Raw genomic sequence first — 72,089 nt, 5'->3', positions numbered from 1 at the left:
AAGGAGTCTAGGTTTAGCATCTTGTTATTTATTTTTAAGGTAGGATTTTTATGGATGGGTTGTAGTATTAACATAGCTTGTCCAAGGTTTAAGGAGTGAAAAAGTGTGTGTTATATTTATAGAATGTTTTAGTGGCTCTATTATGTTATAGGCTTGTAAATCTTTTTTATTTAAGAATGGAAGCGCTTTGGGATTGATGTCTAGTGTTTTATATATCTATAGTATATTGTTACCCAGGGCCAGTGAACCAATCTTTGCCGAGGGGTCGTACTCTGCTATTCTCAGTATTCTATTAGTGTTGATAATAGAGTAGTAGGTTTTGAAATCTGGCAAGTTCAGATCACCTTTGTTCTTGGGAAGTGTTAGTTTTTGATAGGAGATTCTGGTCTTTTTAGGTTCCCATACAAATGTTGCTAGAAAGGTATGAATTTGTTTGAAGAAATTATTATGTATAGTTATCTGAGATGTCATAAATAGATATATTAATCTAAGCAGTATGTTCATTTTAATTATTAATACTTTAAACAAAAATGGCAGCTTAAGGTTATTCCATCTTGTACAATCTCATGTTATGTTTTGCCATTTAAGAGTTACATTATGTTGGTAGAATTCCTTGTTATTCTGAAAGAAAGTAATCCCCAGGTATTTGGTTTCTTCTTTTATTTTTATTTTGTCTAACAGAGGTATTGGGGAGATGCATCTAGGTGGACTTAAGAGGAATATATTAGTTTTATTAAGGTTTAATTTGTAGTTAGACATGTATGAGAATTGTTCAATTGTTTTTATTATTTTTGTCATGTCTGAGCTTGGACTAGTAAAGTATATGTTTAAATCGTCTGCAAATGCTGAAAGATAAACTTTGAAGTTGTGTATTGGGGGGGTTATGATATGTATTTTGTTTAATATAAAGGAATAGGGGTTCTAGGTATAGGTTGAAAAGAAAGGGTGATACCGTGCAGCCTTGTCTTGTTCCATTTTTTATCCAAATTCTGTTTGACCATGTTTTGTTTATATATAGGGATGTATATGGATTACTATAGAGAATTTGAATGATCTGTACAAAATTTTTAGGTATTTCAAAGTAAGGTAACGTTTGCAGCAAGAATTCAAGATTGACCCTATCAAAAGCCTTGTGGGCATCTACTACCATTGTGAAGATGTTGGTATTTCTCTGATCTGCAAAGGATATTAACGCTGCTAATGTTAGCGTGTTGTCACTGGTCTGTCTACGTGGTGTAAACCCAGATTGTTCTGGAGAAATTATTTTCTCTATCAGATTTTTAACTCTATTTACAAGTATTGAGGTTAGGATCTTGGTGTCTATATTTAGAAGAGAGATGGGTCTATAGCTATCTGGATTTTTCGGGTCCGCTTGGTCTTTGAATATAAAAACAGTTTTAGAGGCGTTAAAGTGAATATCATGTATGTTGTTATTTATTACATAGTTCAGCATGTGGTATAATAATTTGGCAACTAGTGGACTGAAGGATTTATAAAATTCTGAGATAAGACCATTCAGTCCTGAGGCCTTGTGTGGTTTTAGATGTTTAATTGTTGTGGTTATCTCGTTAATGTAAATGGGCTCCGTTAGTTTTTTTTGTTGATCTAAATCTAGTTTAGGGAATTTTAGTTTTTAAAGACAAAGATCCCTATCCTCCTCAGAGGCTTGTAGAATTTGTTATCCATATGTTTGAGTATATATTTGTTTGAATACTTTGATAATTTCCTCATTTCTTGTATAGTTTAACCCTCAGTAATTTACTTCTGCTATAATTGAGGTGGATTTTTGTTGAGCGATAATTCTGGCCAAAGATCTGGAAGGAATTTGGGCTTGTTATGCATAATTAGCCAACTGTCTTGTCTCATAAAAATATAAATTTCTGTTCTCAAACATATATCGGTCTCTCTGTAGTTTTAGGTGGTCCATTTCCGTTTGATTATTAGAGTCATTTATCAATTCTCTCTCACGTTGTTCTATTTTCTCCTTTATTTTATGTTCCTTTTCAGATGGATTTTTTTATAACATGCTGCTTTTTTAATGCAAGTTCCTCTGATTTGTGTTTTGGTTGTCGCCCATTCTATATCCATTGGTGTTTGGGAATTGAAGATATTTACAAGAGATGTTTTTAATATATCCTCAATCTCTTTTACTACATCTGTTTTGAAGAGCAGATTAGAATTTAATGACCAGTTATTAGCTCTATTGTTTAAAAAACTTTTTTTGTCCCAGTTGATACTCAATGTAACTTTGGAATGATCAGACAGAAATCTAGTGTTTATGATTATTGTAGGGTCCATGTTAATGAGTATGTCTGAGATTAAAAAGAAGTCTATTCTCGCCCACATTTTATGGTATTGGGAGTAGAATGTGTAATTCCCAGTTTTATCATCTTTATCTTCATATTTAAAGGGGTCGTATAGTTTGAAGTCTTGTTTAAGTTCATTTAAAGCTATTGTAGCTTGCCTATTATGTAGTTTGGTAGGGTTCAATTTATCCTTTTCTGGGTTTTGATATGTGTTCCAGTCACCACCAATTTTTAGATAATGATCTTCCAGTTAGTTTAGAATCGGGTACAGTGACATGAAAAAGAGATGTTGGTTGCTACAAGGTGCATATACATGTAACACCATTATGGGTTTTGGAAATACCATGTTAGTAAATGTTACATAGCACCACCTTCCCTCTTTGTCAGCCTTAGTTACAAGTATTTTATCCTGAAAATGTTTTTTAATTATTATGGCTACCCCAGCACTGTTAGTTTTGTCCCTAGAAGCTATAATTTGTCTTATCAACCTTTTTTTCCCAATATCTGTCCATTGCTCTGAAATTAAATGTATTTCTTGTATTAGGATGATTGAGCTTCTCTCAGAGCTCTGTGGCCTCTCTCTATTATTATTTGTTGTGCTGCTTCAGAATCATCTAGTAAAGATTTTAGTATGAGTTTGATAACTGGTATTAGATCAATGTGTAAAACAGTTTTAGGGATTCCCCTTATGATAATATTGTTTCTCTGAGCTCTTGCTTCTAAATCTATTATGTTTGCTTATAGACTTTGTAGCTCTTTGTCATGGGAATCAGTTCTCTGAGATATAGAGTCTAATTTTATTTAATTTTCTAGTATTTTTGCTTCAGATTTTTCATTTCTGGTTAGAATTTGATTAAATGAGTCTCCAAATGTTTGAAACTGTGTGGATAAGTCCAGTATTGCTTGTTGAGTGCTCAATAAAGCTGTTTTTATGTCTTCCAGGCTAGCTGGCTGTTCTGACTTGCTTTTATTTGCAGGCTTGGTATTGTCAAACTGCTTATTTATCCTCTGTCTTTTGGAGTTGTGTCTTTGGTGAGGCTAGTATCGAGAATTTGGTTTTAGTTGTTAAAGTCTCCATATTATTTTCTTCTTTTGACATCTTGCTTTTAGGTAAGTTTTGCAGACTTTATGTATGACTGCAGGGCCACAGCACCATACTTATCAAGTGAGTACGTATGAAGAATATATAGATTCTATAAAACAATTTATTATTCTTATTGAAAGGGGTGTACGTTTAGGTTACTTTTGTAAAAAAAGATTTGGATACTAAGTTTAATACAGATAACTGCCAATTAGCTACTTTTTATTGTCTTCCCAAATTACATAAGGACGCATACAATCCCCCTGGTCGTCCTATTGTTGCAGCTACTCAGTATTTTTTACAAAATGTAGAAGTCATACACAAGTACTTATTGCCATATGTAGAAAAACTAGATTCTTATATTAAGAATTCTTTTGATTTTATTAATAAAATTTCACATATATATTGGACTCAAGATATGTTTTGGGTTACTGTGGACGTGGTTAGTTTGTACACCAATATTAATCATCAGTATGGGATGCAAGCTTTAAATTATTTTTTGGGTGACAGTCCGGTCTCCCATTACATATTAGATTTAATTCATTTTTGTTTATTAAATAACTTCTTTAGTTTTAACGAAGTTATTTATCATCAGTTGAAAGGAACTGCCATGGGGGCACCTTTTGCCCCCCATGTATGCTAACATTTTTATGGCTATGTTCGAAATAGATTACATTTATAATAATAATTTTGTACAGAATCATGTGATGTTATATTATCGTTATATTGACAATTTAATTTTCTTGTGTCATGGGGGCTATGAATTGGTATCTCATTTTGTTTCTGATCTTAATAATAATATATATGGTATTAAGTTAGATGTTTTATAAGTAGGAACAAAAATTAACTTTTTAGATATTACTTTAATGGGAAGAGAAGGTGACCACATCTTCACCTCCGTTCATCAAAAATTTGATGACGGGAATCAATATTTATTTGGGACTAGCTGTCATCCTCCACACACTATTGATTCTTTACCCTATGGGGAACTAGTTAGACTCTCTAGATTATGTAATGATTCTCAAGCTTTAGAAAGACAGATTAATAAACTTATTAATGTATTTTTACATAGAGGGTATAAAATAGAATCCATTTTACAATCTATTAATAAATTAATAACAGCTACTAAGGCACATGGGGTGTTAAGTACACATTTCAGATGAGTTAAAGTGAAGCAGGATGACATTAATTTTGTTACAGTTTATAATTTGCTAAGTAAGAAAATTTGGAACCTAGTTAAATATTACTGGATTTTTTTAACAAATGATAAGGTTTTGAGAAAACTGCTTCCTGTGAGTCCAAAATTTGCTGATAAAAGAGGACAAAACTTGGGAGATTTTCTTATTAGAGCTTATTATATAAGCCCTGTTGAGAAATTAGATTCTTCATTGACAGTTTTTGGTACTATACCTTGCCATACTTGCAATGTATGCCCCTATATTATATTAACTTTTAATAAAATAAATAATAAAATGTTTACACCTAATAAATGTTTTTTCCTGTTATACATCAGGGGTTATTTATTGTCTCAAATGCCCCTGCAATCTTTTTTATATAGGGGAAACCAAAAGGAAATTTAGGATCAGATTGCAGGAGCATATTAGAGACATAAGAAAATGAACAACAGCAAGTTCAGTTGCTTTACATTTTTTAGAAATTCATAATAGTAACCCAGATGTACTTCAGGCTACTATTTTAGAGGAAATTTTTGTTAAAAACTGTGATTATAAACTATTAAAAAATATGTTGCTGTATAAAGAATCTATTTTTATATTAAAATATAATACATTAGTACCTAATGGTTTAAATGTTGAAATTAATTGGAAATATTTGTTATAAATGTATTTGTAATTTTGTATTTTCAGTTTGTTAGTATTGGTTCTGTGGAGTGAGTGGAGTCTCTTTAAATATCATGTTAGTTAATAGTTTAATTAATTGATTGATTTATTGTTCATTTGTATAAAAGGGAATGTTTTTTTACCATGAATCATGTGCTCATGGAAGGCTGTGGTGGCCGAGGCGCTAAGACATTTTTATGGAATAAATTTTGCTACGTGGGATCCTGGTTGTTTGTTCTTCCACAGCACCGTACGGCTACAGATAATTTCTAGAATCTTAGTTAATCCTTTTGTTTTAAAAGGAAGCTGTTGCTTTTTTCCCTTCTTTTGAATGCTGTTTGTTGTCTGGAATACATATTCAGTCATATTTCTTTGTTTTTTAGTCTGCGCCATCTTCTGGGTTTATTATAATCCAGGGTATTCCAGAGAGCTAGATGCATGCATTGCTCACAGACCAGTGGCCATCTTGAACTCTCCAGAAAACATGTATTTGTAAACATCTTTATTAAACATGACACTAAAAAAGTGACACAGGTACATATACAGTAAAAGAACACAAAATATACTAACTTTTATTTTTATGCGGTGTACATTTTAACAATTTTCATTCACTCAAAAATTACACAAATTGTACAATTCCTGCCTTCCCTTAAATTTGACTCCTCTTAAACATTAATGTACTGTTCCCACAAATTCCACTTATTTCTATGTAACTTGACGTTCACTTTTCTAAAGATCCCACTTCTAGTTAGTTTAGATTTTTATTTAAATGTTCTAGCCATTACTTTTTCCTGTAGCCAATAGCATTAAACTTTCTAATGCCTTACAATGTCTGGGCAATTCATATTATATATCTCAGCAAAGGATTATTTCCTTTAGGTTCATAGGTAGATATCAGGCTATCTGCCCTAGAGCATTTATAAGCCTAGCCAGAGTGTATTTGGCTTCTGCCTCCCTATTAGATTAGCCTACTGTGCCTCTGTAAAGTAGGTCACAGAAGGTACCCTTTTAAGATTAGTTTACTGTGCCTCTGTCTAGCAGGGACACAGAAGAGATCCCAGGGGTGAATTTACGATTTCCCATCCACGCGTCCAAATTTCGCTTGAAGAGGGTCAGTGAGGGGCTATGTCTAACATGAATTGGGATTCTATTCCAGAGTGAGGGGAGCCTCTGGGAAATGAATCTGTCCCTCCAGCATGTCCTATTTATTTTTGTGCTGAGGTTTAGATCCCTGGAGCGTGTAGCTCAAAGGGACTTGGATTTTTTGAGGTGGAGCATGTCCATTAATTCTGGGTTTGACATGGCTTTGTACGTCAGGCATAGATCGCCTCTGAGTAGGCGGTAAGCAACTGAGTAGAGCTGGAGTTTCTTTAGTCGAGCTGCATAGGGCATCTGTTTGTAGCCCATGATCTTCTTGGTGAGGTACTTTTGGGGTCTCTCCAGTTGCTGCAGGTGTCAGGTAAGGTACATCCCAAAAGGGGCATTGTATTCAATTATGGGCCTGATGAGTGATGAGTAGAGGGGCACAGTGACCTCTCTTGATCTAGATGCGAACCCTTTCGTGATAAGGTGGGCTATATAGAAGGTCTTTCTAACCACTTTGGCAACGTGATTATCAAAGGAGAGATTACTATCTACGTTGGTCCCCAAATCTCTAATTACTTCTTCCGTACTTAATGGATTACCACTTATGTGGTAATTTGTGGGTACCTTGTTTTTCCCAAAGGGGATGACTATGCACTTTTTAGCATTTAGCTTGAGGCCGTGGCTCTGGCACCAAGCATCCATCTCTGTGAGACCCTTTTGGAGGATGCTTGTGTCAGCTGGAGATTCGATTATGGCCCCCAGTTTGCAGTCATCTGCAAATGTTGTCAGCCATAATCCCCCCGTGTTAGCCTGAACCTCAGAGAAGTATATACAGAACAAGAAATCTTGACGAGTGGATGGGAGATCGTAGGTTTACCCCGGGGGTCATCTCTGTGTCACTACTAGACAGAGGCACAGTAAACTAAACCCTAAATGGGCGTAGTATTCTCATCCCAAGGGGTGGCGAAAGCCACACACACTCTGGCTAGGCTTATAAATGCCCTAGGTCAGATAGCCTAGTACGAATCTATGAACCTATGAAGAGAGGTCCCAGAACTGAGCCCTGTGGGACGCCACTTGTAACTGGTTTGGATTCGGACATGGCACCTGTGATTCTGACCATGTGGGTTCTATCTCTGAGCCAGTTTGCAACCCATCTTGTGATATAGGGGTTGATATTTAAGCTGGTAAGCTTATTTATGATGCCCAAGTGGGGTATTGTGTCGAAGGCTTTTGCGAGGTCCAGATAGGCTGTGTGGACTACCTTGCCCTCATCTATGGCTTTGGTAACTGTTTCAAAGAAATCAACTAAGCTTAAGAGGCAAGATCTGCCCTTAACAAAGCCAAATTGGGTAGGGTCCAGTGTCTGGAGGCTCCCAATGTCTTTGTTTATGAGTTCCATGATAATACGCTCCATAGCTTTACAGACCAGACTAGTCAGGCTTATGGGGTGATAGTTTCCGGGATCCATTGTGGCACCACCTTTGTGGAGTGGGACCACTGTACCTGTACGCCATTCTTTGGGTACATATCCTGTAGTAAGGCTAAGTTTGAACAGTGACTTAATGTGAGGGTTCAGTTCTTCTTGGAGCTCATGTAAGACACAGCCTGGGACACCGTCCGGTCCCATAGATGCTGTGTTTTTTGCTTTGGAGAGGGCAGCTTTCACCTGTGCATCTGTGATGTCAGGGAGGTTACATTCAGTTGGGATAGGCATTTTCTCCTTTGGGGGGGAAGTTTGCGCTGAATCTGTTTGCCAGGATGTTGGCTATGTCTGTAGGTTCGGTATATTTTGTACGGTTATGCAACAATTCAGAGCATATCTGGGAGTTTCCGCCCTTGTTCCTGACATAACTAAAGAAGGCCTTGTGATTATCTTTAGTGTCTAGGGCAATTTTTCTTTCAAAGCTGGCCTTTGATGATTTTATGAGGGATCGAAGTTTCTTCTTAATACTGATCAGAGATGCCTTCCCTTTTTGGGATTTTGCTCTGTCATGTAGTAGCTTCCTCCTTCTGTTGTATAGCTTATTTATGGCCGGGGTCCACCAGACCAGTTTCCTGTTTTTGGAGGAGTGAGTCTTGGTTTTATTTGGGATAGCACGATCCATGCATTCTTGCAGGTGCTCATAGAATGCATTTGTAAAGGATTCTGCGGATTGGGCTGTATTATCCTCTGGCTCAGGGGCTTTGAAGGATTCCACCTCAGTCTTGAGAAGTGCAAAGTTGGCTTTTGAGAAATTCTTTACAGTGATTTCCTTGGCTGGGGGTGGGGATGGGATATGGATGTCCAGAGAAATTTGTTTATGGTCTGATCTTACCAATGAGGGGTTTACCTCTGGTGTGGAACATAGAGTCCCCATGTTGGTGATGACCAGGTCAAATATGTTGTTCCTTCTTGTGGGAGTGGTGACCAGTTGTTTCATTGTGTTAGAGTTTATAAATTCAAGGAACCGTTGGGTGAGGGTGTTTGGGCTTGAGTAGTTTTCCCAGTCAATGCTTGGGTAGTTGAAGTCACCCAATAACATAGTGTTTGGAGAGACCTTCATATTCTCCAGTGTTATCAGGAATGCCAAGTGGGGTTCCTGTAATAGGGAGGGTGTTCTGTAGCAGGTTACAAACTGAAAGGCAGTTTTGCCCACTGTTAGTTGCACATGGATGGTTTCCAATGCTTCGTGCAGTGCCACTAACCTGGAGGTGTAGGTATCTTTGATGAATATAGATACTCCCCCTCCTTTTGTGCTTCAGTCTGAGTTTTGGGGCCGAAACACATGGTATGAGTTATAACCTGGTAGTGCTGGGGTGCTCTCAGGAACCTTGAACCAGGTTTCTCTTACTGCATAGACATCAATTTTCTCCATACTGAGGAGAGCCTTGAGTGCGTGCATCTTGAGGTTTAGACTTCTGGCATTGAGTAGCATTACCTTTAGTTTTTTTATCCTTGAGTTGTCTATGGAGGTGGGTTTGTCCTTTGAGCCTTGCCTAAAAAAGGCACTACAGGGGTGGCAAGAGCCTTGGCTTACAACCATTTGCTCCCCCAAGATTTCTGACAAAGTATTCTGTAAGGAACTGTTAAAATCTGCCAATTTGTTGCATTCCTAAATAAGCAAGCTACCGATTACTTCTCTTTACCATCACATATCCAGAATTTATCTGCCTGAGGAAACATCCTCTGAAGTTTACTTGGGGTATAAAAACACCTGTGTAAACACTTACAAGCAAAAATCCCAAACATTCTGGATACTGCTGCATACGATGAAGCAGTATGGATGTCCTCTCATTATTTCTTTGTATAGTACATTTCTGTTCTCTCTTTCCAAACCATTCCAAGCTCTTCTGATTGTTTCTTATAGTTATCACACAATATTTCATATGCCTTGCTAATCATCCCTTTTTTAACAGCAGCTTCTCTTCTGCACTCAACTAGTAACACTACCAGAGCTGGTCTTTCATTTAATAATCCCCTGTAACTATTTGCCTATATTCTGTTATCAGTGCCTAGTAGGGATGGTAGTCTGTAACTTGCAGTCCAAACTTCTGCTTAGCCTCACCCTACTCTGTTACCCTTCCCTCTATAGTTGCTTTGTTAATTTTCACCAGTAAATTCCAAGCCCCTCTTGCCTACATTCCATACCCCCTATTTACAGTCATCCCTACTGGCAAAATCCATGTGCATTTCTGTGTTGACTCAGTGCTTAAAATACTTTCTGCTATATTATAAATATTATATTCTGTATCATTCTCCTTAAGGACCTGCATACAAAATCCTACTCTCTCCTTACTTCTTGAATGTTTCATAATCATCCCTTTTCACTTTGACTTATAACCTTTGGCTTGTGTAATGTTTATGAGTCTTAACTGAATAAGCTCTATTTAATTTATTTATTTACTTACTGGAATGATCTAGCTGGACAGATGTCCTTTTCAGTGGAGGACTAGGGAGAAGACTTCTGCATGAATTTACACAAAACAATAAATACGATTTTAAAATACAATTTTCAAATAAGTGTACGGAAGAAAATAAGCACAAAATGCAACAATTAATAAATAGATGTGATTGTGATGCCCATGCACTGGCCCAATAATCAAGGAGCCTCAATCCTCACCACTAGCACCAGCAAGGGGCATGCACATTGGGAAGGATAACAAGTACACACACAGTAAAGTGCAATTTCACTTAAGAGCACACAGAGATCCCCAATAAGACTCCCCACTGGCACAGCTATAGGTTACAGATCTCAGCCTAGTGGTCAAGCTAAAACCTCCAGCACCCTCTCTGTCCAACCAGTGCTTTGTGTCCCTGCCCAAGTAGCTGACACACACACTTTAAGCTATGGGTTATATACAAATACACAGACACTCCTGGGGAAGGCTGGCACAGGTTCTCCAGCTATGCTCCTTCCCGCCAGGCTATAAGGTAGTAATCCACTGCCACCAATCACTATTTACCTACTACTACTAAGGCCCTCACCAAAGGGTGTCAAATTTTACTGTGCAATATTATTATCCAAATAGTAAGTGTGACATAGGGCTAAAACTATTGGAGTAGCTTGGACAGTATCACTAAATACATGGAAGTAATCTAGAGCTTAAATTATCTCTACACAAAACAGCCACAGTTGAAAGGTTTAAAAATATTTAATAATAATAAAAACACAAGGCAAATCTCCTCAATTCAACATAGTGCTAGTCAAGAGTTCAGAAATCACAGGAAACTTTAAAATAATACTGTAGAATAGCCTGACATAAATATGGAAAACAGCTAGTCTAATCATACTATTTTCTATCTATTTCTAAAAGAAATACTAAAGTCTAAGATCCTACTTACATACAGAGTAAGCAAGTGCTGGTGAGTGGATGTTCTTCAGACAAAATCCAAAATGCTCTAATTCTCGCTCTCTGAGAAAGTCTTGATTGGTAATACATCACTGCTGACTGATTTTACATAATTCTTGACACTTCTCTGGTTTAATTTCCCAGGCTAACAGAAACTCAGAGTTTTAACAGTTCTTTGATCTTGCATCTGACCAGGAAATCACAGCAATAAAATACATTATATATGTAAAGTCTAGCAATTAACTCTGGTCTCAAAACAATAGAAGGAATTCCTTAGTCCAGACATCTTGTCCCTGAGTTTTGAGATCAAACACAGTTGTAATTCTTTACTTAGCAGCTTTCTTCCAGCAGGTTGCAGTGTTGTTACATTTTTGAAGCTCAGAACATACACAGTTTTCTTTACATTTGAGAAACAGCCTGTGTATTACATTAATATTTATAAATGTCATAGAATTATTTACAAAATTCTATCTAGCTAGGCTGGTGGCAGCCTTCACATATCCCCCCCAGGGAACTGAAGCTAGTTTTTCAAGTGACCTTTAAGAAACATTGCTTGAGAGGGTTAGGTCTATCTGAGTATACCTTACCCCATTCCCTGTCAGGACAGCCCATCTGCATTGGCGTTGCTAAACCCACTGTGGTGCTGCACTGACATATATGCTTGCAACCCTAGGCTCCATCTTAAAAACTTGGCATTTTGCTGGCTGGCTTGGTGTAACCATGTTAGGGGATTGTGATCTATAACTACAGTGAATTTTCTTCCATACAGATTGGGCTGAAGTTTCTGCAGTGCCCACACTATGGCTAGACATCCCTTTCCTATAGCTGCACAGCATTCCTCCCTGGGTTGGAGACTACAATGGAGATAAGCCACTGGGTGCTCTCTCTCTCTCTGTCTCTGATGAAACCTGGCAAATACAGACCCCACCCTACAGTTCAAAGCAGCCACCTGCATAACAAATTCTTTGCTGTACTTTGGACTGGCTAACACAGGGTGTCCTCCCAAAGCTTTTTTAAGCTTCTGGAATGTCTGCTCACATGCTGGGGTCCACACTACCTTATCTGGCTTCTTTTTCCTTGTCAGATCTGTGAGGGGAGCAGCTATGGTACTATAACTGGGGACAAACTTTCTGTAGTACCCTGCTGTCCCTAAGAATGCCCTCACCTGCTTTTTGGTAACCGGTGCAGGCCATGTCTGAATGGCTTCCACTTTGGCAGATTCTGGCCTGATCTTACCACTCCCCACTCTATGTCCCAGGTAGGAGACCTCTGCCATACCCACCTGACATTTGCTTGCACCTCCCTGACATGTTGAAGGTGCTCTTGCCAGGAATGGCTGTAGATGGCAATAAAATCTAGGTAAGCAAGGGCAAACTCTCCTGATAGGATATGCTCTACCAGCCTCTGGAAAGTCGCTGGGCCATTTTTCATCCCAAAGGGCATTTTTGTGAACTCATACAAGCCAAAAGGAGTCACAAAGGCTGACCTCCCTCTAGCACTGGGAGTCAAGGGCACCTGCCAGTAACCCCTGGTAAGATCAATGGTTGTAAGATACTTGGCCCCACTCAGCTGCTCTAGGGCCTCATCTGTCCTAGGCATGGGGTAAACATCTGACTCTGTGTGACTATTTATTTTTCTGGAGTCCACAAAGAACCTGGTGCTGCCATCCTCCTTTTGCACCAGCACCACTGGGGAGGCCCAGGGACTATTAGACTCAAATTACTCCCTAGTTCCAACATCTTTGGTGTCTCCTCCCTCAGAGTCTGTTTGACTCTCTCGGGCACCCTATAAGGGGGCTGATTAATAGGTCTTTGGGGTCCTGTATCCACCTGGTGTTGCACCAGGTGGGTGCACCTTGGTTTCCCAGTGAACATGTCCCCAAACTCCTGTAACACTGCTCGGATTTCTCAAACCTGGGTAGGAGATAGCTGCTGGAACATTGCTACCCTTCCACTGAGGTGTAATTCTGAGCCTCACTGAGGAGATCAGTCACCAGATCTCCCTCAGACTCCTCCTGAAATCGACTGCAAATACTGAGCACAAGGGCCTCCCTATCATGGTAAGGTTTCATCATGTTAACATGGTACAATTTGTGCTCCTCCCTAGCAGTTCCACCATGTAGTTAACATCACTTACCTTTCTTACCACCTTATAAGGTCCCTCCCAAGCTGCTTGCAGCTTACTGTGTCTGACAGGAATGAGAAATTACCTGCTGCCCTACAGCATAGTCTCTAGCTCGAGCATTCCTGTCATACCATGCCTTTTTCTGCTGTTGGGCTTCTGCCAGGTTCTCCTGGGCCAAGCCCATGAGTTCCCTGAGCCTTGTCCTGAGGTTTAGGACATGTGCCACAACAGACTCCTTGTGAGATTCACCCTCACCTTCCCACTCATCACAAATTAAATTTAGAGGCCCCCTCACCCTATACCCATACAACAACTTAAAGGGTGAAAAACCTGTGGATTCATGTGGAACCTCTCTATAAGCAAACAGATGGGGCAAATATTTGTCCCACTCCTTCTTAAACTGGTTTACAAATGTCTGCAGCATGGACTTGAGTGTAGAGTTTAACCAGGGGGTGGTCTTCAGGTGCTTCACCCACAGTACTTCCACAGACAAGCCAGCAGGTCTGACATGAAATTGGCACCTCTGTCAGTCAGTATTTCTTTTGGGAAACCTACCCTGCTGAAAATCTCTAACAAAGCATTTGGCACCTTTTCTGCCTCAATGGATGACAAAGCCACTGCTTCAGGGTATCTTGTGGCATAATCTACTACCACTAAGATATACTTTTTCCCTATGGAACTTAGGGTACTCGGAGGCCCCACAATATCCATAGCTACCCTCTGAAATGGCTCCTCGATCACAGGCAAAGGCATCAAAGGAGCTCTCCCCTTGTCTCCTGCCTTGCCTATCTTTTGGCACTGCTCACAGGTCCTGCAGTAACCCGTTATCTCTCTGGAAATTCCAGGCCAATAAAAGTTCTGCATAATACGTCTCTTTGTACATTTTATGCCCATATGACCTGCAAACGGAATATCATGGGTTATGGCTAGAAGTGCCAGATGGTATTCTCTCACATTCTAGCCCTCCCTCAGGGGTCCACTCTCTATACAGTAACCCTTTGTCCCAGTATACACATTCCCCCTTCCCTTGAGAATCAGGTGCCTCACTAGTTACCTGCCTCAGGCCTTGCAATGTAGGGTCTGAGAGCTGAGCCTGTCTCAACTCTCTCTTTTTAACCCTTCCCAGTTCCCCTTACACAGGAAGTATGGCATCCTCTGACAGCGGTGCCTCACTGTCACCCTGGGTACTACTACTCACCTCTACCCTTGCAGTCCTCCTGTCCAAGGGAACATCAGTACCAACAAGCTGTGGCTCACCTTCAGTCTCACTGCTACAGGGAAGCTCTTTCCCTGAAGTAACCACCTCACCAGTCCTGGCTGCAAGTATGCAGGCTGCCTAGGTCTCCCCCAGGCTACCAGACCCACATGCTTGTCTCCAAGCCTGACTGCATGTAATTGCACAAACACATGGTACTGCCTTATCAAAATCATTCCCTATCAGGACATCTGCAGAGATATCCTCAAACACACCTACTTGTTGGCTTCCTTTTCTACCCTCCCAGTCAAGGTGAACCCTAGCCAAAGGCATTTGGAATGGGGTCCCTCCTAAAGCTCTGACTGGAGTAGACTGCCCAGGCAAATAGTGCTCCTCTATAACCATTGCAGGCTTCACAATGGTTATGTCAGAGGCTGTCTCTCTCTTAGCGATGGCCTCTTTGCCATTCACTACAATAGGATATAAACTCTGGTGGCATTTTTGGTACCCTTGTTGTCTCAAGACAACCTACTGTGTTCATTTTGTCTTTTCCACCTACTGGCTCTCTCACCTTTTGTTCCCCACCTTGCTTCCGTGGACATCTATATGCCACATGGCTCCACTGGTTGCATTCAAAACATTTAACCCTAGATTCTGGACATGTACCTGGAGTAGTGGCTTCCCCTGCTACTGGCAGATTCTGTTGGGGCAGTCTGGGCTGCCCACCATGGGTTCCCTTAGACCCATGAGCAGTACTGGGGGTCCCTTTCCTGTACAGGGTTGCCCTGCTTGCTAGGTATAGGTCTCCCTTCTTCCCCAACTCATCTACAGTAGCACACTATCAGCTAACCATATCCTCATGTCCTCAGGCAAAGTGCTAAGGGCTTGTTCCCTCACCAAAAGGTCTGCCAGCCATTCAAAAGTGGTGACCTGACATCCACTCACCCACCTATGAAAATAAGTGCTCATTTCAGCAACATATTCACACACACTTTCATCTGCCTTGTGTCTATGCTCATGAAACGTTTTCCTAGAAGTTTCAGGTGTTAGCTTAAAAAATTCTAGCAAACAATTTTTAACAGCAGTATAATTTAAGAAATCATTGTCTGACAGTTTGGAAAGTACATCTACAGCTTTACCATGGAGTAAGGGGGTCAAGAACCATACCCAGAGCTTTTGGTTGACATCATACTGTTTACATACCCTCTCAAACATATGAATGAAACTATCAAAATGATCCCCCTCGGTAAACTGTGGAAGAAGTTTACTGACCTTTTGTGCTTCTGGCATCTGGTTACTCCCTTCCCCATTACCTCCATGACTCTGGCAAAGAGTCAGCATCTCTGTTTCATGCTGCATCTGCCTCTCCTTCTCCTCAGCTTTCATTTCCAAACACCTGGCCTCCAACTCAAGTCTCTTTAGCTCCAGATAGCTTTTCAAGTCCTCTGCAGAAAGGTTGAGCTGTCCATTCCCTGAGTGTTGTATATCTCAACGGCCAGTCTGATCATCCTCCTGAATGCTGTTTTCTGATACAGCTGTAACCAAACTGCAATAATGTCTGCCTTAGTCAGGTTTCCATACACTAGTCCTTTAGCCTTGCATATCTCAGCCAACTGGCTTCTTGTCAGCTTGCCATACTCCTCTGCTGACATACTTGCCTGCTCTCCCTGACTAACTAGCTAACAAAAGAAATAAAACAATTGCAATCTGAATGCTGAATATTCACTGTGTGGCTGAATTAGAGTACAAAAACACCTTCAGTGATAACTGTACACAAGCTACAGGAATTCACTATCCACACCACTACAAGCCAATTAGTATGTGATGTGGCTAACTCACCACTATCAAACAATTAATATTTGCTGTAGATATCCCACCACTGCCAACCAATTAATATGTGACACATGTGCAGTGGCCCAGTAATCAAGGAGCCTCAATCCTCACCTCTAGCACCAGTGAGGGGCATGCACATTAGGAAGGATAACAAGTAAACACACAGTAAAGTGCAATTTCCCTTAAGAGCACACAGAGATCACAGTCAGCCTGGGGCTAATTTCTCCCTTTCTTTCCAGATCCCCAATAAGGCTCCCCACTGGCACACTATAGGGTATAGGTTCATAGGTTGGTACTAGGCTATCAGCCCTAGGGCCTATACAACCCTAGCCATAACAATCCCCTGGCCATTTCTTCCCACACTATTTACTTCTCTGGACCCGTCTAGCAGGGTGACTGACATGATCCTCGGGGTGAATTTCCTTTCTCCCATCCAATCGTCAAGGTTCCTTTTGAAGAAGACCAAAGAGGCACTCTGCTTGACATGTATGGGCAATCTAATCCAGAGTCTGGGGAGTCTCTGGGTCAGGAACCTATCCCTCCAGCATGTTTTGTTTATTGTGATGACAAGGTTTAGATCCCTGGAGCGTGTGGCTTTGAGGGATTGGGATTTCTTTAAGTGTAGCATGTCCAACAGCTCTGGGTTTGACATGGCCTTGTATGTTAAGCAAAGATCGCCTCTGAGTAGACGATATGCAACAGAGTATAGCTGGAGTTTTTTAAGGCGGTCAGCGTAGGGCATACCTGCTTTAGGCCTGTGATTCTTTTAGTGAGGTATTTCTGTGGCCTTTCCAGTTGTTGCATATGTCTTGAGAGGTACATACCAAATGGGGCATTGTATTCTATAATGGGTCTAATGAGGGATCAGTACAGTGGCACAATGACCTCCTTTTTGCTGGATGAAAAGCCCTTAGTGATGAAGTGTGCCACATAGAAGGATTTCCTGACTGTTGTGGCGATGTGGTTATCGAAGGTGAGACCACTGTCCACCTGTGTCCCTAAGTCTCTTATCAAACTTTCGGTGTTTAGTGTTCTGCCACCTATATGGTAATTCACGGATACATGTTTTTTCCCAAAGGGGATAAGTATACATTTCTTGGCATTGAGATTGAGCCCATGGCTCTGGCACCAAGCATCTGTTTCTGTAAGGCCCTTTTGTAGAGTATCCACATCATTTGGGGATTCAATAATGGCTCCCAGTTTGCAGTCATCTGCAAAATTTGTTATCCAGAGTCCCTTAGTGTTGGCCTGTACTTCAGAGAAGTAGATACCAAATAAGAGCGGTCCCAGGACTGAACCCTGAGGTACTCCACTTGTCACTTGTCTGGAGCTGGATTTGGAGTCTGCTACTTTTACAGTGTGGGTTCTATCAGTAAGCCAGTTAGCAACCCATTGGGTGACGTAGGGATTAATGCCCAGCTTAGTAAGTTTATCTATGATTCCAGAGTGGAGGATGGTGTCAAAGGCCTTGGCAAGGTCTAGGTAGGCTGTGTGGACCACCTTACCCTTGTCACTTGTCTGGAGCTGGATTTGGAGTCTGCTACTTTTACAGTGTGGGTTCTATCAGTAAGCCAGTTAGCAACCCATTGGGTGACGTAGGGATTAATGCCCAGCTTAGTAAGTTTATCTATGATTCCAGAGTGGAGGATGGTGTCAAAGGCCTTGGCAAGGTCTAGGTAGGCTGTGTGGACCACCTTACCCTTGTCCATGGCTCTGGTGACTGATTCGAAGAAGTCAAGCAAGTCCAGGAGACAAGATCGGCCCTTCACGAACCCAAACTGGGTGGGGTCCAGTGTTTGAAGGTTGCCAATGTCTTTGTTTATAAGTTCCATGATAATACGCTCCATGGCCTTTCAGATAAGGCTTGTCAGACTGATGGGATGGTAGTTTCCGGGATCCAAGGTGGATCCCCCCTTGTGGAGTGGGATAACTGCAGCTGTGCTCCACTCAGTGGGCACGAAATCTGAGGTGAGGCTATGATTAAACATGACACTTAGGTGAGGTGCCAGTTCATATTGTAGTTCATGTAGTACACAGCCCGGGATGTCATCTGGTCCCATGGATGCTGTATTCTTAGCTTTGGAGAGTGTGTTTTTTACCTGTGTGGCCGTTATTACTGGAATTTGGCAATCTTCCGGTATTGAGATGGGCCATTTAGGGGGTGAGAGGGGAGTGAAGTCGGCACTGAATCGATCTGCCAGGATATTGGCAATATTCTTGGGATCAGTATATTTAATGCCATTCTGTTTTAGCTCAGAGCAGATCTGAGCATTGCCATTTAGATTCTTGACATAGTTATAGAATGCCTTGTTGTTGTCTTTGGAATCTTTGGCAATTTTATTTTTGTAACTAGCTTTGGAGGATTTTATGAGGGATCTCAGTTTCTTACTGAGGCTGGTAAGGAAGTTTTTTGCATCCTGGGATTTTCCTCTTTTCTGCAACAGTTTCTTCCTTTTGTTATAAAGTTTGTTTATGGCAGGGGACCACCAGATTGGCTTCTTTTTTTTGGATGAGAGCATCTTGGTTCTATTTGGGATGGCACGATTTATGCATGAGTGGATGTGCTCGTACAGTGCCTTAGTGTAGGATTCAGCAGTTGAACTGTCAGCTCCCGTCTGCATGGGTGTCACGAAGTTTGTCACTTCTGACTTGAGTAGCATGAAGTTGGCTTTGGAGAAGTTTTTTATGGAGGTTTCCTTACTGGGGGTGGGGGTGGGATGTGGATGTTAAGGGTGATTAGCTTATGGTCAGAAGTGACTAACGAGGGGGTGACCATAGGTGTGGAGCATCGATTTCCCATGTTGGTAATGACCAGGTCTAGGATATTGGAGCCCCTGGTGGGACTACGGATTAGTTGATCCAGGGCGTTGGAATTTATGAATTCCAAGAACCGTTGGGCAAAGGTGTTGGTACATGAGTAGCTTTCCCAGTTAATGGCAGGGTAGTTAAAATCACCCAGTATTAGGGTGTTTGGTTCTATCTTAATATTTTCCAGTATGTTTAGAAAGGTGTAGTGAGAATCTTGGGGTATGGTGGGGGATCTGTAGCAAGTGACAATTTGGATTGGAGTCTTACCTAGTGTTAGTTGCACCTGGAGAATTTCAGACGCATTGTGTTGGTCAACTAGCCTGGTGGTGTGAATATCCTTGGTGAATATTGACACTCCTCCACCTTTAGTGTTTCGGTCCTGCTTTGGTGGCCGAAAAGTGTTGTAAGAGTTGTAGCCTGGTATTGCAGGGGTGCTCTCTGGAGCCTTGAACCAGGTCTCAGTTACTGCACAGATATCGATGTTCTCCATTTTTAGGAGTGCCTTGAGAGAGTGCATTTTGAGGTTTAGACTTCTAGCATTGAGTAGCATTACTTTCAGTATAGATCTCAGCCTAGTGGTCAAGCTAAAACGTCCAGCACCATCTCTGTCCAACCAGTGCTTCGTGTCTCTGCTCAAGTAGCTGACACACATACACTTTAAGATATGAGTTATATATAAACAGATACTTCTGGGAAGGCTGGCACAGGTTCTCCAGCTATGCCCCTTCCTGCCAGGCTATAAGTAGTCTAGAGCTTAAATTATCTCTACACAAAACAGCCACATTTGAAAGGTTTTAAAAAAAATAATAATAAATAAAAACACAAGACAAATCTCCTCAATTCAACACAGTGCTAGTCAAGAGTTCAGAAATCACAGAAACCTTTAAAATAATACTGTAGAATAGTCTGACATTCTGACATAAATATAGAAAACAGCTAGACTAATCTTACTATTTTCTATCTAGTTCTAAGAGCAATACTAAACTCTAAGATCTTACTTACATACAGAGCAAGCAAGTGCTGGTGAGTGGATGTTCTTCAGACAAAATCCAAAATGCTCTAATTCTCTCTCTCTGAGAAAGTCTTAATTGATAATACATCTTTGCTGACTCATTTTAGATTACATCATTCTTGGCACTTCTCTGGTTTAATTTCCCAGGCTAACAGAGACTCAGAATTTTAACAGTTTTTTGATCTTGCACCTGGCAATGAAACCACAGCAATAAAATACATTATACATGTAAAATCTAGCAATTAACTCTGGTCTCAAAACAATAGAAGGAATTCCTTAGTCCAGACATCTTGTCTCCGAGTTTTGAGATCAAACACAGTTGTAATTCTTTACTTAGCAGCTTTCTTCCAGCAAGGTGCACTGTTGTTACATTTTTGAAGCTCAGAACATACACAGTTTTCTTTACATTTGAAAAACAGCCTGTGGATTGCATTAATATTTACAAATGACATAGAATTATTTACTAAATTCTATCTAGCTAGGCTGGCAGCCTTCACAGTGATCAGCATACATTCAACAAAATTCATCAGTGAAGTGCAGTTGGGCAAATTCTTACCATAACAGTTAATCCCCTTCTCTTAACTAATGTGGTATTCTTAACAAAAGGAATTCCCTAACAAGGGTAGACCAAAGTCTGGCCAATATACCACAGTCTTAGGAATTTATAGACGTTGTACTTCACACATACGCTCCTCACTCAAGGCATAGGGCATAAAGGTGACGTACAGACATACATAAGTCAGAAGTGAAAAGCCCTAGGAGGAACAATCAGTTCTAGGAACTAGGAGGAATACGTGCATACAGAAGGAGAAAACAGAAAAAATTCTAGGGCAGGAAGGCAGAAGGAATAGGGCAGAGCAAAAGAAAGAGGGCAGAGAGAGGAAGCAAATACTGCATCACTGAAGAGAAGGACATCTACTGTTGTGGTAAGCTTTTACACAACTGTACTATGTCCTTCCATATCACTTTTGCAACATTCTTAACATAATGGAGAGAACAAAAGCTTAATAGGAAACTTGAGAGAAGGAAGGCACAGAGGAGCATTCTAGAAACCCATACAGGATATCTCTGGCAAAGCCAGTTCTTGCCCTGTAAACAACATCCAACTTGTAATACTTAGTGAAAGTAGGGACAGAAGTCCAAATAGCAGTCTCAAGGATGGAATTGGTATCCAATCCTTTGAAAAGGGCACCAGAGGAGGCAAGAGCTATAGTAAAATAAACCTGTACAGAGGCAGAAAGACATTTACCATGAAAGGAATAACAAAACAAAATGGCCTTAGCGATCGAGGATGGTATAGTTTGCTTTGAAACAGCCAAAACCAGAGATCTAGGATGAAAGAAAACACAAAGTTGCTCATATTTATGAATAGCCTTAGGATTATCCAATTAATACATGAGCTTTCTATGCAAATCCAAGGTGTGAAGAACCTTCTCATTAATAGATTAACAGACAACTTGGGCATAAAAGGATTAGTACAAAGAGACACCCTGTCCCTATGAAAAAACAAGAAAAGAGGAACAGCCATACAAGCTCGAATTTCAGAGACTCTTAGCTGAAGAAAGGGCCAAAAGAACAACAGTCTTCCAAGTATAATGTTGCAAGGAAGTTGAAACAGCGGGCTGAAAAGAAGCCGGAGTCAATTTTTCAAGCACAAAACTGACATCCCAAGAAGGTGGAATAGGCTTCCTGGGATGCTTAATATGAAGGATGCCTTTAAGAAATTGTTTGACCTCAAATGCAGAGGCAAGAGGAGGAGACAAGGGCAGACAAGCAGAAAGAGCTGAAAGGTGAAATTTAACAGAAGATTATTCCAAACCAGCATGGAACAATTCACACAAATGAGATAGAACCAAAGGGATCCTGGTTATAAGAAAGGCACAAGACAGAAAATCTCTTGCATTTGGACAATTGTGATTTCCTGGTAGTGGGTTTCCTGGCCTCCTGTAAAACCGTAAGCACATCCTCAGAAAAGAGGTGCCTAAAAGGGATCAAAATCCTATTACCTAGTATCAGTTGAAGAGTGGACAAGTGAGGCTGAATCAGAGACCCTTTCTCTTGTGTGAGAGGGTCCACTTTGTGAGGTAACTTGTGGTGATTGCCCTGGCTAAGTAAAGAAGGGAGAACAAATGCTTTCTGGGCCAAAATGTCACCAGCAAGAATTTGGCGGAAGTCTTCCTTAATCTTGAGCAAGACCCTCAAATCAAATGAAGGAGGGAAAGGCACACAGAAACATATCCATCCAAGTTAAAGATAGTGAATCCACCTTTCAGGCCAGAGGGCTTGGGAGCCTGACACAGAAAAGAGAAAGTCGTCTCTTCAGAGGGGAGGCCAAAAGAGCTACCTGTAAAGTACCCCATCAATGGAAGATGTCCAGAAACATCTCTGTGAAGCATCCATTTGTGAGCCTATGTACTGGGCCAGCTCAAGACATCCGCCACTATATTTTGCTCTGAAAGAATGAAGACAGGCTGAAGAGTCATTTGGTACTGGACAAATAGATCCCAGACCTGAACAGCAAGTATGCAAAGAAGGTAGGACCATATCCACTCTTGCTTGCTGAGATACCACATCACTGTGGTATTGTCTGTTAAGACTTTGCAAGGCCCTGGAAGAAACAGGGAAAGATAAGCCTGAAGAGCTAAAAGGAGAGCTCTCATCTCTTTTATGTTGATGGGATCTGACCTCAGATGAGGAGACCAGTGACCCTGGACCTTGTTGTAACCAAAGGAGGCTCCCCACCCCCTATGTGAGGCATCTGAAAAAGTTCCTGAGATGGGACTGGAGGATGAAAATGAAGACCTGAGTTGAGAGAATGCTGATGAATATACCACTGAATTTAGCATACGAGTCTTGGAAGGAAAGGAACTAGGAAATTCAGTGGATGACAGTGTTGAAGCCACACTAACCTGAGGAACAGCTGTAGTTTTCTTATATGAAGTCTGGTTTAGTGGCAGCACAGGAATGGTGGAGGCCATGAATCCTAGAACCCTGAGAAAATCCCTGGTTGTGAAAGAAGCCAGAGGAAGAGGAAATTGAAAACAGGTGATCAGAGAAAGAGCCTTGGGTGGAAGGCAGGGATGCCAGCATGGGGATGGTCTTTATCCTGCAACCAAGAAAAAATATGATCTTGAGAAGGAACCAGGACTGATTTCTGAAAGTTTATGGTGAAACTTAGGCTTTGTAACAGACAAACTGTACCCTGGAGGTGCTGATGAAGGACCTCAAAGGACAAAGCCTGAATGAGTAGCTCATCTAAATAAGGACAAATCTGAACCCCTCTCATCCTGCAAAATGCAATGACAGGAGTGAGGAATTTGATAATACCCCTGGGGCAGTAGAGAGCCAAAGCAGAGAACTGAAAATGCAAGTAAGAAACAGAGAAACATGAAAACTTCCTGAAAAGGGGATGAATGGGAATGTTTAGATAGGCATCCTTGAGGTCCAGGGATACCACAAAGGCATGGAGAAGAAGAAGGAACAGTGTCTGAAGGGACAACATCTAAAAGGAAGGGACTTTTAGGAAGGTGTTGAGCTGAGACAGGTCAAGAATGGGTCCCCAGGTGTCTTCCTTCCTTGGAAACAGAAACATCCTGGAATAAAACCTTTTCCCTTCCTGGGCAGGGGGCACAACTTGAATGGTGCCCTGAGCCAAAAGGCCTCGAAGCAGTTCTGAAAAGAAAGAAAGCTGTTCCAACTGTGTCCCTCTTGGACAGGGGCAATAGGTGCTGATTTTAGTGTCTGCTTGAACCAGACACCCTTGGGAACATAGGTTGAACTTGGCTAGGCTTGTAAGGGGCCTGGTAGCCTCCTATGATCCTATGAGAAGGCTGATGAATGTCCAGTAAAGGAGGAAGGGATTTCTATACCATGAAATATCCCTGGCAGATGATGGATAAAACTGAAGAGTTGAGTGACCCTTAACCAATTGGGGAGGGACAGGGGAAAATGAAAGGATAAAGGAACTTGGCCTAGGGAAAGGGGAAGCAAACTGTCGGAACCTGGCTTGTCTTGAAAAAGAGGCTTCTGAGAAGTAGTGGTCTGAGTAGACTTATCATGGGGTACACTGAACAAAAGCAGATCTGGATGGATAATTCCTCTGGAATTTAGGGCTAGGAGATGAAAAATATGTTTAAAGTCCTGCAAGACCTTGCCTTTATCCTGGAGGGACGTAAAAAGCCAGCAGCTACAGAACCAAAAGGTTACTATCAAGAGTAGCATCCAACAATTATAATGTCTGTCTCAAAAGAGAACCAAATGCAGTCCTACAGGAGCCATCAGCTGCATCATAACTACATTTAATAGACTTGTGAGCCACTTGAGAGGTAGATCCCAGTAAAGAAAGGGCTGCGACAGTCACCCTCAGAATAGGGGGGGAGCAGAAATTACCCAGGAAGCTTGAGAAAAAAGGGCTAAAACATACCAGGTCATATCAGTCTGGTAATTAATAGCCCTAAAAGTCAGAGTGGCAGCAGTACATACCTTTTTGTCTAGATGTTCTATGACTCTACTGTCCTCCTCAGAAGGAAGTAGTTTAGCAGATGACAAAAGCTTAGAAGGTTTGTCATCTGAGATAGACACTACAGAAGGATCAGCAGAAGGACATCTGTACAAAAACTTACAAACAAGCACTTAGTATAATCTGGCAGGTTTCTTAGGGGCTTGAGGTTGGAAATCAGGGGCAACAGAGGCCACTAAAGAGTTATCTAAGAGGGAAGCCATGACCAGAGGTATAGCAGAGGGCTTGGGAGACTCCACCTTGAGGAGTTCATAACACCTCTTTTGAATATCATAAACCTGAGAACAGCCCCAACTGAAATATTCTATTATATGACAAACAATATTCCCAAAGAAGAGTTCTTCTAAGGGATAGTCTGGACTAACAGAATCTTCCTCCTCAGACACATAATCAAAGGGAGAAGGGATTTGAGCAGAATATACCAAAGACTCTTGCACAGAATCCAAATCCAAATCCAAATCCTCATCAGAGGACTCCTGCTCTCTGGGCCTTTTAAGAGGAGTAGAGGCACAGGTACAGAAATGCCTTGAGGAGGCTTTAAGGTATTAAACAAGCCTGGACAAAACTCCTGCCATTCTATTGATGATCTTTAACAGCAAGGGAAATATCTTTTTTTTTTTTTTTTTTATTCTTTTTTTTTTATTCTTTTAAGGAACATCTGCCTGAAAACCCTAGGAGGTTCAGATGCTTGCTAACACTCAAGCAATGTAGAAGAAATCTCCTCCTGAACTAAAATTTTTAGCATTCCCCTCAGTCTCTCAGATATAATCAGCCCCCCCCCCCCCAATGCCCAGAGTGGATGCTTGCAAAGCCACCAAGGACGTGCAAGAAACATACCTCTTAGCACAAGAAATCTGGACAAAGCCTGACAAAATCGGGGGAAAGAGGACCAAAAATAGGGACACATTTTAAATATTGCTCTTAAAGACTTAGAAGGTTGCTAGAACAATGGGATTTGTGTTAGCATACATTTTTCTGAAGGATATGAAGTCTAAAACTTAAACGCATGAGATTATTTAGTGACTATTCCCTAGATCAACTTAGTGATTTGTCAAAAATGCACAATTTTTATGAGGAACAGATCAAAAATATGAGGGAAAAATCTGGACATTCTGCGAAAATCTGTACAGTTGAGAGTTCTGGCAAGAAGTCAGATCCATGCCGGCCTCTGACAGGGTCACAGCAGAGGAATCAGAGACAACCACAGGATTACCTACGGGCTTTCACCAGCCTCAAGAGAGAATCAGATCTGATATTTTTTCCTTTTTCTTTGTAGGCAGCTGATGTAAGGGATGGGAAGACTCCACCACAGCACCTTGCACCAACAATCTAAGACACTGGTTATCCAGGGAGACTGACAAGGAGGAGAGACTGCTAAGTCAGATCTTAGGGACAAACACTTGACAGAACACTGCTTATGGTCGTGAGAAGTACCCAAACAAAAGAGACATTGCTCTTAATGATTTTTATGGTGAACTTGCCTCCCACACTAACATTTCCCCTATCTGGATGACACGTAAACACACCAAAATAGAAATAGATAAGAAGAAACCACAACAGGGCACCTATCTGAAAAATAGCTCGGTATCCAGCACAGAAGAAGCATTTGATGGTGTTCAGACTGGCAGAAAACAAGTTCTGATGTATGTATGTCCATATATCATCCTTATGCCCTACCCCTTGAGTGAGGCGCATATATGGTATACTGGCTGGACGTTGGGCTACCCTTGGCAGAGAATCCCTTATATTAAGAATACTGCAACAATGGAAGGACATCAATAGGAGTACACCTTACGCAGTGAATTAAGGTAGTTTATAGATCACAAGCAGATAGTTAAGAGCATGGATACAAAATAGTCCCAGAGGAGATGATACAGTAATGACAAGGAGGAAGCATCATCCGGGGTTAAAAGAAAATAAAAGCTGGAGGAGTTAATACAAGATTAAGTGAGAAGAAATAGAATTTGGAAAGGGGGGTGGATCAAGTCCAATTTTCATGAGAGGTTTTTTTTAAAGGACTTGTGTGTGGAGTCTATTCTAAAGGGAATAGGACAGCATTCCACATTTTTGAGACATGACATGAGGAGAGTGAGTCTCCTGCTGAGTTAGTTGATTTGGTCACACAAAGTGAATTAAAATATCCCTTAAAATCAGAAAATGCTATATCATCTTGTTCTATTGGGATAATAAACTTATCTCACTTCCCCTCCCAATTAAAATCCTTCAACTCTTTACTATGTTCTACAGCTCCTCCTCTCATTAATACAATTACACCTGACCTGTATACAGTGGATATAAAAAGTGTACACAACCCTGTTAGAATGCCAGGTTTTTGTGATATAAAAAAATGAGACAACAATAAATCCTTTCAAAATTTTCCCACCTTCAATGTGACCTATAACCTGTACAATTCAATTGAAAAACAAATCTGTTAGGGGAAAAAATATAAAAAATAAAAAATGTACAATAAGCTGGTTGCATAAGTGTACACACTCTTAAACTAATACTTTGTTGAAGCACCTATTGATTTAATTACAGCATTCAGTCTTCTTGGGTACATACCTGCCATCAATTAAAGTGACTCAGTAACCCCAAATAAAGTTCAGCTGTCCTAGTAGGATTTTCCTGACATTTACTCAGTTGCCTGCTACAGCAAAAGCCATGGTTTGCAGACAGCTTACAAAGCATCAAAGGGATCTCATTGTTCATAGGTTGATACTAGGCTATCTGCCCTAGGACATTTACAAGCCTAGCCAGAGTGTGTTTGGCTTTCGCCACCCTTTTTAGATTAGTTGACTGTGCCTCTGTATAGTAGGTCACAGAAGATAGCCCATTTAAGGTTAGTTTACCGTGCCTCTGTCTAGCAGTGACACAGAAGAGATCTCAGGGGTAAATTTACGATCTCCCATCCAAACGTCAAGATTCTTCTTGAAGAGGGTCATTGAGGGGCTCTGTCTAACATGGCTTGGGATTTTGTTCCAGAGTGAGGGGAGCCTCTGGGCTATGAATCTGTCCCTCCAGCATGTTCTATTTATTTCTGTGCTGAGGTTTAAGTCACTGGAGCGTATAGCTCTGATGGATTTGGATTTCTTGAGGTGGAGCATGTCCATTAATTCTGGGTTGGACATGGCTTTATACATCAGGCACATGTCGCCTCTGAGTAGGCGGTAAGCAACTGAGTAGAGCTGGAGTTTCTTTAGCCTAACTGCATAGGGCATCTGTTTGAGTCCCTTGATCCTCTTGGTGAGGTACTTTTGGGGTCTTTCCAGTTGCAGGAGGTGTCGGGTAAGGTACATCCCAAATGTTGTTGAAAGGTATCAGTCAGGAGAGGGGTACAAAAAACATTTCCACAGCATTGGATATACCATGGAACACAGTGAAGACAGTCATCGAAAAGTGGAAAAAAATATGGGACAACAGTGATGTTGCAAAGAACAGGATGTCCCTCTAAAATTTATGAAAGGACAAGATGAAAACCTGTCAGGGAGGCTGCCAATAGACCTATAGCAACACTGAAGGAGCTGCAGGAATTTCTGGCAAGTACCAATTGTGTACTACATGTGACAATCTCCCGTATTCTACATATGTCTGGACTATGGGGTAGGGTTGCAAGACAGAAGCCTTTTCTTACACAGAAAAACATCCAGGCCGGGCTAAAATTTGCAAAACAATACATCAAGCCTCCCAAAAGCATGTGGGAAAATGTGTTGTGGTCTGATGAGACCAAGGTTGAACGTTTTGGCCACAATTCCAAAAGGTATGTGTGGCGCAAAAACACTTCTCATCACCAAAAGTACACTATCCCATATTGAAGCATGGCCGTGGCAGTATCATGCTTTGGGGTTGCTTTTCTTCAGCTGGAACTGGGCCTTTATAGTCAAGGTGGAGGGAATTATGAACAGTTCCAAATACAAGTCACTTTTGGCCCAAAACCTTCAGGTGTCTGCTAGAAAGCGGAAGATGAAGAGGAATTTCACCTTTTGACATGACAATGACCCCAAACATACATCAAAATCAACAAAAGAATGGCTTCACCAGAAGAAAATAAAGTTTTGGAATGGCCCAGCCAAAGCCCTGACCTAAACCCTATAGAAAACCTATGGGGTGACCTGAAGAGGGCTGTGCACAAGAGGATGCCCTCGCAATCTGACAGATTTGGAGCACTTTTGCAAGGAAGAGTGGGCAAATATTGCAAAGTCAAGATGTGCCATGCTGATAGACTCCTACCCAAGAAGACTGAATGCTGTAATTAAATCAAAAGGTACTTCAACAAAGTGTTAGTTTATGGTTGTGCACACTTATGCAACCAGCTTATTGTAAGTTTTTTATTTTTTATATTTTTCCCCTAACAGATTTGTTTTTTTCAATTGAATTGTACAGGTTTATAGGTCACATTAAAGGTGGGAAAAGTTTTGAAATGATTTATTGTGGTCTCATTTTTTATATCACAAAAACCTGTCATTTTAACAGGGGTGTGTACACTTTTTATATCCACTGTATAAAACGTAATGGACTATTTTTATCTTACTTTCCATATCACAAGAGTTTTCAGGTTCTCAGTTTTTATTCTATTTTTGTTTAGTCTTTTACCACATACTTTTCACTGCCATAATCAAATCTGTTTTAATTCCATACATCTAAATACTTCATGTCCCCATAAATATTCATACACGGGCACATAGCTTACTGCTGCAGCCTTTACTTTATCTTTATTTCTTTTACATCCTGAAAAGAGTTAAAACTGTCTCAGAATATTCTGCAACACAAAGACATTATTTTGTACAAGGTAAAATCAAAGAAGGATATCAGTGACTACAGCTCCTAATTAACCCAATAATTCTATCAAAAAATGTAAATTCTACCATTTACTGACTTATGAATTTCTGGGTGGCCATGGTGATGCAGTGGTTAGCATTGTCACCTCACAGCAAGAGGTTCCCTGGTCCGATCCTTGGCTGAGGTGCCTTCTGTGTGGAGTCTGCATGTCCTCCCTGTGGTCGCGTGGGTTTCCTCCCACATCCCAAAGGCATGCTGTAGGTGGATTGGACACTCTAAATTGGCCCTAGGTGTGAGTGCATGTGTGTGTGTGCCTTCTGTGGAAGGTTGGGCGCCAGGCTGGCAACTCGACATTGTAAAACTCCACTGCCAATCATGAGCAGACGGGTGATCCGCTGTGACGACCCCTAACCGGGAAAAGCCGAAAGAAGACTGACTTATGAATTTCCAGCTAACTCTTGGCGGGCTTCTCTGCATAAAGACCCCACCAGCAACTGTGGTGTTTTCAATTCAGGCAGTCAGAAATTAGAGGATGGGGGCTGGTATGTGAGTGAACAAAAACTGTGCCTGTTTGTAGTTAATGTGATATTACAAATCCTGATACAGATATTCCCAAAACATTCTAAATTTTGAGAAAGTAAATGAGGGCTTCAGGATGCAAGACACATGAAGACAAAACCAAGGGCCCTACTCCACTTACAATGAGAGCAACTTTTGGAATCTAACCCCAGAATGTAAGCCTGTTTATAGATACTTACTTACACTGATAAGTCTTTCAGAATCATGGCAGACTTGCACTGAAAGCAACTCTTGGAATCCTGCCCTAAAGCTGCTGGTAAAAACTATGAACCTTCTTAGGCTTTAATCCACGAATTTCCACCATTTTAGGGACACTATAAATTAAAATATCTAGAAAAATGGTTAACAAAAGACCCGTATGAGTTCCCAAAATGAAGCGGGAAAATCATTAGTATGCTAAAAGAATGGAGAACAATCCCTAGTGAGTGAGATCAAAGTGCAGGCTATTGGAATTTATATGACTCCCCAGACACTGTATGTAGCCCAGGCCTTTATTTATGATCCAATGTTAGATTTTGGATATACTGCATAGGAGAGAGGCAATTAAATATGTATGGGGGGTGAGTAAATGCCAGAACTTGCTTCTTCCATTAGATGAGGGAAGACTGGCACCTCCATGCTTACACAAACACTATAAGGCCACCCAATGGAAATTAGCTTATCTTCATTCAAAAAAACCTCACAGTATGACTCCAACTGGAAGTGGATAATATAGGGGCAGAATGGAAATTTAGGCCTAGTGGGAAGAACAAACATTTGGTCATGTGTTGAATACGGGGGGATGACAGGAGTCGATTAGCTAAAGTACATGAGAACATAAAGAGAATATTAAAAGGAATGCATAGCATGGATATTCAAGCTAGAACCAACAGCAGAAACTAAAGGGCAATTAGCAATAAATCTGGATACTGTTAAAATTAGTAGGAACAAGAAAATATATTTTTGTGACCAATTATGAGTAAGAGAAAGAAAAACGGAACAGAGATTGAATATGAGCAATTTTCAGTTAAGGGGATGACAGATTACGAAATGTAGAGGGCTGTATCAAGTTTTGGTAGAATGCGTTGCACTAACTAAGAAAATATTGTGAAACCAGAAGTAATTAAGCTATTAATAGAAGCTAGAACTGGACAGGCTGATAACAGAACAGTCCATAGACTATGCAAGGCCCTAAATAAATCATAGATGGGTACAGATAGCTGGAAAGAACTCACAGACAAAGAGACATTGCATTTAAATTAGAAGTTTGACTCCTAAAATCACAACCAGATCTAGAAAGTTTAGAATATTTGCACTGAAGTGTCTCCACAAGTATTTTTATAAACCAGACAGGCTGAACAAGATATATCCAGAGGCTAGCAGTATTTTCTGGAGATGTGAAGACAGGCAACTGGAATGGTGGAGCTACATTTTTTGTACATATTCTAAAGAAGGGTCACTTAACACAACTACAAAAATTAGTCCAAAAACTAAAGGCAAGGAAAGTACAGTTTTGTACCTACCATAAATGTAGATGTTCGAGTGCTAATACAGCTGCAGTAATCACAGATGGGTTCTCTGCCGTCAGGCGGTCCCTTGGTCGGCCGAATTCCAAATTCTTGGTCCGGCGTCGGTTGTCATCGCTTTTTCTTCTGACGTCAGTGAGGCCAGAGTATATAAGACACAGCCAACGCCATGTTCTTCAGTCTTTCTTGCCCCAGATGTCAGGTGCCTTCAGAAGGAAGGCAATACCTAAATAGTGCTTATATACATATACAAGCAATGCAATATAATCCAAAATCAGTGGTAGCAAGCAAATAAAACATAGCCGGATAACCCAGTCAGGTAGTATGAAGAGGTTGCTAGGCCTCATGCCTTTACCAAGTGGGGAAGGAGGGGAAACCTGTACTGCAGCTGTATTAGCACTCGAACATCTACATTTATGGTAGGTACAAAACTGTACTATGTTCATCGTGCATACAGCTGCAGTAATCACAGATGGGTAGAATCCCAAAGCTATGCACTGGGTGATAGGTACTAGGAGGAACTGGGTTGAGCCAGAATGCCCTGCAAAACAGCAGTGGCAAAGCCAGCTCTTGTTCTGGAATATAAAGGCAGATGGTAGTGTTTTGTGAAGGTATGTACAGAACTCCAAGTGGCTGCCTCCAAAATATCTTTGGTAGGAACTCCTCTGAGAAAGGCTGTAGAGGTAGCTGTGGCCCTGGTGGAGTGTGATCTGATACCTGCAGGAACAGATTTCCCATGGTAGGAGTAACAAAACCGTATGCAGTGGCCTATCCACTTTGAAATAGTCTGTTTTGTAACTGGCTTCCCTTGAGCCCCTACAGCATAGGACGCAAAGAGTTGTTCTGATTTCCTGAAGGACTTTGTTCTGTCCAAATAATAACGAAGCTGCCTATGGATGTCTAAGGAGTGAAGCAGCCTTTCCCCTTTGTTTTGAGGATTGGGGTAAAAGGTGGTTAGGTGTATGGCTTGATTTAAAGCTACCCTGGATACCACTTTAGGCATAAATGATGGGTTGGTACGAAGGGAAACCCTGTCCTGATGGAAAATGAGAAAGGGCTGCACCGCCATGAGGGCCTGAAGTTCAGAAACCCTACGAGCTGAAGTGATGGCCAGAAGGAAGGCTGTCTTCCAGGACAAATATTGCAAATCTGTTGAGGCAGCTGGTTCAAAAGGAGGCAATGTTAATTTTTCTAGTATGTAATTAAGATCCCAGGCTGGTATTGGTTGTTTCCTTGGTGGTCTTATATTCTTAGCCCCTCTGAGGAACTGTCGTAAGAGTGGGTGAGAAAATAAAGGAGGATCCATGTTGAATTCTGCAGAGATGGCTGAGGCATGGATTTTTATGGAAGAAAAAGAAAGTCCACTGTTCAATAGCTCCGCTAGGTACTGTAATACCTGACGCAAGTTCAGTTTTCTATGGTCCTGGCCTTTTTTCTCATTCCAAGAGCAAAACCGCTTCCATTTTGTGGAGTAAGCTTTTCTAGTAGCTGGCCTTCTGGCCTCCAAAATGACATCCTGTACCTCCTTGGAGAGTAGGTTCTGTTGTGGTGTTAGGGAATTTTCCATGCAGCGAGATCGAGTGTTTTCAGCTGACTAAAGAGTTTTGTAGCTGTGCTGAGTCAGCAGAAGAGGCATTAGAGGCAGGGACCAGGGAGGAGTATGTGTTAGGCTCCTCAGGAGTGGGTACCAGTGTTGCCTCGGCCAATCTGGAGCAATCAGTATCATCTTCGGTTTGTCTGTTCTTGCTTTCAAAAGCACCTTGGGCAGAAGAGGCAGAGGTGGGAATGCGTAAACTGTCCATGCTGTCCAACTGAATGAAAGGGCGTCCACTCTCCAGGCCTTTGGGTGAAAGGTCTTTGAACAAAACTTTTCCAATTGATGATTCCTGTGGGAGGCAAAAAGATCTATGTCTGGCCTCCCCCATGCTTGGATTATTTCTGCAAACACCTGAGGATGTAACTTCCATTTGTGAGGATCTGTCATTTTTCTGCTTAGATTGTCTGCCAGTGTGTTTTCCAATCCTGGCAAGTACTGTGCTTGAAGTTCGATTTGTCTTTCCAGAGCCAAGTTCCAGAGAGTCATGGCTAGTCTGCACAAGGGGTATGAATGTGTTCCTCCTTGTTTGTTTATGTAACACATTACCATGGTGTTGTCTGTTCTTATCAGTAATTGTCCTGGATGCAGGAAGTCCTTGAAAGCTGTAATTGCATTTATTACTGCTAGCATTTCTTTTTGATTGATGTGAAGATGTTTTTCTTTTTGGGACCATTTGCCCTGAATGCACCTGTTCGTCAGGTGCGCCCCCCAGGCGTAATCTGAGGCGTCTGTGGTTATGACTTGTTTTGCTTGAGGCTTGCAGAATGGGAGGCCTTTGTTTGCTTGACATGCTTGGGCCCACCATAGAAATTCCTTTTGCAAACATGGAATTATTGGTATTATTGTTTCCAAACTGTGACTGTGTTGAGACCATAGGTTTTTTAGGTACCATTGAAGTTTCCTCATATGCAGCTTTGCAAATGGGGTTAATAGAATGCAAGATGCCATGAATCCCAGAGCCTGCAAGATTTTCCTTGCAGTAAGCCTGGTACTTTTTGCTAGTATTTTGAAGTACTGAGATAGTTGCCCTTGTTTTTCTGGTGTAAGGTAGGCCATCTGGGTGTTTGTGTCCAAGTTGGCACCCAGGAAAGTTATTTTCTGGGATGGTGTTAGCCTTGATTTCTCTTTGTTGATTGTATATCCCAGAGAAAGCAGTAACCGTGTCACATATGCCAGATGTTCCAGAAGTATGTTCTTGCTGTCGGCTTGGATCAGGCAGTCGTCCAGATAAGGGTAAATTTGTATCCCTTGAAGTCTGCAGTAGGCAATCACTGATGCCAGGCACTTTGTGAATACTCTGGGCACAGTAGATAAGCCAAAGGGCAATGCAGAGAATTGATAGTGGATTGAACCTGCAAGAAATCTGAGGTATCTTCTGCAGCTTTGTCTGATTGGGACATGCAGGTATGCCTCCTTGAGGTCCAATGTTACCAGCCAGAACTCCTTGCCCAGCATGGGAAGAAGCTGCTGTAATGTGAGCATCTTGAATTTTGGTACGATTAGAAATGTGTTTAGGGTGGATAAGTCCAAAATGGGTCTCCAGTCGGTTCCTTTCCTTGGTACCAGGAAAAGTCTTGAATAAAAACCTTGACCTTGTTGGTGAGTAGGAACCTCTTGAATAGCTCGCATGCTTATGAGCTTTGAAATTTGTAGTTGTGCCTCTGCCCTTTGATTTTGTGGCAGGTTTGGCATGCCTCTCATTTTGGAAGAGTGTGAAATTGAAATTTGTAGCCTCTGTTTATAATGTCCAGGATCCATTTGTCTGTTGTGACAATATGCCAATTGCTTGCAAATAGTGCTAGTTTTCCTCCCAAAGGTGCTGCCAGCTGAGACATGCTTGGCATGGAAATGAGGGAGTCATTGGGTTTGCTTCCTGTATTGTTGTGCACTGTCTTCGCCACCTCTTGGTGCTGGAGTTTGCCATTGTCGGCCTCTATATGATCCTTGTGATTGCCCTCTGCCCCTTGTGCCTGTATCTACGTCTTTGGGGGTTGCCAGTGGGTGGACAGCACCAGTTTTTGAAGGCCAATTTCTGCTAAAACGTGGTGGTTGGACCTGTAAGAAAGCTTTGACAGTTTGCATAGATTTGGCTTTTTCTTCCATTTTCCGTAGTATCTCCTCAGCATTAGTACCAAACAGCACATCCTTTTGTAAAGGAGCATCTAGAAGTTTAGCTTTCACATGATCAGGTAAATTTTGTTCCCTAAGCCAGGCATGTCTGCGAATGACTGATCCTGTAGCTGCCGCTCTACTTGAGGCCTCTAGGGCATCATAACCACATTGTAGGGTGTGTTTACCCACTTGTTCTGCACTATGCATCATATCCTGTAACTCCTTTAAATCTTGTTGTTCAGGTTGCGACATTTTGTTCCTCAATTGTGATAACAGGAACTGTTGATATTTAAGCATATGAAACTGACAATTTAAAGCCCTCATGGCTAGGGTGGCTGAGGTATAAACCTTTTTCCCCCACCTTTCCAAAAATCTTGATTCCCTTTCTGCAGGAAGTGGATTTTTGGCAGTCGAGGCCTTCAATCCCTTGGGGCCTTGTCAAATGGTTTCAGGGTCAGCATTATGGCTTTTGAAGAGAAATTGGTGAGAGCTGGGTACTCTGTAATACCTATCAGGTTTGACTGGTGCAGGAGGCAGAGAATCCGGGTTAAGACAAGCCTCCGAATAGACATCATCCAGTATGTCCAAAACAGGGGGTATAGCCAGAGGTCTGTGTTGAGGTAACAAAAGAAATTCCCTAAGTCTTTTCTTGGAATCTGAAAAGTCTTGGCCTTCCCAATGGAAGTGTTCCCTCAAGGTGTGTAAGGTTTCCCCAAAGGAAAAATCCTCAGGAGGGGATACAGAGGGAATGGACTGTTCTGCATCCAAATCCTCAAAGGGAGAATAAGAGTGTTCCTCTGCATCAGAATGTTCTGATAAAATGGATCCCTGATCAGAAGAGGGAGAAACTTCCTCCACTCTGGGTCTCTTGTCTGGAGGGGGTAGAGAACCTCTGATAAGAGTAATTAAATCCTCAGACATTCTAAGCATCTGTTTTTTAGGCATGGGACCTGGAGATGGGCCCTGTACAACAGGCCTCATGGGCTGCCTGGCTGCTTTGGATTTAGTAAAGGCCTTAATTGAAAAAGAAGATGAGGGCCTAAATACACCATGGGTGGAGGTGGACCTGTCCACATTAGTAGGCTCAACATTAGCAGAGGCTTCGGTTGTAGTCTGGGAAAGGGCCGAGGACCCAGCGGTCTCGGGTACAGAGGACACCGCCAAAGAAGTGTCGTTGGTAGTCAGGGACTGCAAAGGCGTCTCGCTGAGAACCGGACCACGTGTAGCCTGTTTTGGCGTGTTGTCGGCGGGGACCGCGGACCTCGCGTGTCGGTCCTTTTCCTTGCGTTTTTTGGTCAAAACGGTAGTCGGAGTGTCCGATGACATTTTATAATCAAAAGCTTTACCAAAGTAGTGCTGGGCGAACTCCGCCCGACGCTTAATAGTGCGTTTATTGAAGGTAGCGCAAAAGCGACAGCCCGAGACGTCGTGGTCTGGGCCCAAACAAGGTATGCAGCGGGAATGGAAATCCTTATGCGGTATTTGCTTCCCACAAGAAATACAATTATTAACTTTTTCTGACATCGGTCTGAGGCAAGAAAAGATTCCCCAACGGGGTACTTAGCTTTAATGAAGACTTCGGATTCCAAAATATTCGTAATTCAGGAGCTGGCCAACCGGCACTTGCGAACTGCTTCTGCTTCGGGCACCGCGCGGCAAAAAAGACTGAAGAACATGGCGTCGGCTGTGTCTTATTTACTCTGGCCTCACTGACATCAGAAGAGAAAGCGACGACAACCGACGCCGGACCAAGACTTTGGAATTCGGCCGACCGAGGGACCGCCTGACGGCAGAGAACCCATCTGTGATTACTGCAGCTGTATGCACGATGAACATCTGGCAGGCAGATGTGGCAAACTACTTGTTAACCTGGATAGAAGTGAAACAGGTGAAATTTTTGTAAGTGGTCTAGTTTTAAGGATACTCATACTGGCCAAATAACTAAATGAGAAACTGGAAAATGAATAAAACTCCAAGCATTACAGAATTAATAAAGCTGGCAGAGGAAATTAAAAGAGAAATAACAAAACAGAGGTATAGTAAACTTCACTGGTGGAAATGGGGCAATTGGAATGTAAAATGGGAAAAGGTTAATTACAGAGCCAAGAAAGTAGGTTGAGTGACATGAGAAGGGGTTTTAAAAAAAAAAAAGCTAATTTTTGGGTCAACATAGACCATTATGATGAATCGACACTGGGTGGAGAATAAGGAGATGCAGTGAAAATTGACTGATTTAGAAGTGTTATGGTAATTCCTGGCAACAGACTGTACCTACTACATAAATGGTATTGGAGGAGTGTAGAGACGTTTACTAATTTTCAGGACAGCCACCATGGGATTTGAGTGCACCATGCACACAAACTGCACAGAGTGATGTAAAATGTTGGTTAAAATAAAGGTACTGTTATAAAAAAATGTGTAATATTCTTGCCCTCCGTTTCCTTCTGGATCATTACTGCTCTATTAACGCTGTCAGATGTTTACCTCCTCCAATAAATCTCATCGCTCTTTATCAATTGTGACACCTTTGTCATTTGTTAGCTAGTATATATTATTAATCATGGTTTAAAACTGAAATGGGTCTATATGAACCTGGGTATGAAGGATCTTTACCCTCTTTGGGTAAAACAGCCACAACAGCTTTATTCCCCCAAAATACTGGTAACCCCCCTTTTAAAGTACTGTTAAAACAAAATCTCCCAGCTCTTTCATCACCTTCTTCCCTACCACTTTCAAACTTCCACTGAAATAATGTCTGTCCTACCAGACTTCCCTCTGACTAGTTATACATCACTGTTTTTCTGTCTTAACTATTAAACTGTTGAACCTCCTTTTTCTCTAGCATTGGTATAATGAAGCCTTCCATAAATCTTTCCATTTGTGCCCTGGCTTGGTTTCCACATTCTTTTGCTTTATACAGCTTATAAAAATTTCCAAAATATTTCTAATACCTCCATAGGATCTCTGGATATTTTTCTTCTTACAGGCTTCCCCAAGTATGGTAATATCCTTTCTACATTCTGTTGTCTGAGTCATTGTGCTAGAAGTTTTTGTACTCTGGTGTTGTTATAAAATAAGGGTGGCCGCGATGGTGCAGTGGATAGCGTTGCTGCCTCACAGCAAGAGGTTCTCCTGTTCGATTCTCGGCTGGGGTGCCTTCTGTGTGGAGTCTGCATGTCCTCCCTGTGGTCGCGTGGGTTTCCTCCGGGTGTTCCGGTTTCCTCCCACATCCCAAGGACATGCTGTAGGTGGATTGGACACTCTAAATTGGCCCTAGGCATGAGTGCGTGCATGTGTGTGCCTTCTGTGGAAGGTTGGGCGCCGGGCTGGCAACTCAACACCGTAAAACTCCACTGTGAATCATGAATGGACAGGTGATCCACTGCGGTGACCCCTAACCGGGAAAAGCCGAAAGAAGAAGAAGGTGTTGTTATAAAATAATTAAACAGCAATTTTTCTAAACTCATACATAATTATCCAAATATTCCTTTTTTTCCCCTTTAACACTTCACAGTTGTGCCTCTTCTTTTTCAGAGAGAGTCCTCTTATTCTGAAACATTTTTCAGAATAAGACTCTTGAATAATTCTCATTATTTCTTACCCCAAAATCTGCGTGTGTCTTGTTTCTACTATGTTTTTAAACTCTATTTTCATTTCATCTCACTCACCAGTTATCCCTTCTGAAGAAGTTTCTGTCATTCCTAATAACTCTAAAATAACTTCTTACAGTCATCTCAGTAGGTACATGGAAGAGAGTCAGTATCTCATTTTTACTTCCTTAACCTGTATCTTTATCTTACTTTTTACTGGTGCATTATCTAAAACTTACTGAATGTGTGTCAAGCCTTCAAACGAATACATTTTGAGATATAATTCCTATCCACTGTAGCCCAGTTATTGCATCTTGGACAATACATAAACTCTGTCAGAGATCCTACTACTGAATTCACACCTTGCATACCAAACATTCTCTTATTTCTATAGAAATCTACCCTCTTTTGTTATATTCTTACGGCGAAATTGAAGTGTATTAACCCACCACCAAGTTCGCGCAGGAATGGGCGTGCCCACCATGACTGACATGCCAGAGGTATTTAATATTTAATAATATAACATTTAATAAACACATGCTAATAATGACATGTTTAAAGGCACTACAGAAAGGTGCTTCTATCATATCATATATTATCCAACTTAAATCAAGCATTTAATTTTTTGTGCTACTACCACCACACCAGCCAAAGCTCCATATGTACCCAACATAAATTCTTTATCCCTGCAGTTTTTGAACTCCATCTGCAGTAACTCCTGTAGAGAGAAGAAAACCTAATAGACGATCCTCAGTCACTGCCACTCAAATGTGTCCTTCAAATTTGCAGCTTCTCATTTACAAAACAAAAAGTTGTACTCAAATATTTATTTCAGATAAAACAATTTCTAATGATCTGCAATGTTAGCAGCAGCTAGGAGACCACCCTCTACCTCGTACAGTCCTTTACTCTGGAATTACTTCCTCAAATTTATATATGGTGTCCCTAAACAAGAAACTGCCTTTACTTCAGCACACCCTCACTGTTGTTTAACCACCAGTATCCACCCAAACTGCCAGCCACACCCTCCGTTACTTATGTAAGCTTACCTTTATAATCCATTGCTTTTCTCCACTGACTGAAGCAGTGGATATCCACTCCGATACTTGAGCTACTTTATTTGCACAGAACAGCAGTGTTTCTGTTAATGACTCCAAGTGTACACCAATGCACTTAACATAATTAGGTGTGGCACAGTATATTTAGTACCTGTGCCACAACTGTTTAGTACTGCAATTAGCCTAGCCCACATGGCCAACCATTCTTAACAATTCTGAGAATAGTCCACTTCAGTATAGTATCTCCTTTTACAGCAATTCTAATTATCCTACCCTGCATTACATTGCTTTCTATCTAACCCAAGTACAACTTGCACTGTCTTCTCCATACCATTATAGCACACTTCCTAGATTTTAACATGTACATATTCCCACACAGTAAACAACAATACTCTTAATGCCGATCATATGCCGAAATAAAGAAATGATTTGATTTCACATCAATCGCATCTGCGTTTTTATGTTATACTTATATACGTATAATGTTTTCAATATTTTCTGTATAATCTGTCTAATCTTTTTATCAGTTTAACTTACCTTGTGTTTTGGTGGCATCTTTCAATCAAACGGTGGTCAAAATGGTTACAGGCGTGTTTCGAGCGGGGCTTGCTACTGCACATCTGGTGGGTTAATACACTTCAATATCGCCATTCTTACTTGGTCCCTGTTATACATTGGAGCATGTTTTGCATTAGTGACAATTTTCACATATAATTAATACCCCCTGATGAAAGATGACTTTCTCCCAAAACTCGCTTCAGCTCAAATATTAGCAGTTTTAGGTAGAATATAAATACATGCCAGTGTAATTCTCCTCCATAGTCAATAAACTTTTACTAAGATAAATCTACCATTATCTCCCCCCTCCTCTTCTGTCACTACTGGAGCCCCTATAGTGATCAGTATAAATACTACCCTGTTCCTCTGAGCCTGATATCCTGTTGACTGTTCAGTCAGAAGTTTTCAATAAATCCACATACTTATTTCTATTCAAATGTCTATCATGCAACATTGCTATTTACATGCTACATATTTTAATACTTCAATATAATTTAATACTCTGGTATTTTCTACACCTGTAAGGCCATTTACATTCTATAATAATATGGAGAGAGTAGCCATTATGACAGCAAGCAGTTACTCCCACCTATTATACAAGACAATGCTTTTGAATGTGTATTTCCAGCTTTTAGTTTACATGAAGACATTAATGTTTTGACAGGCTGATCACTTATGTATTTGCGACTCAGTCTGAGCCTGTGTCACATTTTAAGGACTTCTGCTTCAATGAAAACACTCAAATAAGAAAACTAAAGAGAGTTTCAGAACCCCATTTCATTTTAACTTAAACAAGGACACAAGACTATGTACATTTTCAAAAAATGTTTATTCCTCTAGTTAGGAGCAATTACCAAGTGATGGCTGCACCCACAGGCCTTGCCTACTCTAAAATTAAGGTACTCATGCTAAAGTGCATCTTAAAGCCTGTATTTCTCCTTGCACAAATTCATGTCTGTTCTTTTATCTCTATCCCTCTCCCGGATATGCAAGACAACTTACATGCTTTAAGTAAATATTCACTTTTTAGCCCAAAGAAAAAAACTGCATTGGCTACATTAGTTATGGGTGTTAACCCTAACACTTTCCCTTCCCCCAACCCTAAACCTACACCTTAATGTCATTAAAACCTTCCCGTAACACTGCCACCATACAAGACAGACTCATACATTTATAACACACATAAGCACATCTGTCCCCTAGCCTAACACTTACTCTAAAATACACAAACTGGCAAAAACATACAACACCCATCCTTCACTCATTCCCAACCCTTACCCTAATTCATACACACCCAAACCCACTTACCTCTATCAAAATTCCATATTATCAATTTATCCACTATTCGGCCATCCATACCATCAATACTCAACCACACCCCTATGTTTGTCGAACAAATGTATATAATGCAGGGGAACCATATTATGCATATATATATATATATATATATATATATATATATATATATATATATATATATATATATATATATAATGCAGGGGAACCATATTATGTATATCTATATATATATATATATATATATAGAAGCACTTTATAAGCTCAAAATCCTGAAATCTCAAATTTCAGAATCTAAGCCCATAAAGTGGAAAGATCGGAACACTGCAACCCCAGAAGCATGAAATTCAAAATCTCAAATGTCAGAGATTTTGAATTAGCGGTTCTGGTGTTGCAGTGTGTTCATGGATTCAGGTAAGTGTTGATGCTTAAGGGTGTTGGGTAGGCACTGTAGTGTGTGTTAGTGTGTGTTGTTACTGTGATGTGTGTGTGTGAGAGCAATGTAGTTTGTGTGGTGGTGTTTTGTGTGTATGTGTGTAGTGCGACCTTAGAGTTAGAATATTTAAGTAGGGGGTGTGGGGGTGCAGGTGCAGGGGGGCATGCTCCCCTACATATAAGGGTAGATGTGTGTGCTTATTTAGTTGTGTGTGTGTGTGTGTGTGTGTTGTATTGGTTTCTGACAGTGTCGGGAGATGTGTGTGTCTGTGTTTGTATGTGCTGTGTAGTGTGTTTTCGAGGTTTTGTGGTTTCGGGTATTTGGATTTTCCCCTTTATGGGCTCGAGATTCTGAAATTCGATATTTCAGGATTTCGAGCTTGTAAAGTGAATCCATATTATATATATTATACATACACACAACACACTAATAAAACAGGAGAAATTATTCTTAGTTCAACATATATTGTGAGAAATACACAGGTACACCCCCACCACAGCAGCCCAACAGCACATTATACTAATTTTAACTTGTTGTGATGTAAAGCCTGGACAGCTTAAAATTATTTTAAGCTATAATTATTCTTGCTTTATCTTCAACATATACAACAGTCACTGATAAATCTTCCATTTATAATCCAGTTTCACAGCATTTTCTTCTTGATACTTTCCAACTCTAAAAATAACTCTGGTTCAGGCCTAAGGCACTCTTGGTTCTTTGTGTCAGCTCCTGGATGTCCTGGTGTTACTTAAGCATTTTTTTTTTTAATGGAAAAGGTTTCACTGGGAAAGACTGTATGAACTTTGTTACTGTCAGGAGAATGAGAAGCAAGGTTCCTTTCTTCTTGATGGCTCATTCTTAGTTGGCTAAACTTTTTTTCCTTGGTTCTCCATCAAAAAATGTCTTTGATCCATGTGGAAAAATATTCTAAAGAAAGTTGGATACAGCAGCTTGAATCTCACACCTGCTTCACATTATTCCCTGACTGCTGGGATAAATATGCTTCTCTTCTGCCTGGTATGCACTGAATAATATTTTTCCTCACTGTTGACCCCAATTTGTGGCACAATTTTGTCAAGAGCAACTGTTGGTGGGATTGCATATTTACTAATATCGGTCTCGACTGCTTTTTCATGGCAAGATTTGGAGCATACACAAGTTGTACCCTTTCAATTAACACCTGTCCAGTAGCTTATTTGTACTTGCATAAAATAAATGCAGTCTACTTCATTCAGTTTTTTTAGTATAGCAGAACATTTCTGGTTTTCTCTGTGTGCTTTGTCTTCTAATTCTGATATTTAGTGGAACAGTTCTTCTTAGGAAACCTCAAGTTCAGCCAGACTTGTTTCATTTCACCCACTGATCTTTGCAGTTTTATCAGTTCTTCTAAATAGCTAGTTAAAGCTTTTTAATTTTTACAACCTTTTGTTATTTGACTTTATACATTCATTTAATGTTTAACTTATTTTAAAACCCTAAGAATATTTGATTTATTTTTCCTTTAAATCACTGGAAGCCATCTCCTGTACTGAAGATGATTCCTGAACAGATGCAAGCTTCTCTCAGCCAGATCTTTTTCCCTTCTTTTTTGGTTGATTTCCTCTTACTTTCTCCAAATGTCTTCTTTGCTGGCATCCAGACAATGCAATTATTAGATAGTAACTGAATTTTCCCCCAGTGAATAGCTGTAACTGGCTTGTTTTTACAGTTGCAGTCTTCACACCAGAAGAGCTCTGATCAACTTATTGATTAGTGTACAGCCACACTAGAAGTAGAAAACAGATGTGTGAGTCTGAGGTACCTTGTATAACCTGTCAGACTTTCTAGAAGCAGGGACTAGACTGTCAGTTAAACTAGATGAAAATATAAAAGATAAAACTGGAGGGATAGAATTGGATTGTGCCATATCCAACTGTAATAAATTCTAAAACTTTTGTGGAAAGTGCAATACCTCTTTCATTTTAGTTGAAAGCCTCAGAAAAAGATGGGTCTTCTGGAGGAAAATCTGAAACTTTCCTCAGAATCTCTAGCCTGTGAAGAAAAGTAAGCACAACATTCTTCCTCCAATCCCTGATCTTCTGACTGAAAATCAGAGTCAGAGAGGGTCTCTTTCTTTTTACAAAAATAAACAAAGTAAAAGCATAAATTAATTCCCATGCAAATATTTCTTGTTCATAAGAAATAGATACAGGAGAAGCCATATTTTTTACTTTTTGTTTTATTTTATTAGGAGACACCCTGGAAAAAGACTAACCCAAGGCAGGCACACTATTTCGGGACTCAGGCACCCTTTCCCAGCTATACAGTAAACCCTCACCTGCCTTTCTCCCGAGACCAGCAATAGTAGTTCTCCCTTGCCCACAAACATCCCTACAGCCACAGAGGATCCAAATGGAGAGATACGTCAACAAGCAAAGCAGAGTAGTATTGCTGAAACTGAATTCATCCTGAAGTCTTGGTGAGTACCTTCATGGGGTGGACCCTGTTTTTCACAAATATCACCAAGACACCGATATATAGACTGTATTTATATAGCATATATCATGGACAGAAGTAGGTCATAAATTAAAAAAGACAGCTGGGTACACAAGACCCAGGATAAAAAAGTGCCCAATCCTGGTACGCACACTGGTGCCAGGACTGAAAAAATGACAGTGTAGAATCCTCAAAATACCAAAACTTTCCTACAGTGGGGCAAGGCCAACCCCAGGGGAGGGATGGCCCCCCGTTGTAGAAGGAAGTAGCTGTCCACAAAAACTGAGAAGCCACAGAAGAACTATAAAGATGATACAGTGGACTATTGAGGATAAGAAAGAAATTATGTACTGTTACTATTATGCAAAAAGCCCAGAATTTCCAGACATAAGATATACAAAAAGATTAAGACAGAAATTACAGGAAAGAAAAATAATTCCAAAAGAAACACTGTCAGAAGGCTCAAATAAATATTTGTGTTCATTAATACAACAGATTTGTGAAAAACAGTATATAGACCAAGAAACTTTGATCTATTTGGAAAAAGTAGTATCTGAGGAAGTGCAAAAATATAAACAAAACCCAGAGATTTTTAAAAAGTACAAAAAAGAAAAATGGACATGGGAAAGAGAGAGAGAGATTTGAAATGGTGCGACATTTATGCAAAGGTGAAAGCCAAATTAATCAATATAAAGAAGGCAGCCCCAAAGATATTCGAAGAGAAATACAGGCAAAGGCATCCAGATATGGAAAACTTCACAATAAAAAAATAATATCACAAAGCGGGAATGCAGAAAAGAAGATTAGTAAAGTAGAAGTTAAAAAAATAGAAGTTATAGAGTGCCTGCAAATTGATGGATTTGGTATAGAAAGTCTAACACAGGTTATATCACAGCATGATGGAAGAGTCCCCAAAGTAAGGAGAAACAGGAAGATCAGCAGAAGAAGAAATATGGACATGGGAAAGAAAAAGATTTAATATGGTGTAATATCTATGCAAAGGAGAACGCAAAACAAATTAATGCAAAAAGAGCAGCACCCAAAGGTATTTGAAGAGAAATACAAACAAAGGAATCCAGATATGGAAAACTTTACAATACAAAAAAAAAAAATAAGACAAAGAGGAAATGTATAAAAGGAGATTAGTAATGCAGAAGTTAAAAAAATGGAAACTGAGGTTATGGAGTACCTGTGAAGTGAAGGTTTCAGTGTAGAAAATTTAATTCAGAAAGCACCAAAACAGGATAGAGCAATGGACATCCAAATTAAGGGGAAACCACTGGAATGGGAAGCAACTGGTCAGACGCCATATGAAGATATGTTGGAGCCTTCCACAGGAAACCAGGATAAACATTCACTTGAAGCTGGACAGCAAGGGAAGGAACAGGAAACTGTGGAAACTCTGATGCAGACAATGTTGAGGAATGATAGGCCAGTGAGTTCCCATATGACAGAGCAATGGATGACACAGGATGAAACTGAAGAGAATGTGCCACAGGAAGATGCTATTGAACTTTCAATAGAATGGCTGCAGGAATTAGAAAACAAAAAAATGTGCCACAGGAAGATGCTATTGAACTTAAAATAGAATGGCTGCAGGAATTAGAAAACAAAAAAATGTGCCCTCAATTTATAAGAAAATGAGCTAAGAGAAGAGTTGCTTGATTTAATAGACAGACATATTAAGATCAATGAAAGAAATAGACTGTAGAAGGTCAATAAAACTCAAAAAGTCAGAAGTTTGATAAAACAAATGAACATAGTAATTAGGACTGTTCATAGAGATCCATGCGATATAACAGAAGCAAGCAGGACATATTAATGTGCAGCTAAATTAATAACTGATAAAGTTCTACCACAAGAACACAAGGTAGTGAGGGAAAGGAAGGGGAGAAATCGAATACCATCATGGAAATACTGAGTAGTGAAAACTATAAAGCAATTAAGACAAGAAGTTTCGCTGTTAGAACAGTACAGAAGAGGGAACAGATCAACAAAAATACTTAGAAAGATACACTTGATAAAAGCAATGCAGAACAGATCAGGATCTCACATGCACTATCACAAATAAACTAAAAAGCTCAGCACAGTCAGAAAAACTTAGAAGATACACATATAAATATAAAGGAAAAGTACAAAATAAGTAATTTATTGATGACCCAAAAAAGGTTTTATACAGAACTGGGAAACAAGGTAAAAGGAATTGAAAGACCACCAAAGAAGCAGAAATAGATACATTTTGGAAAAGTATTTATGAAGATCTTGTGGAGCATAAAGATGCTAAAGGGATAGAAGTAAAAGAAAGAATAAGAAGTGTAAAGGTACAGGATATGAAATGAGATAAAGTAACAGCCAGAGAGATCGGAACAAAGTTAAGAAAAGCCTCTAACAGGAAAACCCCAGGCCCAAATGCAGTACCTAATTTCTGGTTAAAAGTATTAACATTTTTGGATGAAAATGTAGTCATGAGTAAGAACTATTTATATGTGCACCCCTAACAGACAACAACCTGGCTAACAGGAAAAAACAATGCACCTATTTAAGAGTGAGCCTGCAAGCTACCCTAAAAAATATAGACCAATAACTTGCCTTCCGGCGACCTATAAACTATACACTGGAATTGATGCCAACAGAATATATAGTTATTTAGAAGAAAACACAATTACGGCAATAGAACAAAAAGGACAATAAAAGAAAGTCATACGGAACAAAGGGTAATTTGTTAAAGTCATAGTGGAGAACTGTAAAAAGGGTAAGAACATAAGTATGGCATGGACTGACTACAAAAAAAGATAGTATCCCACATTCATGGACACAAGAGTGCTTAAAATGTGCAAGATACACCCCACACTCTTCTTCTTTCGGCTGCTCCTCTTAGGGGTCGCCACAGCAGATCAACTGTTTCCATTTCTTCCTGTCCTCTGCATCTTGCTCTGTCACACCAACCACCTGCATATCCTCTCTCACCACATCCATAAACCTTATCTTAGGCCTTCCTCTTTTCCTGCTACCTGGCAGCTTCATCCTTAGCATCTTTTTCCCAATATACTCTGCATCCCTCCTCAGCACATGTCCAAACCAACGTAATCTTGCCTCTCTGACTTTGTCTCCAAACCTTCCAACCTGTGCTGACCCTCTAATATACTTATTCCTAATCCTGTCCATCCTCATCACACCCAATGCAAATCTTAACATCTTCAGCTCTGCCACGTCAAGCTCTGACTCCTGCCATTTTATCAATGCCACAGTCTCCAACCCATAACATAGCTGATCTCACTACCCTCTTGTAGACCTTCCCTTTCACTCTTACTGGTACTTGTCTGTCACAAATCACTCCTGACACACTTCTCCACCCACTCCATCCTGCCTGTACTCTCTTCTTCACCTCTCTTCCACACTCACCATTACTCTGAACTGTTGCTGATCCCAAGTATTTAAACTCATCCACCTTTGCCACCTCGACTCCCTGCATCCTCACCATTCCTCTATTCTCCCTCTCATTCACACAAATATATTCTGTCTTAGTCCTGCTGACCTTCATTCCTCTTCTCTCTAGAGCATATCTCCACCTCTCCAGGGTCTCCTCCGCCTGTTCCCTACTCTCACTACAGATCACAATATCATCTGCAAACATCATAGTCCATGGGGACTCCTGTCTGATCTCCTCTGTCAACCTGTCCATCACCATTGCAAATAAAAAAGGGCTCAGAGCTGATCCTTGATGTAATCCCACCTCCACCTTAAATGCATTGTCACTCCCACCACAGACCTCACCACTGTCACACTACCCTTGTACATATCCTGTACCACTCTTACATAGTTCTCTAACACTCCAGATTTCCTCATAAAATACCACAACTCCTCTCTAGGCACCCTGTCATATGCTTTCTCTAAATCCACAAAGACACAATGCAACTCCTTCGGACCTTCTCTGTACTTCTCCATCAACACTCTCAGAGCAAACATCACATCTGTAGTTTCCTGGCATGAAAGCATACTGCTGATCACTAATCATCACCTCCCTTCTTAACCTACCTTCCACTTGCTCTTTCCCATAACTTCATACTGTGACTGATCAATTTAATTCCTCTGTAGTTACTACAGCTCTGCACATCACCCTTATTCCTAGAAATCGATACCAAAACACTTTTTCTCCACTCCTCAAGCATCCTCTCACTTTCCAAGATTTCATTAAACAATCTAGTTAAAAACTCCACTGCCATTTCACCTAAAACACCTCCATGCTTCCACAGGTATTTCATCTGGACCAACAGCCTTTCTGTTCTTCATCCTCTTCATAGCTATTCTTACTTTCTCCTTGCTAATCCACTGCACTTCATGGATTCACTATCTGCACATCATCCAACCTTCTCTCCCTCTCATTCTCTTCATTCATCAGCCCCTCAAAGTACTCTTTCCATCTGCTCAACACACTCTCCTCGCTTGTGAGTATGTTTCCCTCATTATCCTTTATCACCCTTACCTGCTGAACATCTTTACTAGCTCGGTCCCTCTGTCTAGCCAATCGGTACAGGTCCTTTTCTCCCTCCTTAGTGTCCAACCTTTTATACAACTCTTCATATGCCTTATCGTTAGCCTTCGCCACCTCTCTCTTTGCCATGCACCTCATCTCCTTATACTCGTCTACTTTCTTCATCTCTCTGACAATCCCACTTCTTCGCCAACCTCTTTCTCTGTATACTCTCCTGTACGTCTTCATTCCACCACCAGGTTTCCTTGTCCTCCTTCCTCTTTCCAGATGTCACACCAAGCACCTTTCTAGCCATCTCTCTTACTAGCTCTGCTGTAGTTACCCAGCTATTTGGTAACTCTTCACTGCCACCCAGTGCCTGTCTTAACTCTTCCAACGATAGTTGAAGCACAGAACCAAGAAAAAAGATTACAACCACGGAACTGAAGTACCAAACAGTGATTATTCCAAAAGTAAAAAACTTTTATTGCACACGAAGACAAAAAACTGATATCACAAGCGCTTTCGCTCGGATGTTTCCGTGGTTGTAATCTTTTTGCCTGTCTTAACTCTTCCCTGAACATCACCTCCACACTGATCAACTATATTACTATGATCATGAAGCAGTGGCAGACCACTTTGCAATTAAGCCATAATAAAAGACAAATTATTACCTCAGGGATAAAAATTCAAAGGGGGATATTCCAGGGTGACTGTCATAGCTGCTATTTTGTCTTGCCCTTAACCCATTAAGCCATCTACTTAACAGCTTATGCCATGGCTATAATTTTTCTCCTAGAAAACAATGAAGTGTAAAGACTTTTCTTGTTTCCCAATGATTTAAAACTGTACAGCTCATCAGATGATCAACTGAAAGCACAACTACAAGTTGTCAAAACTTTCTTAGATGATACAAGAATGTCATTTGGTCTTCATAAATATGCAAAAGCAACCTTTAAAGCAAGAAAAAGTACAGTTTTGTACCTACCATAAATGTAGATGCCCGATAGATATGCAACTGCAGTCATAACATATGGGTTGTCCTGCCTCAGGCAGCCCTCGGTCGGCCGGATTCCAAAGTCTGGGTCCGACGTCGGCTGATGTCGCATTTCTCTCCGACGTCAGAGCGGCTGGAGTACATAAGCATCAGCCGATGCCATTTTCTTCAGTGTTTCTTGCCCCAGATGCCAGGTGCTCTCCAAGGAAGGCTGTAATCAAATTGGAAGACAAAAAACAGGATTCCAGACAAATACATGAGCAATAAACAGATACACCATAACAGATATCCCCAGCTAAGAGAAACAGGGATAGGAGTGGACCCTAGGCATAGAGGGGTATGGAGGGAGGGAAAATCCGACTGCAGTTGCATATCTATCGGACATCTACATTTATGGTAGGTACAAAACTGTACTATGTCCTTCAAGAATGCAACTGCAGTCATAACATATGGGTAGAATACCATAGCTTAGCTGGGGGAGGAGGAATGCTCTAGGAAAAGATGGTGTGGCAATCAAACCCTGCAGGACTGCCAAGCAAAGCCTGCTCTGGATCTGGAGTATAGAGGGAGATTGTAGTGTTTGGAGAATGTATGCACGGAGCTCCATGTAGCAGCTTCTAGAATGTCCTTAGTAGGCACCCCTCTTAAGAATGCTGTAGAGGTGGCTGTAGCTCTGGTGGAATGTGGTCTGACATTGGCTGGAACAGTCTTTCCATGAAAGGAATAACAGAATCTGATGCAATGTCCAATCCATTTTGAAATAGTCTGTTTTGAAATTGCTTTTCCTTGGACTGCAGGGGCGTAAGCTACAAAAAGTTGTTCAGACTTCCTACTGGTCTTGGTTCTGTCCAGGTAGTATCGAAGTTGTCTGTGAATGTCCAAGGTATGTAACAGTCTTTCCCCCTTATTCTCAGGATTGGGGAAGAAAGCAGGCAGATGAATAGCTTGATTTAAAGAAACCCTAGATACCACCTTTGGCATAAAAGTAGGATTGGTCCTTAATGAGACCCTGTCTCTGTGGAAGATTATGAAAGGTGGTATTGCCATTTGGGCCTGTAGTTCCGAAACCCTTCTTACTGAGGTAATTGCCAACAGGAAAGCTGTCTTCCATGAGTGAAATTGCAAGTCGACTGAAGCTGCTGGCTCAAATGGAGGTAGAGTCAGTTTTTCTAGGACAAAGTTTTTCTAGGACAAAGTTGAGGTCCCAGGCTGGCACTGGAGCCTTTCTTGGTGGCTTAATGTTCTTGATTCCCCTGAGGAATTGCCTTAGCAAAGGATGTGAAAAGACAGGCGGATCAGTGTTATATCTAGCTGAAATAGCTGAAGCATGTATCTTTATGGAAGAATATGAGAGTCCATTCTTTAGCATATCTGCCAAATATTCCAGGATGAGTGGGATGTTCAATAATGATGCGTCATGTCCCTTGCTGGTATTCCAAATGCTGAATCTCTTCCATTTTGCTAAGTAAACCTTTCTGGTGGATGGTCTTCGAGCCTCTGTTAATATCCGCTGAACTTCCTTGGAGAGAGATAGGTTGAGGTTGTTCATGGGATCTCCCAGGCTGTTAGCTGCAGTGTCTGAAGGTTTGGATGCACTGTTTTGAAGTTGTGTTGAGTCAAAAGTAGGGGCCATTGGGGAAGGGCCCACTTCTTGGTGTGACATATGCTCCGTAGTAGTGGATACCAGTGTTGTCTTGGCCAGTCCGGAGCTATTAGGATCCCCTTGGGTCTCTCTGCTTTGATCTTTAGTAATACTGAGGTCATCAGTGGCAGAGGTGGGAATGCATAGATTTTTAGGAAGTTCCAGTTGAATGAGAGGGCATCTATTTTCCAAGCTTGTGGATGGTATGTCCTTGAGCAGAATTTTTGTAGATGATGGTTGAGGTGAGAGGCAAATAGGTCTACTTCTGGCCTGCCCCATGTCGAAGTGAGTTGTGTGAAGATCTTCGGATGTAACCTCCACTCGTGTGGATCTGTGAAATTCCTGCTTAGGCTATCCGCCAGCACATTGTCTTTGCCTGGAACAAACTGGGATTGTAACTGTATGTTTAGGCTCAGTGATTTTTCCCAAAGATTCATTGTCAGTCTGCAAAGGGGGTAAGAATGGGTGCCCCCTTGCTTGTTTATATACCACATCACAGTGGTGTTGTCTGTCCGTATCAGTAAATGGCCTTGCTGAAGTTGTTGTCGAAAGGCCTCGATGGCATGCATTACTGCCAGCATTTCCTTTTGGTTTATATGCAGATGTGTTTCCTTTGGAGACCATTGTCCTTGTATACACCTGCCTTCCATGTGCGCCCCCCATCCAAGGTCTGAGGCGCCTGTGGTCATGGTCTGTGTTATCTGTGGTTTTTTGAATGACATACCTGTGTTTGCCTGGCTTACCGAGGCCCACCATAGGAATTCCTTTTGTAGGCATGGAATGAGTGGTATGGTTGTCTCTAAGCTGTTACTGTGCTGAGACCATAGGCTTTTTAGGTACCATTGAAGCTTTCTCATGTGTAGTCTTGCTAATGGAACCAGGAGAATGCAGGATGCCATGTAACCCAGGGCCTGTAGGAATCTCCTTGCAGTCATCTGGGTGAGTTTTGCCAAACCTTTGAAATAATGAGTTAACTTCTCTTGCTTGTCTTCTGTCAGGTAAGCCATTTGAGAGGCTGTGTCTAATTTGGCTCCTAAGAAGATTATTTGCTGGGATGGTTGAAGTCTTGACTTTTGGAAGTTGACTGTGTATCCCAGAGCCTGAAGTAATCGTATGACATAGTCCAAGTTTTTTGTCAACATCAATTTGTCGTCCGCTTGTATGAGGCAGTCGTCCAGGTACGGGTAAATTTGGATCCCCTGAGCCTGCAATGAGCAATTACTGAAGCCAGGCATTTTGTGAATACTCTGGGCGCAGTAGATAAGCCAAATGGCAATGCTGAGAATTGATAATGCTCTGGCCCTGCAAGAAATCTGAGGTATCTTCTGCAACTATGTCTGATAGGGACATGCAGGTATGCCTCCTTGAGGTCCAGAGTAATCAGCCAAGACCCCTTGCCCAGCATGGGAAGGAGTTGCTGTAGAGTCAGCATTTTGAACTTTGGTACTATGAGGAAGGTGTTTAATGCGGACAAATCCAGTATTGGTCTCCATTGAGTTTCTTTTCTTGGAACAAGGAACAGTCTTGAGTAAAATCCTTGGCCTTGTTCTTGTTGTGGAACTCTTTCTATTGCTTTTATCCGAGCCAGCAGAGAGATTTGCTTGATAGCCTCTGCCCTCTGGTTTTGTGGTAGGTTTGGCATGCCTTGTTTTCTTGGTAAGGTATGAAAATGGAACCTGTAACCTTGGTCTATAATGTCCAAAATCCATTTGTCCTTTGTCAATCTGTGCCAATTGTCTGCAAACAGAGATAATTTTCCGCCCAAGGGAGCTTCTATTTGCTCCTTGGTAGGCGGAAGTAGAGGAAAGTCATTGAGATTGTGGCTGTGGGGCAGGTGAAACCCCTGTGTCACTTCTTTGGTTTGCTGGCTGCCATTGTCGTCCCCTGTAAGGACCTCTGTATTGTCCTCTTCCTTGGTCACGTCTGTTTTTACCCCTTTGAAATTTTTCAGGATTAGGAAAGGACCAGTTTTTTGAAGGCCAATTCCTACTGAATCTGGGGGGCTGAACCTGGAGGAAATCTTTAACCGTCTGAACTGATTTTGCTTTTTCCTCGATGGACTTTAACACATCCTTAGCATTAGCACCAAAAAGTTTGTTCTTTTCCAAGGGTGCATCCAGAAGTTTTGCCTTAACATGATCTGGTAGAGGTTGATCTTTTAACCATGCATGTCTACGAATGGCTGCCCCTGTCATAGCTGCCCTACATGAAGCTTCCAGTGCATCATATCCACACTGCAGGAAGTGATTGCTTACTTGCTGAGAGTTATGTACAGCTTCCTGCAAAGACTTCCTGTCTAAAGGATCAGGAGAGGTCAATGTTTTCTGTAAATCTTCTAACAGGAAATCCTGATATTGTAACATATGAAAAAGGCAATTCAAAGCTCTCATAGATAAAGTAGTGGAGGTGTAGACCTTTTTCCCCCACCTCTCTAATGACCTAGCTTCCCTGTTGGAGGGCAAAGGATTTTTAGAGGTGGAAGCTGAAACACCTTTAGGTCCCTGAGAAATAGTTTCCAAATCAGCAGTATGGGCCCTGAATAAATGGGAATGTGTTTCTGGGACCCTGTAATACCTGTCTGGCTTGGCTGGAGCAGGAGGAAGAGAATCAGGGGTAACACTGGAGTCAGAATATAAATCATCCAGAACATCAAGCACAGGAGGAATAGCTAAGGGCCTGTGCTGGGGTTTTTAAGGAAAGTTCGAAGGCGCTTTCTGGAATCAGAATATTCCTGGCCTTGCCACTTGAAATGTTCCCTCATGGTATGCAGAACCTCCCCAAAAGAAATATCCTCAGGAGGGGAAGCCGAGGGGATGGAATCCTCTGCATCCGAATCCTCATAGGTCTGGAAGAGCTCTTCCTGGCCATCGGAGTGGACAGAGTCCTCAGAATCTTCATCTGAAGGGATAAGGTCAGAGGGTTCAACCCGGGGCCTCTTATCAGAAGGAGGCTGGGATCCTCTCTCAGGATGGGCCTGTGAACCTCTAATCATAGAAATTAAGTCAGCGGCCATAGTCATGATTTGTGTCTCTGGAGTAGGCTGAGGTAAGGCTTTAGCAGTAAGATGCTTGGTCTTGCTGGCTGCCTTAGCCCGAGTGTAGGCCTTAATAGACATGGCCATAGGAGGCCTGGCAGCTCCACGTGCAGGAGTGACCTTATCTACAGCAATGGTCTCGGGCATTTCCTCGGTTTCGGTATCCGGAGGAAAATCTATAACTGGCGTCGGAGTGGTATCCGGAATCGGAGTGGTCGGTAATGCGGTGTCTTCGGTTCGGAGCGGTGGAATAACCGTCTCAAGGGGAACCGGAGCACTCGCGGTAGGTTTTGGCGTGGAGTCGGTGGTAGACGCGGGCCGAGGATGTCGGTCCCGGTCTTTTCGTTTCTTGGGAGTTTGCGATGTCGGAAGTTCCGACGGCATTGTATAAGCAAATTTTTCGCCGAAAAAATCTTCAGCGAACTCCGCCCGGCGCCTGAGAGTGCGCTTATTGAAGCGAGCACAGGCTACACAGGCCGAGACATCGTGGTCTGGGCCAAGGCAAGGAAGACAGTAAGAGTGGAAATCCTTATGAGGTATTTGTTTACCACAAGAAAGACAATTGTTAACTTTTTCAGTAATTTCTGACATCGGCTGAGGCAAGAAAAGGTCCCCAACGGGGTACTTAGCTTTTTTGATGACTTCGGAATCGAAGAATACAGGAGCTGACCGACCGGCACTTGCGAACTGCTTCTGCTTCGGGCACCACGTGGCAAGAAAGACTGAAGAAAATGGCGTCGGCTGATGCTTATGTACTCCAGCTGCTCTGACGTCAGAGAGAAATGCGACATCAGCCGACGTCGGACCCAGACTTTGGAATCCGGCCGACCGAGGGCTGCCTGAGGCAGGACAACCCATATGTTATGACTGCAGTTGCATTCTTGAAGGACATCTGCAGCACCAAGAAAACATTTTTTTTTCGGACAAGAATGGGATATAAAAAAATTTTGAGCAAGAAGTGTTTAAATATTTGGGAATTGATGAAGGATTAACAACAAAACATGAACAAATGCAAATAAAACTTAGTAAGGAATACTTTAGGAGACTTAAATTAATCCCGAAAACAGCATCGACATCTAGGAAAACAATTCAAGCTAGAAACCAATTTGCTCTTCCTGTCCTAACTTACAGTTTTGGAGTGACTGACTGGCGCCAAAACGTGTTGGACAGATTAGAGGAAAACAAGAAGGATGCTTCATGCTGACCAAGCGATTTATAAAAATCAGTGCATATCAAGATTATATATTCCCCATTCCAAAGGCAGGATGTCATCCTTGAAATTGATTACATGTATAGATCTGCAATTGTGGGACTGCAGACATATCTACTGATCTCACAAGACCCAAACGTAATGAAAGCTTTTAAACATGAGGAGAATAATTCTAAGATGACTTCTCTGCTTAATCCAGCAGAAGCATATCGGCATCAATCAGGAGTGGAAATCAAATCAGAAGTAGATAAAAATCAGGCAGAAACCTCATGTTGATCAGAACTGAATGCAGGAATGGGTAAGGAAAGGCAAATTCAAACCAAAAGATGAAAGGGTAATACTGGTGGCCCAAGACAGTGCGCTACATACACATTGGTTTACAAAGTCCATTGAACATGTGGGAGAAACAGACTCATGTAGGTTTTGTAAAACAGAATTGGAAACAGTTGCACACCTCATTGCTGGTTGTGGCATACTAATGGCAGAAGTACTGTATACTGAAAGGCATAGCAATGTGTCAATACTGTTGCTCAGGGGATTGTGCAAACATTATGGTACTGAAGTGGCTGAAAAACACTGGAAACATAATCGTCATAAAGCAACACAGAAAATAATGAAGTCTACATCACATGGGATCACCCATTACCAACGGTTCGAAAGGTAGATGCTAGAAAAAACAGATATAGTGGTCCGTGAAAAGAAGACAAAAGTAGCATTGATCACTGAAGTCGCCACACCCAGTGACTACACTGTCTTGCGTAGAGACAAAAAGTCATAACATATTGGCAGAAATTAGAGCAATGTGGAAGAAAAATACCCAGATAGTTCCAATAGTAGTAGGCTCAACGAGTCTTATAAAAAAGAATCTACAATTGTATTTAGATATGTTACCAATGCATGTAATCCTATACAAATTGCAGGAAGAGTCATTACTGGGCACATTGCAGGTGCTGCGAAGAGCACTTCTGGCTGACATCAAAGGTTGAAACAATACTAATTTCATGAGCTTTAATCATACTTTGACTTAAGATTTTGGTCTTTTCCCGTCATGGTATTAGAAACTCAAAACACATACAGAAATTAAAAGTGGGAGAGACACTTCCAGCCCCCTGTACTTAGTGGATGTAGACGCTAAACTACAGGGACCAAGGAAAACTATGAGCAGTCCAAAGAACCAGTACCAACTCATAGCTGTCATCCATCTCTGGCTGATGCGTACAAAGAGAAGGTCTAACACCCAAAGACTCATAAACAACTTTTTTTTTTTTTGCAGATACGAGAAGGAAGAATCAAGGAGACTGGCAACTGTTGGATTCATCCAGCCAAACAGGAAATTTTATAATTCTGTGTGGACAATAGTTTTAGAAAAAAAGATGTCATGTCTTACCATAATGTTCCATCTGTGTTGTTGATCTTCTTTCAGTCATCACTGATGGGTTCGGTTCCAAGCCCTCAGAAGAGTCGGCCTAATACCAAGCTCGTGCCAGCCAAAAAACTCTTGAGCTAAGCTATTACCCATAGTGCCCTTATCCCTGTTACCTCAGATCAAGTTTGCCCATCTTGTACTAGTAAAGCAGAGGCCATTTCTGTGCAAATGCCCTAACTCACCACTTGGACCCAAAGTATCCCCAAGAGCCTTTGGAGGGGGAAGGCGGGTGGGAAGTGATGAATGAAAGAAGAACAACAAGACAGATGGAACGTTATGGTAAGACATAACTTCTTTAGCTGATGTTGTTAATCTTCTTTTCATTCATCATTGATGGGAAAGAATCCCCACCTTGTGTTCCTTGGGCAGCCCTTATGGAAGAACGTTCCAGAGAACCACTGAGCCAAATGCAGCTCTCCCTCTGGAGACCACATCCAATTTGTAATGATTAATAAAAGTGTGGGGGTTAGCCCATGTGGCTGCTGTACAAATATCATCCATAGAAGCTCCCGAATGGAAGGCTACAGATGTTGCCATAGATCTGGTAAAATGGGCTATAACATTCTGTGGTATAGGTTTTTTGCAAGTGAATAGATGTAGCATATGCAGTCCCTTAGCCATTTTGATAAAGAGACCTTGGAGACAGAATTTCCCATCCTAGGTCCAGAAAAGGAAATGAAAAGTTGGTCAGTTTTACGTATTGCTTTGGTTCTGTCTAAATAAAACTTCAGTTGTACACAGGTACATCCAAAGAATGTAGACAGTATTCCCCTGTATTAGTAAAATTTGGGAAAAATACTGGCAAATCAATGGCCTGATTGATGGAAAAATCTGAGAACTTTGGAGAGAAAAGATGGGTTTGTCCGGAGTGATACTCTATCCTTGTGGAAGATTAAATAAGGCCTTTTAATGCATAATGCCTGAAGCTCTGAGATTCATCTGGCTGACGTGATGGCTACCATGAAAAGGGACTTCCAAGATAAAAATTTGAGGTCACACTTCACTGCAGGTTCAAAAGGGGGTGAGTTAAGGACTGAAGAACTAACGTGAGGTTCCATGGCTCAACAGGTTGTCTGATTGGAGGCCTGATGTGGAAGGTTTTGCATAACTGAAGCGAGATGAGGGGAGAATTATCCAACCCATCATGAAAGTTAGAGACAGCCACTACATGTACTTGTACAGCAGAAGCTGCAGCTCCATCTTCGAAGAATTTTGACAGATATTGTAAAACTGTTGTAACTGGAGCTGAGTACTGGTCTAGTCTCCTTTTCTTAGACCAAATAGAGAACTTCTTCCATTTGTCTAGATAGTCTTCTGGTGGATGGTTTATGAGAGGCCAGGATAATGTCACGTACAGGTGAGGGAAGGTTATTCTGCCTGGCGATTACCGGAAGTGGAGAAACCAAGCTGTCAGCCTGAGGCTGGATAGGTTCGGGTGACAACACTTGGGGGTGAGAAATCAGGTCTGGAAAAGGGTCCAGAATCCACGGTTCACATAATAGATGACACTGAAGGAAGGGGAACCAAACTGGTCGAGGCCAAAAGGGGGCTATGAGGATCATTTTGCATCTCAACCAAATGCCTTGCTTTATGAATTGGGGAATCAGAGGGATGGAGGGATAGGCATACAGCAGTCCCGTGGGCCAATCATGAATCACAGCATCTCTCGGGGACTCCCCCTGTGGAGTGGAATAGGGCAAAATAGCTGCTCCATTTGTTGTTTGACGGGGAGGTGAATAGGTCACAGCAAGGTTGGCCCCAACGGCTGAAAATGTTTGCCGCTACATCGGGATTCAGGGACCACTCATGAGGCAGGAGAATACATCTGCTCAGCTTATTTGCGATCATGCTGGAATTCCCAGGGATATGTATTGCTATCAGAAAGCGGTTTGAAGCTATCACCCACTGCCAAATTCTCATGGCCTCTCGACACAGACGATAGGCCTTGGTTCTTCCTTGCTTGATATACCAGACTACTGACGTGTTGTCTGATTGAACTGTGATTGTTCCCGATGGAAGAACAGACTGGAATGCTTGCAACACTAACAGCACTGCTCTCCATTCTAGAACGTTGATATGCAGGTTGGCCTCCAAAATGGACCATGTGCCTTGGACTGTCTTTCCCTGAAAATGGCCCCCCCACCCTATCAGGGAAGCATCCATGGTCACAAAGGCCTTGGGTTGTGGGGAATGGACTGGACTGGACGGCTCCAAAGTTCTGTGTCTGGTCTCATCCACCAAAGAAGGTCCCTGCATTCAACAACTGGTTATCTGAATTTGAAAGCATAGAGGGTGGTAATTCGGAAACCACTGAGATAACAGAAGCCATTTAAGTACTTGCATATGCAGGTTTGCAAGAGGCACTATTGGTATAAAAGCTGCCATGGATCCGAAAACCTGAAGAACCTCCCTTGCTGAGGCTTTGTTTTGACAGAGTATCACCTGGAGCTGGAACCTCAATCTCTGAAGTCTGTGAGCTGGGAGAGACACCAGACAAGAGCGGGCATCGTAGACTGCACCAATTAATTCTATGTTCTTAGTTGGAGCAAGGTTGGATTTCTCCCAGTTTATCATTATCCCCAAAAAACTCACCAGGGGGAGAGTGTATTGCAGGGCTGTTACCAGAAGATGCTTGGTGGGGGCGGGAAAGAGACAATCATCCAAATACAGAAACACCTGGAATCCTTGCAGCCTCAAGTGAGCTGTGACCACTGCCATGCACTTTGTGAACACTGGGGGCTGTTGAGAGTCTGAATGCCAGGGCACGAAATTGGTAGTGATGGACTCCTAGACGGAAGTGAAGTAGACTCCTGGAGCATTTGCCCATTTTGATGTGGTAATACACATCCCAGAGATCTACTGAGCAAATCCAATCACCTTTCCTTAAAAAAGGGAGAATGGACTGAACCGTGACCATCTGCAATTTCATTTGGGCAACGGACTTGTTCAAATTGCTGACATCCAGAATTGGTCTCCAGTCCCCTGTCTTTTTTGGCAGCAAAAAGAATCTTGAGTAGAATCTGGATCCGCATTGGTCTGGTAGGACTTTTTGGATGACTCTTTTTTGATACAGCTTGTTTATTTCTGCAGCTGCTTCTTCCCTTTGACTGCGTGGAACGTCGAGAAGTTTTGTCGAAGTTTTGCATAACTGAGGAGGGGAATGGTGCAGCCTCTGGTTATGATCTTCTACACCCAATGGTCGGAAGTTATTGAATGCCAGGCAGCGTGGTGCAGAGAGAAACGTCCTCCGACTGCTTCTAGAGGAAAGCAATCAGGCTGCTCTTCAGGAGCACTGGTAAGGCTGCCTAAAGAAAGAATCCCTGGGTCCCTGGTTACGCAGACCCCCCTCTGCCTCAGTAGGGGCATCTTTCAGAACTGTTACCCCCCCTGCCCCTGGGGGTATCATCACCACATGTGGCACGGAAAGGACCCTGAGATTTTTTTGCCACATTTTTCCGCTCCTCTGGTTCCTGGAAAAGGAACATTGAGGATTGGAATAACGTACGCCTATGACAGACAGGGTCTTACCATCCTACTCACACCTGGCCAGGGTGTCTGTCTTTCACCTTGGGGCCAAAAAGGGAAGATGCTTTGATCGGAATGTTCAGAAAATAAATAAAAACTCAGATTTGGGTGCCAAACTCTTCAGAGTTGTCATGCAAAGTAAAAGAGGGAGGCTAATCCCTGAGGAAACATTGTTAGGAAAAGCAATAATTCATGTCCACACAATGTTAGAAAAAATACATACAAAAAACTGCAGCAGTGATCATTCGAACAGCTACTTTTATGGTAATTTTACTTAAATGACTATGTTCATTATTATGAACATTGCTGCAGTATTCGTAGCTATATGGGTACATTACCATAGCTTAAAATAACTGGGAGATGGAAGGCAAAGGGTCCAGTACCCCTTGGAGAATGGTCATTGTAAAGCCTCTCCTAGACCTGGAGAAGGAATATAATTTATAGTGCTTTGCAAAAGTAGGCAGAGACCAATTTGTTGCTTCCAGACTCCAAAACATTCCAAAAAGCCATAGACAAAGCCAAAGCCCTATTAGACTGAGTCTTGACCCTGCCTGGAATAGTTTTTTGAGGTGGTAATAACCTGAGACAACTATTTGTAAATAGTCTGCTCTGATACAAGCTGTCCCTTCTTCTTACCTTTACAAGGAATGAGCTGATCAGACGTTCTGAAAAATTTTGCTGTATCAAGATAATACCCGAGTTGTCTTTGTGGACATCCAAACTATGAAGCATAATTTCTCACTAATTTTTGGGTTCTTCAATAAACATCAGCCCAGAGTAGCTCCTTAAAGTCTGCTCAACAACAAAACTGTAGTAAATACTCTTAATGGAATGTATTGTTACGGCCCAAACAACTAAAATAATCAAACAATTGCGATTAGCTTGGTCAAAGCTAATCCTGCTAATCTCGGACACCAAGCTTAGAAGAAACTCTGAAATAAAAATAATTAAGATCTTGTGCTTGCAATTATTTCCCCCATAGTCATCTGCTTGAGTTGATGCTTTAATAATTACAACTATACTTGATAACAGACTAATTGGGTCAAAGTTATTTTCTTCAGATTTTACTTTATTGAAAATAACAGGTAGGCGCTGTTGTAAAATCCATTTACATTAATTTTAACTTCATGTATGTTCGGTAAAAACATCCATGTAACATTTGTACATAATTATTATTACTTAGTGTTACAGAAATTATAGTACCTGATTGTTACATTCCACAATTTTTGAGCATCATCATTGGTCCATCCAGACCCAATCAGTGTATTGAGAATCTTGGGAAACCACTTGTGTTAGGATACTAGGTTATTAGAGACTAATGGCCATAATGTGGAAAAACTAAGTTTGATAGGTGGAAAGGTGACCTATGGAAAGGTATTGTGTGTGGGAACCTGGGCCAGGAAAGGCAATAGCTGTTAAAACAGTTATTTTAAGTATAACTTGTCATAAATTACTGGAAACAATCCATTCACTCCTTTTTTTGTAATCAGAGTAAGGTGGATCTGTATTAAATAAACAGAAGTCAAAGCATACCTAACACTGTATACCTTCATGTTTTGGTCAAAAAAGGGCAAGTCAGTAATTCATTGGAGAGGAAACTGTGATCCAAAGAGGTTGGTTTGTCTGTTTTTTAAAACTTTTTTTGCCTCAGGTGTCAGCTCTGATTTTAACAATACAGCATTAAGTGACTTTCAGGATCACTGACCACCTGATTTTTTGTGGGTAAAGACTTTCCAATTATCCCATCTAATCTCAAATTATTTCACCTGTCATTTGTTTTTATCTTAAGTAGTAACAATGGTACTACCAATACGGTTTACTAGTGTAACCGATTTACAGTATTATATCTTCTGTAATTTTGAATGGACGAGAAAAAGCTACTCAGCTCTTTCCATAGGTTGGATAAATTACTCAATTAGTGTAACAAGCTATGTGAGAGTGGAATTATGATTGGGCCCTTGCTGAGTCTGGGACTACTGGACAAGTAATGGTTAAATGCTAATTGACATGGTGGAAGGGTGGCAAATAGTGAGGGGCTATGAGATGGGGTAGAACCAATCAGAGTTTACCCAAGAGTAAATAGGATAGGTCCAGAGCTTGGGTGGGAATAAACGTTAGTGTTGACGTAATCATAGAGTAAGTCTATTACTGGTTGGGTAATAGTCAATCGAAGATGAGTGATGTGGTTTTATGCGATAGACTCCTGTCTCTTTACATGGAAAAAGAAATCCTGAAACCATGTTTTTGATAGGTCGGGGTACTATGAGGGAGAGAAGTAAATCTATTGTTAGCCGAGGATGGTGATGAGTTAGTGTTACAATCATTGGATGGCAGCAGAAATAGAGCAGGAATTGTAGTGTCCAGTCACAATCAATAATGTGAGTTGGGGGAGATTAATAGGTTGGCTTTGACTACGACTCTAACTGGCGAAACCATATATATGAGGGCCAATCACATATTGGAAAAATAAAACCCTTTAGTTAACTAGAAGCTTTTCATGTTAGTCTTGGATAGGATACTTTAAGTGGAAAGTTAATATATCAACTATTCGATTGGCAACCCTACATAACTAACAGCCAATCACTGATCAAGAATATAACTCTTATGTTGGTAAATTATCTATGGACTTAAAATAAACTGGATGGTGCAGGGAATAAAATGTGCCAAATGAGGTGGTCCCACTGAAATTATTGGATCTTAATGCCCTGTTAGCCTTTCCCACCAATTATGTCTCTATGTATTGTTCGCGGCTTATTTACAGTTGAAACAAAAGTAAATCAAACTACAAAAATCCACTTTCTCCTGAAGTTCGGAGGATAAAACTTTCTTCACTTTTGCCTACTGACTACTAAGGTATCAGTACAAGAAAATTGAACATTAGCGTGTTGAGAATAAACAAACCATCTAACTTTTGCCCCATTGTTCCCATAGCTTTATATAGACATTGGCAATAAAGAAGAGTCACAAGTATAAGTTTAACAGTATCCCAGTCATAAGTTATAAACACAACCAAGAACACCACATAAACATTTGGAAACGGGAACCAGTTAATGAACATTCCGCTCATTAATAAATCTGTGTCAGAAAATAGTTTGTCAATTCATTTAAAAATTAAATTAAAAATCTCCTTGTTTTGTACTGTGATAAAAAAAAGAGTACGTATGAAAAATTAAGTTTGGATCTCACTATACCTTCAGATGGCAGCTCATTCACTTGACTGCTTCTTCAGACCTGTTCTTTCAATGTGGTAGGAAACAACGAACAATTGTAAATTAAACAATATAAGATAGTAGCCGAAATGGCCAGCCATAGATAAATATAGATGTAAAAAGTCCATTTATAATTGGGAGGACAAAATTAACAACTCAAAATCTTAGAAATCTTAATGAAGGCATCACCAGACAAATTGCAAAATGGTTAACTAGCCTGAAGAAACTTCCTGTTTAAAAATTTTAATAGTAGGCATGGTGGTGAAATTTCCATAAGTTGAGCATGCTTGTGATGGTCATGTGAGAGTTCAAACCTGGGAGCTTGCAGGCATCAAGCCTTATCTGCCATTTGAGTTCAAGTTTTTCCTAGTTTGTCATTTAGTGGACCTTGAAGTTCCTCCTTTGGAAGTTGGCTCAGTATACAGAACAGGAATGACTTGTGTCCTCCTATGTCAGGATGGTGTCTAGCCAGCAGTTATTGTAATTGCCGTGGCAGATATCAGAGAGGTGGTGGGCTATTGTAGCCTTCAGTTTGTTATGGTCTTCCTGACAAAGTGATGGACATTCAGTGCATTCTGCCCTGTAGATAACATATTCTGAGTTACAGTTGCATGCCAGATGGCTTTTGCACTTGTGCTGGTGTTTGGGCAAGTAAAGAAGTCTTTTTTACTAAGTGTTTTACAACAGACAAAACCTTGTCAACCACATGGGTGGGTTTTGATTGGACATTCAGAGATTTGAATACTTTGGTGCCCCATGCATTCTGCAAAGTAACTAGTGTTTCTGTTCCTGCGTATGCTGAAATTGGGTTTTTCCGGGAGGATGGAATAAGAAGTTATGTACCTACCAGTACCTCCGGATATTGGCAAAGGCTCTTGCCACCCCCATAGTGCCTTTTTTAGGCAAGGCTCAAATTCTAAACCTACCACCCTAGAACACAAAAAAGGAAAAAAACTAAGGGTAATGCTGATCAATGCCAGAAGTCTCAATCTCAAAATGCACGCACTCGAGGCCCTTCTCAGTATGGAGAACATCGATGTCTGTGCTGTGACAGAAACCTGGTTCAAGGCTCCTGAGAGCACCCCAGCGCTATCAGGTTTTACCTCATATCATGCGTTCCGGCCCCAAAATCCGGACAATACCAAGAAAGGAGGGGGGGTATCCATATTCATCAAGGACACCCACACCTCAAGACTGGTGGCAACGCACGATGCATCGGAGACCATCCAGGTGCAATTAACCATAGGCAAGACTGCTCTGCAAATTGTAGCATGTTACAGGCCACCCTCACAAACTCAGGAACCTCACATGGCCTTCCTGAAAACACTAGAGGGATTAATGTATCACCAAACACCATCATACTAGGTGACTTCAATTACCCTAATATAGACTGGGAACACTACTCAAGCCCAAACACCCTAGTCCAAAAGTTCCTGGAATTCATAAACTCAAATGCCATGGAACAACTAGTCACCATCCCCACAAGAGGAGATAACATACTTGATCTCATCATCACGAACATGGGAGCACAATGTTCAACACCGGAAGTATACCCCTCACTGGTGAGATCAGATCACAAACTAATCTCGCTGGAGGTCCTCATCCCACCCCACCTGAAATAAAAGACCACAGTAAAGAACTTCTCAAAAGCCGACTTCACACTTCTAAAGACTAGTGTGGTCTCCTTTAAGGTCCCGAGCCAGCGGAAAACAGTACTCAAGCCGCTGAATCACTTACAAACACCTTCTACCAGCACCTGCAGGACTGCATGGATAAGGCAATCCCAAACAAAACAAAGACTCTTAGTACCAAAGGCAAGCGTCCAGTCTGGTGGACCCCAGCCATAAACAAACTCTACAATAAAAGGAGGAAGCTACTACAAGATAGAGCAAAATCCTTAAAAGGTAAGACACCCTTGACCACTATAAGTAAAAACTAAGAGCTCTCATAAAATCATCCAAAGCAAATTTCGAGAGAAAAATAGCTAAAGACTCAAAAGACAATCATAAGGCCTTCTTTAGCTATGTTAGAAACCTAGGAGGAAACTCCCAGATATGCTCAGAACTAGTTCAAAATGATGTGAAGATTACTGATCCTACAGACATTGCCAACATACTGGCTGACAGGTTCAGTGCAAACTTCTCCCCTCCCCCAAAAGGAGAGATATCTATACCAAACGATTGCAGCCCCCAAACATCTCCAGCCCAAGTGAGGACTGCTGTCTCCGAAGCAAAAAACACAGCATCCATGGGACCTGATGGTGTCCCCGGCTGTGTGCTCCACGAACTCAAAGAGGAATTAAACCCACAGCTAGGACAGCTGTTTAATCAAAGTCTTACCTCTGGATACGCACTCCAGGAGTGGCGCACTGCAACTGTGGTCCCACTTCACAAAGGCGGTGCCTCCACCGACCCTGGAAATTACCGCCCATTAGCTTGACAAGCCTTATCTGCAAAGCCATGGAGAGGATCATAATGGACCTCATAAATAAAGACATAGGGAATTTGCAGACTTTGGATCCAACCCAGTTTGGCTTTGTCAAAGGCAGATCATGCCTTTTAAACTTGGTTGACTTCTTCAAACAGTCACCAAAGCCATTGATGAGGAAAGGCAGTCCATACAGCCTACCTCGATCTGGCTAAGGCCTTCGATACAATACCCCACTTGGGTATCATTGAAAAACTCATCAGCTTAAATGTTAACCCATACATCACAAGATGGGTTGCAAACTGGCTGAGTGACAGAACCCACAGGGTCAGAGTTGCTGGCGCCATGTCAGACTCAAAACCTGTCACAAGTGGTGTCCCACAGGGCTCAGTCCTGGGCCCACTCTTGTTTGGCAACTACTTTTCCAGTACAAGCAAACACAGGAGGGTTATGGCTGACAAAGTTTGCAGATGACTGCAAACTGGGCCATAGTAGAAAACACATCTGACACAGATATCCTTCAGAAGGGTCTCACAGAAACGGATAACTGGTGCCAGAGCCACGGCCTGAAGTTAAATGCCAAAAATGCATAGTCATACCCTTTGGGAAAAACAAGGTTACCCCTAGCTACCAAATAGGTGGCAATCCACTGAGCACAGAAGAAGTTATCAGGGACCTGGGGACCCAGGCTGATAGTAGTCTGTCATTCGACACCCATGTAGCTAAAGTAGTTAGGAAGACCTTCTACATTGCCCACCTTATCATGAAGGGATTCTCATCTAGATCAAGGGAGGTCATAGTCTCCCTTTACTCATCACTCATCAGACCAATGATTGAGTACAATGCCCCATTCGGGATGTATCTGACCCGACACTTGCAGCAGCTGGAGAGGCCACAAAAGTTCCTCACCAAAAGGATAAAGGGTCTCAAAAATCTGTCCTATGCTGCCCGACTGAAAGAACTCCAGCTCTATTCAGTCGCCACCGCTTGCTCAGAGGTGACCTTTGCCTAACATACAAGGCCATGTCAAACCCAGATTTGATGAATATGCTTCACCTCAAAAATCTAGATCCATCAGAGCCACAAGGGCGGAGACTTCAACCTCGACACGGCTATTAATAGGACGTGCTGGAGGGATAGATTCATCACCCAAAGACTCCCTATGCTGTGGAACAAAATCCCGGTACATGTGAGGCAGAGCACCTCGCTGGCCTTGTTCAAGAGAAATCTTGACCAATGGATGGGAGATCGCAGATATACCCCAGGGATTACCTCAGTGTCACTGCTCGACAGAGGCACAGCAAAATAATGGGTATAGTTCCCCATACTAAAGGGGTGGCGTAAGCCACAAAACGATGGGCTAGGCTTGTAAATGCCCTCGGGCAGATAGCCTAGTATGAACCTATGAACCTATGAACCTATAACGTTCCATGTTAGTTGTCTTCATCTCACCTTCTTTCTTGCCGTTTGGGATCGGAGCCGATCCTCGGCTCCGACTCGGTCATCTTCAATAGCTCGAGAGCTGTTTACTGGCTTGAGGCTACCCCTTATCCCATGATGCCTAGTGATACCTACCCAGATCTCATTTGAAATAACTAATCCAGATATGAGAGAAACCAGTTATCAAAAAAAATGTTTGTTCCATGCATTCTAATATGTAGAATAGGTTAGGAAGACCTAGCCAGAAGAATAACAATAAAAGAATACTCAGCCAGTGAAAAAAGGGACTCCTCTCGATCCACTAGGACAGAGGACGGAGAGAGGGATGCAAGAAAGAAGGAGAGATGAAGACAACTAACATGGAACGTTATGGTAGGTACACAACTTCTTAATGTTGTCTATCTCGCCTTCATTCTTGCTGTTTGGGACAGCATCCCTAGCACCTAACACCCTGGGTGGCTCAGTGGAACAGACTCTTCAGAACAGTGGAACCAAAGTCAGCTTTGTTCCGGGAGACCATATCCACCTTGTAATGAGAAATAAAGGTATGAGGGTTTGCCCACGTGGCAGCTGCACAGATGGAATCCATGGGCAACCTAGACTGAAAGGCTATGGAGGTGGATAATACCCTAGTAGAATGACCTTTCGGTTTAATTGGTAACTCTTTGTTCCTTAACTGGTAAATAAAAGTAATAGTGTGGGACAACCACCTGGATAAGGTCACCTTGGAAACTGGGAGACCTTGTTTGTTTAAGGCATAAGAAAGGAATAATTGGTCTGACTTTCTTATTTCTTTAGTTCTGTGTAGGTAAAAACGCAATTGTCTATGAACGTCCAATTAGTGAAGTTTGTACTCTGCCTTGTTGCTATGATTTGGGAAGAACACAGGGAGATCTATAGATTGGTTTAAATTATTTTCTGAGCAGACTTTAAGAAGAAATGAAGGATTAGTCCTCAGAGCAACTCTGTCCTTGTGAAACACCAGGTAGGGAGGACGAACACATAGTTCTTGAAGTTCTGAGACACGCCTAGCTGAAGTGATAGCTACCAGAAAGAGTGTCTTCCAAGATAGAAACTTGATGTAGCAGGATGCTGCTGGTTCAAAAGGAGGCAGAATTAAGGAAGTTAGGACTAAATTAAGGTCCCAAGGAGGAGGGGGATCTCTCACTGGAAGTCTAAGAAGAGATGTTCCTCTCAAAAAACCTTTACAGAGCTTATGAGACATAATGTTAGAATCTGACAAACCAATATGAAAATTAGAAATGGCCGCTAATTGTACCCTAATTGTAGCGGAAGCGGCCCCGGAGTGAAACAGTTGTGCTAGGAATTCCAGAATTTCATGGACTGGGGCTGAGAAGGGATCCACATTCCTAGACTCTGCCCAACAAGAAAAACGTTTCCATTTGCTAGCATAAATTTTTCTCGTTGTAGACTTATGAGAGGAGACGATAATCTCACAGACTGCTGGGGAAATGCTGGGACGCCTGGCTAAGGTTGGAAGTGGAGCAACCAAGCTGTGAGCTGGAGAGTTTGGAGGGATTAATGCAACCCACCTGATTGATGAATCAGATCATCTGGAATTGGGTCCAGAGTCCAGGGCTGATCGAGAAGGTAATGGTGCAGGAATGGGAACCATATCTGTTGAGGCCAGTAGGGGGCAATGAGGATCATTTTGCAACCCAACGATTTTGCTTTCTGTATGAGTTTCGGTATCAGGGGAAACAGACGAAAAGCATAAAGAAGTCTCTGAGGCCAATCGTGGACTAGAGCATCTCTGGGTATGTGACCTGGAAGCGGAAGAAGGGAGAAGTAGTTTCTGCATTTGCTGTTGAAGGGGGTGGCAAAAAGATCACAGCAAGGCTGTCCCCATTTGCAGAAAATAAGATCTGCAACTTCCTGATTCAGAGACCACTCGTGAGGCATGAGGATAGCTCTGCTGAACCTGTCCGCTATGACGTTGGATCTCCCAGGGTTGTGCATCGCAATCAGAAAACTTTGTCATCCACTGCCAAAGTGAGTGCTTCTCGACACAGGGGGAAGGATCTGGTTCCGCCCTGCTTGTTGATGTACCACACCACTGACATGTCTGTTTGAATTGCAATGGTCCCGGAAGGAAGAGAGTCTTGAAGAGCTTGTAATGCTAGGAGCACGGCTCTCATTTCTAGGACATTTATTTGCAGATGGTACTCGTGAGGTTGCCAAGTGCCTTGGACTGTCCTGCTCAGATAATCCCCCCCCCCCACCCTATCAGGGAGGCGTCTGTCATCACTGTGGCTACCAGACAGGGTTGTATGAAAAGTCTGCCCTGAGTAACTAGTGGGGAGACCATCCACCAAGAAAGGTGTCTTTTGCATGCCTCCATGATCAGGATCATGTGAGACATGGGTAGCTCTTGGAAAGACCACTGCATGAAAAGAAGCCACTGAAGAATTCTCATGTGGAAGCGCGCTAGTGGGAGTAGAAGAATGGCAGCTGCCATGGAGCCCAGAGTTTGAAGGACATACCTGACTTGGATCCTTTTGCTCTGCATTAGGATTTCCACTTGTTGACGAATTGTGGACACACTTTCTAGTGGCAACCTTGCGAACATATCCCTTGTGTTTAAGTCTGCTCCTATGTAAGTGATAGATTGACAGGGCAACAAGGCAGATTTTTCTAAATGTATTGTTATACCTAGCTGGGTGCAAGATGTGATTGTATAATCCTGCGCTTGTAGGAGTTGATGCCTGGTCGTAGCAGTGAGGAGCCAGTCATCTAGATATGGAAACACCTGGAATCCTTGACGTCTCAGGTGAGCCGTGACCACTGCCATACATTTGGTTAACACCCTGGGGGCTGTGGTGAGACCAAAGGGCAGAGCTCTGAACTGGTAATGACTGGCCCCCACCCGAAAGCGAAGAAATCTCCTGGAGCATCTGTCCATCTTGATATGGTAGTACGCATCCTGAAGCTCTATCGAGCACATCCAATTGTCCTGACCCAGGAAGGGTAGAATGGACTGTAGCGTAACCATCCGAAACTTTGTTCTTTGTACAGATTTGTTTAGTCTACTGAGATCCAGAATCAGTCTCCAGTCCCCTGTCTTTTTTGGTACCAAAAAGAACCTTGAGTAAGTTCCGGATCCGTGCTGGTCTGCGGGGACTTCCTGAATGGCTCTTTTTTCTAGCAGTTTTGAAACTTCTATTACTGCTTGCTCCTTCAGATTGGGTGGAACATCAGGAAGGGTTGTCTTTGACTGTAAGGGGGAATGATGGAAGGGAATTTTGTAACCTCCGGCTATAATGTACCATACCCATCTGTCTCTTGTTAAATTTTGCCAGGCTTTTGGGTACAGTGAAAGTCTTCCCCCAACTGCCTCCAGAGGTGAGCAGCCGGGCAACCCTTCAGGGATGCTGGAAGGGCTTATCAGAGAAAGATTCTCTGTTGCCCTGGTTCTGTGGATCCCCTCTGCCATGAGGGCGGCTTCTATTATTACTGTTTCCCCCTCTGCCTCTGGAGGAAAAATCACTAAGTGTGTCAGGTAAGGCTCCCTGAGATTTACAGAACCACATCTTCCCACTCTTCTAACCCTTGGGGTAAGGTCTAGAGGGAGTGGAAAAACGGACTCCCAAGGCAGAGAGAGTATTGCCTTCCTGCTCACACCTTGTCAATGCGTCTTTCACCTGTGGCCCAAAGAGAAAGGCGCCATCAAAGGGGGTATTGGTGAAGGACGCTCGAAAGGGTTCCGCAAAATGACACAGCCGCATCCATGCATGCCTCCTGAGGGCTACACCCATGCCCGCGGCTCTACTCACGCCATCGGCTGCATAGGAATGAGCCTCATGGAGGAGTTAACTGCAGAATTAAGCGTCGCTAGCTGGGAAGCTACTTTGGCTTGTACTCCCTCAGCTGTAGGATCTTGAAGGGCATCTCCAAGCTCTTTAAGGAGATCCCTTTGAAGTCGAATAAAATGACATAGATAGTTCAGTGACCTCATGGAGAAGGTCACTGAAGCAAACATTCACTTTCCGTACCTGTCCATCATCATAGACTCCTTGTTAGGGGGACGAACAGATGAAAAGGTCTCTGCTAACACTTTTTTTGTGGCTGCT

The sequence above is a fragment of the Protopterus annectens genome, chromosome 9.part0 (genome assembly GCF_019279795.1).
Source record: "Protopterus annectens isolate FY-2018-M chromosome 9.part0, PAN1.0, whole genome shotgun sequence".
NCBI classification, from domain to species: domain Eukaryota; kingdom Metazoa; phylum Chordata; order Ceratodontiformes; family Protopteridae; genus Protopterus; species Protopterus annectens.
The sequence above is the reverse complement of the archived record's forward strand: the minus strand, read 5'-3'. Positions refer to the sequence as shown.